The following is a 72,089-nucleotide window of genomic DNA, read 5'->3' on the forward strand; positions in this document are numbered from 1 at the left end:
TTGTGAGTAAAGTGTTGAAAAAGGTTATAAGAGATAGGATTTATAATCATCTCAAGAGGAATAAGGTGAAAGGGATAGTCAACACGGTTTTGTGAAGGGTATGTTCACAAACCTTACTGAGTTCTTTGAGATGGTGACCAGACAGGTGGATGAGGGTATTGGGATTGATATGGTGTATATAGATTTCAATAAGGTGTTTGATAAGGTTCCCCATGGTAGGCTATTGCACAAAATACGGAGACAAGTGATTTAGTGGTTTGAATCAGAAATTGGCCAGCTGAAAGAAGACAGGGTGATGGCTGATGGGAAATGGTCATCCTGGAGTTCAGTTACTAATGGTGTACCGCAAGGATCTGTTTTGGGGCCACAGCTGTTTGTTATGTTTATAAATGATCTAGATGAGGGCCTAGAAGGATGGGTTAGTAAATTTGCAGATGACACTAAGGTCAGTGGAGTTGTGGATAATGCTGAAGGATGTTGCAGGTTACAGATAAGCTGCTGAGTTAGGCTCAGAGGTGAAACTGGAGTTTAATGCGGAAAAGTGTGAGGTGATTCACTTTGGAAAAGAACAACAGGAATAAAGAGTACTGTGCTAATGGTAAGATTCTTAGTACTGTAGATGAGCAGAAAGATCTCGGTGTCCATGTACATAGATCCCTGTAAGTTGCCACCCAGGTTGATAGGATTGTTAAGAAGGTTTATGGTGTGTTAACTTTTATTGGTAGAGGGATTGAGTTTTGGAGCTCTGAGATCATGCTGTAGCTGTACAAAGCTCTGGCACAGCTGCACTTGGAGTACTGCATACAATTCTGGTCACTGCATTATAGGAAGGATGTGGAAGCTTTGGAAAGGGTTCAGAGGAGATTTACTAGGATATTGCCTGGTGTGGAGGGAAGGTCTTATGAGTGACTTGAAGCTGCTTTCATCAGAAAGAAGAAGGTCGAGAGGTGACTTAACTGAGACATATAAAATGATCAGAGGGTTAGATAGGCTGGACAGTGGGAACCTCATTTCTCGGATGGTGATGGCTAGCACGAGGGGATATAACTTTAAATTGAGGGGTTATAGATATAGGACAGATGTCAGCAATAGTTTCTTTACTCAGAGAGTGCTAGGGGCATGGAACACACTGCCTGCAACAGTAGTAAACTTGCCAACTTTAAGGACATTTAAATGGTCATTGGATAAACATATGGTTGAAAATGGAATAGTGTAGGATAGCTGGGTTTTGGTTTGGTTGCACAGGTCAGTGCAACATCGAGGGCCAAAGGGCCTGTACTGTGCTGTAATGTTCTATGTTCTATATATAAATGTAGATACTCCGAATGTGATAGTTTTAGCCAGAGAACCTAAGATTCTATGGTATCTGCATTTATCAATCCTGTACAAAGACCTCTTCTTCATTTCAATTATGCAGTGCAAACAAAACCCCAAAGGAAGTACCTGTCCTGAGCTCTTTGTCTGGAGTGATTTAAATAGCAGCAGAACCAAGAATAAAATACTGAAGAAAGAAGCAATAAAATAGAGAAATACCTGGAAAGAAAGTTAAAGAGCAAGGTAACTAATCAGGCCAAATCCTAGATCTGGGGCTCCACTTACTTAACATGTGCTTGACATAATGTGACCAAAATATGTCCATATCTTCAGTTTCAGATCTTCTGCATTTGTCCAATTTCCATCCACCTTAAGACTGCTCTTATACTCAGAAGTTGGGGGAAAAAAATAGCCACCACCCACTCACTGTATTATCAAGCCTAGGGGAAGTTAATTTTTTTGGACAAGACATATGCTGTAGGTTGAGCCTTGCTTGAAGATTTTAACTTGCAACAAAAAACAGTTTGTTCTAAATATCAAAAAAATATACAGTATATGTTTGTGATAAGCATTTAGATTTTTCCTGTAAATTATCAGTCAGAAAATCCAACACCTCATGCATCAATCATGTGATTTTTTTTGACTATATTCCATCCTCGCAATCTGACCCAAATGGTTCATAAACCAACAAATTAAATTCTTCAATGATTCAAATCCAATCTTTAAAAAAATTAAAGACTTTATTTGTTAAGCTAAAGACAGAATTAATAGAATCTGAACAGTAAGCCTCATTTCCAGCTTAAAAATTAGGTTAATTACAATATAACATTCTTCCTGTAATTTAAAATGTGAATCTGATCCTGCACTGTAATTTTTATTGTTGTAATTCCTTGTCCTTAAGTTTTCTAATTCTGTGCCTCGGTCAGTGACTATCACCTGCTACTTGAATACATGAGAAATTTAAACCTATATGATTTCCCAGATTCCCAATCTGGATCATTACCAGAAGTTTAATGTTAGAAAAATACCCCTAGTGTGTCTGATATTGGTACTGTTCTGCCATACCCAAACCCTAACAAGATGCCACAAATTAACATAAGATGCTGAAAGCTTTTTTTTTGTCATCATTCAGGCAGCACTATGTACATTACAGCAGATTGTACAGCTCCTGGGAATTGGTGGGAGAGTAGCCCACAGAGAGAATTAGGTTTGAGGTTTTGGATCTATAGCCACGGATTTCCCAACCATAAATTTAAATGAATGGAAATCTGAGAGTGTAGGTTTCCTACTCTACTCCTTAACTAGTGCAAATAGAAAATACCTTTCCACATTAGCAATAATTAATTGGATAGTCAGTCCAAGGGGTTACAGTTTTAGACACAGACACTAAATATCTTAAGAGAGTATCCAGGGAGAGGCCGCATTTATATTGTCTCATTCCACTGGGGTGATATTATAAATTCTGTCACCGGCAAAGAGGCTCTCTAGATTTAAGCATAGATTGCATTTACAAGTATAACATGCTTGCATAATATACTATTTCCCAACCACACTCACCATTAGTACAGTTCTGTATGGGCAGCAAAACCTTATCCAATTATCTTCAGACGCTCCAATCTAATGATTTGCATTAAACTTCTGTCAAAAAATATTCTTCTGACTCTAGTCAACTTTACATTCAAAGTCCTCAAACCTCTGGAATACCATTTAGGAAACTTGCAGTGGATCTGATGCAAGGCAGCATTTTTGCTTTCTGAGAATGTTCCCCTGACAATACTTCAGATCTTAGTTTGTTGACATTGATAGAGTAAGTGTGTGGGTTTGGGCCATTTTTGCAACACTGGAGTAGTCACTTTAGTTGGGAGAGGGACAAATCTACTTGATTATTGAAAGTTGACATTTATGAGTGTTTTGACTATTCATAATGAAATTGATGACATTGTAATCAACTATGTTCAGAAAACACAATCATGTTATTTAAACCTCTCTAAGGTCACCCCTCAGCCTCCGATGCTCCCAGGGAAACAACCCCAACCTATTTAGCCTCTCCCAATAGTTCAAGCCCTCCAAACTTGGCAACATTCTTGTAAATCTTTTCTGAACCCTTTCAAGTTTCACAAAATCCTTTCTATAGGAGGGATACCAGAATTGCACACAATTTTCCAAAATTGGCCTAACCACCTATTTTTGTATAATCTGCAAACATGGGTATAGTACATTCACTTTCCTTATCCAAGTCATTAATACATATTGTAAGTGACTGAGGCCCCAGGCACTGATCCCTGTAGCACACCGCTAGTTATTGGTTGCCATTTTTAGATGGCCTGGAAGTCAGAAATATAACAAATGTTACAAAGAACATTATTTGGAGATATGAACGTACCCATTGAATTATAAAGTAATACAGCATAAAAGGAAGTATGCCCATCAAGTCTTAGAATCCCTACGGTGTGGAAACAGGCTCTTTGGCCCAACAAGTTCACACCAACCCTCCAAAGAGTATCCCTCCAAACCCATTCCCCTACATTGACTCCTGATAAATGCACTTAACCTATGTATCCCTGAACACTATGGGCAATTTAGCATGGCCAATTCACCTAACTTGCACACCTTTGGACTATGGGAGGCGACCAGAGCACCCAGAGGAAACCCACAAACAGATGGGGAGAATGTGCAAACTCCTCACAGACAGTGACCCAAGGCTGGAAATGTACCCAGGTCTCTGGTGCTGTGGGGTAGCAGTGTTAACCACTGAGCCACCATGCTGCCTCAGCTTCTCCAGCTCTTTTGAAGTGAAATTCGGCTAGTTTGACTCCGCCACTGTTTATTCATTTTCCTTTTTTCTGCTTCAAAGTTTTATCCAGTCCCATTTCAAAGTTTACGAATTAATCTATATCCATCAATTTATCAGACTATGCATTCAATCCAAAGCACTCATTGTTTAAAGAGGTTCTCCTCATGTCTCCCCTAGTGCTTTTGCCAACACCTTACCATGTAGTTTGTGGTTATCAACTCCTCAGTTACTGGAAACAGTTTGTTTTTATGGAACAAAAACAGAAATTACTGGAAAAGCTCAGCAGGTCTGGCTCGACCCAAAACATTTCGCTTCATGTTGTAGCCAGACCTGCTGAGCTTTTCCAGCAATTCCTATTTTTGATTCTGATTTCCAGCATCTGCAGTTCTTTCAGTTCCTCTTCATGTACATTATTTAAACCCTCATTACATCTATCAAACCATTTAGTTTTTAACATTCTCAGGAGACATCCCACTTTCTTCAACCTTTCCCAATAATTACACTCTTTCATCTCTGGAACTATTCCAGCAAATCTCCTCAATACCCTGTCCAAAACATTCATAAAATGTGAACTATAGTATCCAGCAGCACAGTCTTTCTCTTTATATCCCTTTGAGATTGTACCATTTAGTCTCATCTTGCTCATCTAATGTCCTCTTGAAGCTGGTTATTATCTTCTGCACTGCTCATTACTTCCAAGCTTTGTGTCATTTGTAAATTTTGAATTGTGCCCTGTCCTCCAATGTCCAAGTCATTAGTTTTTTCAACAGCAGTTCCAGAAAGGATATTTAGGGAACTCAAGTGTATACATTTTTTAGTTCAAATATTATTCACCACAATCCTGTTTTCTGCACCTGAACAAATTTTGAATTTGGCCCCTTTGTCAAATGGGCTTTAATTTTGCTCACAAACCTAATATATAATACAACATCAAACATCTTTTGAGAATCCATATACACAATAACAAAACTGTTACAATACCATCACCTCACTCTCTGTCCTCAGCAAAAACCTAAATCTACTGGGTTAAACATGATTTTTATTGAACAATTCTATCCAGACTCTCCATTATTAATGCATGCTTTGACAAGAAATTGTTCATTTTACGATGGATCATTTTTAAAAGTTTCCCATATCATTGATGTGAAACTGTCTAACATATAATTAGACATAAATAAGGGGAAGTGTCAGTCAAGCAGTATTATAGCTGGACTGGATTAGCGGTGCTGGAAGAGCACAGCAGTTCAGGCAGCATCCAACGAGCAGCGAAATCGACGTTTCGGGCAAAAGCCCTTCATCAGGAAAAACCTCATAGCTGGACTGTTAATCCAGAGATCCAGGTAACATTCTGGGAACTGAGTTCAAATCCCGCCCTGGCAGAAAGTGGAACTTGAAGTTAATAAAAATTTGCTATTAAGAGTCTAACGATGACCATGACTCTTTTGTTGATTGTCGGAAAAACCTATGTGGTTCACTAATGTCCTTTAGGGAAGGAAACTGCTATCCTCACCTGGTTTGGCCTACATGGGACTCCAACTCCACAGCAATGTGTTGGCTTTTAACTGCCCTCGAGACAATAAGGCACCCTCATTCCATGAATGAATAGTAAAAGAAATTGCCCAATTTTTTGCCTCTACATTTTGAACAGGGATAAAGAATTGATAATGCTGCAAGTATTTGACAGCACTCCTGTTGTTATGAAATGTCTGTTAAAATCATTTCTTTTGATAGCTGAGATTATAAACTATGACAAATGGCTTGATCTATTTGTATGAATGAACTTAATAATTAATTAGGTCACTCTTGTTAGAATCATGATTTTAAACCAGAATATATCAGAGAGCAGATAACTGAAGGTCTCCTGGAGTGTTAATGATTTTTTTTTAATACTGTGTGATTTATTTTAGAAGAGGGAAAAAAATCATTAAGCAATTAGCTTAGCAGAATTTAGAATTACCAAGTATTTTTAAATAAAAAGTAGTCAAAAATTTTGAAATCAGTTCAAATGAGACCTGACTGAACTTAGATACAAGAATAGTTTCTCTTAGATAAAATGAATTTATTCAGCGCAGTTAAGGGAATGCGTTACTTCAGTGTGAGGGTTTCATTTTGTAAAAAAACATCCAGGCAAGGAGTGTATGGTTGGAAATTTGCATTGGTTATTCAAAGCTGAGAAAATCTAAGATCTCAGTTGTGTGAATCATTGACAAAGATTATATGGCTCAAAGTCCCAGAACTGAAAAGAAACAGATAACTCAACCTACAGTTTTGAGAGGGAAGAAAAATTTCTCAGAGTTTTCATTAAATGAAATGTGATGATGTTGGGAAGTAGATGGGATTTTGTTTTGCTGGGTATTCAAACTCTTTTAAACTGAGTTATTTGTCGATAGCTTAATTAATTTTAAGTTTTCTTTCTTTTAAATAATATATATCTGTTTTATTGTTAAAATTAGATCTGTAGTCTGGTGTGCTTATGCTTCAATGAAAAATGCACTGCTCCTATATATGATCTTTCAGTGTTTCATTCTGGCATCTGATTCACCCAGTAGTAAAATCATCTGGAATCATAACAGTGCATTGAAGGAGAACTGGAGGATCCCCATCTCCAATTCTTGAATTAGTACACTTATTCTACCCTTACCATTGTTACTTTCATCAAACTGGTAAATTATCCACATTAATTACTATCAGGCTGTCTAGTATCTTTTTCATCTACTATTGCTTCATCCAATATTCTGGCAGTCTCATTTACCCTGGCTGTTCTTTGGTAAATACCAAAGCAAATAATTAATTTAATACTTCAGCCATGCCTTCTGCCTTCACCATCTGTTCTTCATTCAAGTCATGAATTGGTCCTCAAAGAACCCTTTTATGATCAATACACCAATTGAAGACCCATGCATCTCATTTTACAGTTGACTCCAAGTTATTCCAGCATTGTTTTTTTGCTTTGGATTTCTTTTTATACTTGTCTACTGTATCGTTTATATCTGTTTTGCTCATAGTTACTCTTTATCTTCTTTTTGGCTTTGGTTGTCCTCCCTTCCCCTTTGTAGGGATACACATGAACGGTATGACAAAACATCTTCACTTGAAAGGACTCCAAGTTACATGAGCCAGATTCCTTCCCAATTTGTCAAAATCATCCATCTTCTAGTCAAGTTTTGTTATTTATGTTGCACCCTGTCGTTCTGTGTAATTAATCTAAAATTTTACAGTAATATGATCACTATTTATGAGGAGTTCACTGTCTATGACATGAAAAAGCTGCATTGAACACAGTGATAAATTGAAGTAATACATTTTGATTAGAGTACTGAGGAGACACAACTTAAACTAAGAGCAAAGACATTATAAGCACACAAATCTTTGAAAATGGCAAAATTAGTTGAAAAAGCTGCTAAAACAAATCCTTCACTATATGAATAGTGGCACAGAGTACAAAAGCAGGAAGCAGTGCGGAACCTCTACAAAATACTGAAAAGGCCTCAACTATAGTCATATATTTACTTATGGGTATCACAGAAATGATAGAGAGATGCAGAAGAGATTTGCCACAATAGCAGAAGAGATTTGCCATAATGGTAGGAGAGATTTAGGAATTCAGTTATCTATAAAGGATGGAAAGGTGAGGAGAAACTTCTGATGAGTTTGATTTATTGTTGTCACATGTACTGAGATACAGTGAAAAGTGTTATTTTGTGTCCTATACAAAGTGTACCAGGGTAACAGAACAGATTGTAGAAAACAGTGTACAGCTGCAAAAAAGGTGCAGAAAGAGAGAGATCAGAATTAATATTTGAGAGGTCCATTCAAAGATCTGGTAACAGTGGGGAAGAAGCTGTTCTTGAATCTTTTCAGTGATTGGCAACATGGTTTTGTGCAGGGAAGGTCATGTCTTAGCAACTTAATAGAATTCTTTGAGGAAGTTACAAAGTTGGTTGATGGGGAAAAGACTGTAGATGAACTTCAGTAAGGCGCTTGATAAGGTTCTCCATGGTAGGCTGATGGAGAAAGTGAACTCGCATGGGGTCCAGGGTGTACTAGCTAGATGGATAGAGAACTGGTGGGCAGCAGGAAATGGAGTAGGAGTGGAAGGGAGTTTCTCAAAATAGGGAACTGTGACCAGTGGGGTTCCACAGGGATCAGTGTTGGGACCACCGTTGTTTGTGATATACACAACTAATTTGGAGGAAAGTACAGGTTGTCTAATTAGCAGATTTGCAGATGACCCTAAGATTGGTAGAGTAGCAAATACTAAAGGGGTCTGTCAACTGAAGGTGGCAATGTAGTTCAATAGAGTGGTCAAGAAGGCATATGGCATGCTTTCCTTCATCAGACAGAGTATTGAGTTCAAGAGTTGGCAGGTCATGTTACAGTTGTATACGTTTGGCCACAATTGGAATACTGTGTACAGTTCTGATCACCACATTACCAAAAAGATGTGGATGCTTTGGAGATGGTGCAGAGGAGGTTCACCAGGATGTTACCTGGTATGGAGGGTGCTAGCTGTCAAGAGAATTGAGTAGATTAGGATTACTTTCATTAGAACGATGGAGGTTGGAGGGGACCTGATTGAGGTCTACAAAATCATGAGAGGTATAGACAGGGTGGATAGCAAGAAGCTTTTTCCCAGAGTGGGGGACTCAATTATTAGGGGTCATGATTTCAAGGTGAGAGGGGAAAAGTTCAGGGGAGATATGCGTGGAAAGTTCTTTAAGCAGAGGGTGGTGGGGGCATGGAATGCCTTGCCAGTGGAAAGGGTAGAGGCAGGCACAATAGCGCCATTTAAGATGTATCTAGACAGATCCATCAATGGGCAGGGAGCAGAGGGATACAGACCCTTAGAAAATAGGCGACAGGTTTAGATAAAGGATCTGATTCAGTGCAGGCTTAGAGGGCCTAAGGGCCTGTTCCTGTGCTGTAATTTTCTTTGTTCTTTGTTCAAATGTGTATACAAACTTTGATATCATCTGCCTGGGGAAAGAGGGTGGGAGAGAGTGTAACCAGGATGGGAATGGTCTTTGATTATGTTAGTTGTTTCCCTGAGCAACTCCAGCTCTATGGGTGAATGAATGGTAGGCTGGTTTGTGTCATGGATGGAAGGCTGGTTTGTGTCATGTACTGGGCTATATTCATGACTCTCTGCAGTTTCTTGTGGTTGTGAGAAGAGCACCTGCCATACTATGTTGTAACGTATCCAAATAAAATGCTTACTATGGTTCATCTATAAAAATTGGTTCGAGTCTTTGTGGACATGCCAAATTTTCGTAGCCTTCTGAGGAAGTAGAAACATTGTTGTGCTTTCTTGACTGTAATGTTGACATGGGTGGACCAAGACAGATTGTTGGTGATTTATGAGATGTTGAAGAGGAGATTTTGTGGAGGTTTCAAAATTATGAATAGTTTATACAGACTGAATTACAAAAACTGTCCACAGTAACAGGTTCAGTCATCAAATGGCACAGATTCAAGATGGTTGGCAGAAGAACCAGAAGCAGCATATAGAAAATGTTTTGCACTTTGAGTCGTGATCTGGAAGAAAAACCCTGAAACTTCAATGAAATGTGACTCAACAATAACATTTCAAGGAGAACTGGGAACTTTGAATGGAAAATAATTGCAAGATTACAGAGAAACAGTAGGGTAGAAGAAATAACTGAATAGATCCTCAAAAGGAATTAGTGTAACATGAATAGGCTAAATGGCCTCCTTCTATGTTGTGTTCATTGGCAATCACTTGTCAACCTAGTAAATTCCATGCCATTGCTCATAGGTTCCGTTAGTCCTTGAACGGATAATGAGCCTGATCCTAGAACCCCAACTTTAATCACATAATTGGCAGATTTTTCTGGGTGGTGGAATTGGTCCTTGGTCTCAAGATTACTGACATTGCTTTCTCCAGTTCCTTTTCCACACTTCCACTTGCCAACAGGCATTCTTAAAGAACTGTGTCTCTTCATACAGAGACTTCCTCCAAGTAGGCTTCTCTGAATAAGAGTTTCCCATACTTTGACATCTATGTTGCATTTCTTGAGAGAAGCCTTCAGGGTATCTTTGAAGCATTTCTTTTTTCCTCATCTCAGTTGAATGCCTTACTTGAGCTGAGTAAAACTTTTAGCAGTCGGAAGTCAGGCATCCTAAGGTCATGGGTGGCCCAACAATGATTCTATGTGTGCAATGTTAATGTTTGTTTGAAATCTTTTACACTGTGTTCCATGTAGATAGTTTGGTTTGTTTAATTTTAGTTTGCTTTCTTTTGTGTCCTAAAGAATGATCTCCGCCTTCCAGTTTTGAGCATAAGGTCTTCATCAGGAATGTGGGGGAAATCCAAGAAAGAACGACTCATCTTCTACCTTGGGACCCTCCAACCACACAGGATCAATGTTGATTTCACCAGTTTTCTCATGTCCTCACCCCCCCTCCACCCCCCCCCCCCCCCGCACCACCTTATCCCAGATCTAACCCTCCAACCCGGCACCATCCTGTTGAACTGTCCTACTTGTCCACCTTTTTTCCCACCTATCCACACCACCCTCTGCTCCGAACTATCACCCACCTTCATCTACCTATCGCATTCCCAGCTATCTTCCCCCAGCCCCAACCCCCTCCCATTTATTTCTCAGCCCCTTTGGCCTCCCCAGATGAAGAGCTTATGTTCAAAATGTCCACTCTCCTGCTCCTCGGATGCTACCTGACCAGCTGTGCTTTTCCAGGACCACAATTTTTAACTTTGATCTCCAGTATCTGCAGTCCTCACTATCTCCCAACCTTCCAGTTGCTTGCCATGTCAACACATTTTCTTGCTCTGGTAATTAACATTTCTGTCTTAAGTATTACAATGAAGCTGAATAACAGCCAGATAAACAACACCTCATTTTCCACTTAAGTACTGAACAGGGTTCAAGACTCATCATTGATTTCAACAACTTTAGATCATCTTTGTCCTCAATTTTGATTATCATATGTTCCATCTGCATCTCCCCCCCCCCCCCCCCCGCCCCCCCACCAGTGTCCTGTTTGCAAAAGTTGGTCTCAGAAGAGCAGAGTTATTTTCTGATATGAATAACTACATACTCTTCATCCTTATCACTCCTCTATTACTAATAGCACCATCATTAGCTTTTGGTCTAGGGCACTTAGATGATCTGTTACACTTATCCCTCCTCCTCCTTTTTCCTCCAACATAAACCTACAATTTTTCCAGCCCTTTCAGTTTGAAGAGTCATGTTGGACTCAAAAGTTAACTGTTTCTCTCTCCATAGACATTGAATTGCATAACAGATAAGAATAGTGCAGGCAATTTGTTTTTTTTAATGGAAAGGTGAATATTTAGAGAAATGTATTTGTACATTGCTCAGTTGTGACTTGACCACAATCATATGACCACTGCTGTAACTTGCAGTCACTTTAAAAGTAGTAGTCCTTAAAATGCATTGCCTGAAAGTAATGCTGCCTTAAAGAGAAGTAATCAAAATCTTGTTTTATACTTCAATGCCTCCCTGATGTGCAAAATAGTGTTCTCTAGTTCTGGAAGCAGTCACCTGCACTGAAGAGCAGATCGTCATGGGCCTGGTATCAAGGAGCACTTAAAGCCCAAACACTCCATCACAGTTGTCTTTCCCTCCTCCTCTGACCTAAAATAAAAGAGGGTGCTTGGGGAGCGGTGCTAATGCAAAATTTGTTGGTAGCAGAGTAAGAAGTAAAGCTTTGGATCAAGAGACTTCAGAGGGCAGTTCGGGCAGTCGTATGTTCCTCCTGCAGGATGTGGGAGCTCAGGGACAATTCCATCATCCCTGATGACTGCATTTGAGGGAAGTGCATCCAACTGCAGCTCCTGGGAGACTGTGTTAGGGAGCTTGAGCTGAAAACAATCAGGATCATCTGAGATGCTGAGCGCTTCATAGATAAGAGTTTTAGGGAGGTGGTCACACCTAAGGTGCAGACAGAGAGTAGCTGGGTGACCACCAGGAAAGGTAAAGGGAGTAGGCAGAGATTGCAGGATTCTCCTGTGGCCATTCCTCTTGAAAACAAGTATACCATTTTGGATACTGTTGGGGGGGGGGGGGATGACTGTTCAGGAAAAAGCAGGAGTAGCCAAATCGGTAGCGCCATGACTGGTTCTGAGGCACAGCAGGAAAGGGTAAAGTTAAGCTGGATCTTAGTTATAGAAGACTCGATAGCTCAGTGGACAGACAGGAGATTCTGTGGCTGCAAAAGGTGAATTTAGGATGGCGTGTTGCCTCCTGGGTGTCAGGATGTCTCGTAGCGGCTGCAGAACATTCTCAAGGGGGAGCAAGGGGGAGCAGCCAGAAGTCATTGTGCACGTTGGCACAAATAACATAGAGATATAGGGATGAGATCCTGCAAAGCAATTATAGAGAGCTAGCAAAAAAGTTAAAAACCAGGACCTTGTCGGTGCCAATCTCTGGATTACTTCCAGTGTCATGTGTTAGTGAGGAGAAGAACAGGAGGACATGGTACATGAATGCATGGGTACAGAATTAGTGCAGGGAGCGGGGATTCAGATTTTTAGATTATTGGAATCTTTTCTGTGGCAGACGTGACCTGTTCAAGAGGGATGGGTTACATCTGAACTAGTGGGAGGCCAATATCTTGGCAGCCAGATTTGCTCGTGTTACAAGGGAGGATTTAAACTAGATTTGCAGGGGGTGGGGTGGGATCCTCAACAGCAGTGCAAGGCTGGAAGGAGATAATCAGAAATTATACAGCAAAGAGACAGGTCAGGCTGGAACATGACAGGGAGCAAGGAATGCCTGTTGGATTAAATTGCATCTATTTCAATGCAAGAGGGCTGACAGGTAAGGCTGATGAACACATGGTGGGGGATATTATAGCCATCACAGAAACATAGCTAAGGGTGGGACAGGACTGACAGCTCAATGTGCCAGGGTATAGGTGCTTTAGGTGCAACAGAGGTGGTGGAAAGAGGGGGAGGGGAGTTGCATTTTAGATTAAGGTGAATACCACAGCAGTAGTCAGAGAAGAATCATGCATTTGAATTGAAGAATCATACATGAAGCTTTGTTGGTGGAGCTAAGAAATAAGAAGGGTTGTACGAGAGGCCCTCAAATAGTCAACGGGAATTAGAGGAACAAATATGTAGGGAGACTGGGGAGACTTGCAGGAGCAATAGGGTTGTCACAGTAGGGGATTTTAACTTTTTTATATTGGACTGAGTCTACCATACCATTAAGGGCCTAGATGGGGTCAAATTTGTGAAGTGCATTCAGGCAAGTTTCCTCAAGCCATATATAGAGAGTCCTACTCAGGAAGGGGCAAAACTTGACCTAAGCTTGGGAATTAGGGCAGGACAGGTGACTGAGATCAGTGGGCGAGCACTTTGGGACCAGTGATCATAGTTCTATTAATTTTAAAATAGCTATGAAGAGAGACAAAACCAGTCCACAGGTTTAAGTTTTAAATTGGGGCAAGGCAAATTTTGATGGAATTAGGAGTTTGCAAGATTTGACTGGAGTAGTTTGTAGGCAAAGGGACCTCTGGCAAGAGGGAGGCCTTTAAAAGTGAGAGAGCTACAGTTCAAGGTTATATGTTCCTGTGAGGATGAATGGCAAGGTTGACAGGAATAGGGAACTCTGGATAGCAAGAGATATTGAGGCTTTGACCAGAAAAATAGAGGAGGTATGGCTTAGGTACAGGCAGCTGGGATCAAGGGAATCCCTGGAACTATATAGGATATATAGGAGTTAACTGAAGAAGGAAATCAAGAGGGCAAAAAAGGGCACAAGATAGTCTTGACTAAGAAGATAAGGGTGAATCCATAGAATAGGGTGAAAAAGAATAACTAGACAGAGAATAGGACCTCTCAAAGACCAAAGTGGGCATGTATATGTAGAAATGCAGGAGATGGGTGAAGTCCTCAATGAATATTTCTCCTGTGTGTTTACTGTGAAGAAAGACATGAATGCTTGCAAATTTGGGAAAGTTAGCGGTCATAAGGTAGGGGAATGAGTCTGGGTGGTTACTCTTCAGAGGGTCGGTGTGGACTTGTTGGGCCAAAGGGCTTGTTTCCACACTGTAGGGATTCTATATCTTGGGGACAGTCCATATCACAGGTGTTGTATTTATTAGTATGTATGAAGGTGGATAAACCTCCTGGTCCTGACCACATTTTTCTAAGAACATTGCAAGAGGCTAGTGTAAATATATGCCTTAGTATGAAGCATTCAGAAGCATTTAAATGATATATTTGTTTCAGTTACTTATAATACAATGCTATGCTTAACCATTAACTAACACAGTGGGTTGTGTAACCCTTGTGGGGACGAACAGACAGTGGAAAAGTACTGAGTACATCTGACTTGTAAAGATATGCTGATGTAAACACACAATAGGAATGACTTTTAACAAAGAGCAGTGTGTACTAGCAGCTTTGGTGGCGGTTGAGAGCGAGGCAGACAGCGGGGGTGTTGCCACCCTGTGAATGCAGATGCAGGACATGTTGTAATCTGTGGTTTTAAGAAAAACAAGAACTATTTTGCGCCACCACCTGCATGGAGTCAGATATCCGGGAACTCGAGAAGGCGGAGAATGGAGTCAAGTCAACAGCCAATCAGAAGACAACCACACCTCAATGCTTGCACAATGTTCTGTGATTACATGACGTTTTGTACTGTATAAAAGACTGGGTCAGGGGCAGGATAGGGGTCGGACTTCGTGAACTGACACACTTTGCTGTTTGTCAGGGATGGGAAGATCTAGACCCAGAGCTCTGTGTACTTTATCCACTAACCACTAAAACAAAATAAGAATTTGAGACCAAATATCTTTTCCTATTGCTTCATTAAAAGAACACGCAGGATTCAGCTCACACATTAGGGAAAGTAAGCTGGTAGATTGAGCTAGAGTCCAACACTAGAGAAGTACTTGCAGGAGCCCTGGCTGATATTTTTGCATAATTGTTAACCACAGGTGAGGTCCTGGAAGATTGGAAGGTAGAGAATGTTGTGCCCTTATTCAAGAAGGGCTGCAAAGAAAAACCTGGGAACTATAGACCAGTAAGCCTAAAATCTGTGCTGAGTAAGTTCCTTGAAAAGATTATGAGATAGAAGATATTGGAAGGACAGGGTTTGATTAGGAATAGTCAGCATGGTTTTGTGCATGGGAGATCATGCCTCACTAATTTGTTACAGTTTTTTGATGAAGTAACCAGGAAGGTTGATGAGGGAAGGGTGGTAGACATAGTCTATATGGATTTCAGAAAAGCCTTTGATACGTTCCACATGGTAGGCTGCTCTGGAAGGTTAGATTGCATGGAATCCAGGGGGATCTGGCAAATGGGCTATGTAATTGGCTTGATAGTAGGAAGCAGAGGGTAGTAGTGGAAGGATGCTTGTCAAACTGGAGGCATGTGACTAGTGGAGTGCCTCAGGGGTTGGCGCTGGGCCCATTACTGTTTGTTATCTCTCTCAATGATTTGGGTGAGAATGTACAAGGCCTGATTAGTACGTTTGCAGGTGACACTAAAATAGGCGGTATTGCGGACAATGAGGAAGGTTATCAGAAATTGCAGCAGAACCTTGATCAGCTGGGGAAGTGGGCCAAGAAATGGCAAATTGAGTTTAATATAGATAAGTGTGAGGTCTTACATTTTGGAAAGTCAGTCAGGGTAGGAGTTTTGTGGTGAATGGTAGGGCCTTAAGGAGTGCAGTGGAACAGAGGGACTTTGGAGTTCAGGTGGACGGTTACCTGAAAGTGGAGTCACAGTAGACAGGGCAGTGATGAAGGCTTTTGGCACACTAGCCTTCATCAGTTAGGGCATTGAGTACAGTAGTTGTGAAGTTATGTTGCAGTTGTACAGGGTGTTGGTGAGGCTGCACTTGGAGTATTGTGTTCAGTTTTGGTCACCTTGCTATAGGAAGGATGTTATTAAACTGGAAAGAGTGCAGAAGAAATTTACAAGGATGTTGCCAGGACTTAACAGTCTGAGCTATAGGGAGAGGTTGGACAAGCTAAGACTTTTTTCTTTAGAGTGTAGGAGACTGAGCGGGGATCTTATAAAAGTGTATAAGAACATGAGAGGCATAGATAGGGTGAATGCACGCAGTCTTTTATTTCCCAGGGTTGGGGAATCGAGGACTAGAGGGCATCTGTTTAATGTTAGAGGGGTAAGAATAAAATGGAACCTGAGGGGCAACTTTTTTACACAGAGGGTGGTACACATATGAAATGAGTTGCCAGCGGACGTGGTTGAGGCTGATAAATTAACAACATTTAAAAGGCATTTGGGTAAATACATGGATAGGAAAAGTTTAGAAGAATATGGGCCAAGTGCAGGGAAATGGGGTTAGCGTGGATGGACATTTTGGTCGGAATGGACCAGTTTGGGCCAAAGGGCCTGTCTCCGTGCTGTAGGATTCCATGACTCTGAATGTCAGTGGTCCATGAGAGGGAAGACGAAGAAAGTGAACTTGAAACTGGGGACTGTGCTCAAAGCACTTCCGCTCTCCATCTGTTATCCTCAGACAGTGTCCATATGCTTCTTCATGTTCTAATAGTCCTGCCCAGTTGCAGCCGTCTTTGACAGGTTTCAAATGCCAGAGGATTTCAGCCAAGAGCAACTCAGCAGCCAGAACAGAAATCTGAACAGCCTGCCTCTACCCACACACACTGGAACCCCAGAGGCTCTGCCACAGGAGAGTACAAAAACAAAGAGTAAATATTTATAGCAACTGTAGAAAGAAATCAGGGTTAATGTTTTGGGTTGAAGGATCACTCTGATTTCTTTCCACAAATGCAGCCAGACCTGCTGAGTTTTTCCAGCAAATTCTGCTTTTGTATCACATTAATACATTGTGAAGCTTCGGTTTAATTGTTGACAAACATACAAGTTGCTTGTTTGTATCCCTTGACCATTTTTAGTTGCTGCTTGGAAAGTGGCCCCATATGCAGAATTTCATAGATTCCCTACAGTGTGGAAGTAAGCAATTCAGCCCATGGAGTCCACACCAACCCTCTGAAGAGCATCCCACCTAGACCCACCGCCCTACCCTGTATTTCCCACATCAAATCCACATCACCTACACATCCCTGGACACTTTGGGCAATTTAGAATAGCAAATCCACCTCACCTGCACATCTTTCAAATGTGGGAAAAACCAGAGCACCCTGAGGAAACCCACGTTGACACAGGGAGAATATCCAAACTCCACACAGAGAGTCGCCCAGGTCCCTGGTGCTAATCACCGAGCCACTTCTTGGGGTGTGCACATCACTGCAAAGCTAACATTTGTTGCCCATTGCTAATTTGCCTTGAGAAAGTAGTCATGAACCACTGTCATCCATGCTGTATAATTGCAGTCACAGTGCTGTGAGGAAAGGAGTTCCATGAGTTTGACCCAGTGCCAGTGAAGGAGCAGTTCTGTGGAGAGAAGACTGCTGTTGCTCTTGCTGGTGTTGTTCCTGCTATTGGTTTCTTTAGGGGCACTTTTCTTGCTGCTGTTCATCTTGGTTCTCATATTGTCCAAGGTAGAACAGCACAAGTAATGCAGTTTTCTTCCATTTTTTGTTTTTGGAATGCAGACTTTGCTGGCAATTCATTGTTTATCTGTAATTGTCCCCAAAAGTGTTCGTGAGCTCCCTTCTTGAGCTGCTGCAATCCTGATGTCATAGATACAGTCAGAATGCTGTTAAGGGCGTTCCCAAATTTTGGCCCAATGCCATTGAAAGAACAGTGGTACAGTTCGAAGTCTGTCTGGTAAGTACACATCCATGCTGATCTGACGTATGCCAGTTGGGAAGTAAACATCAAATGCTTAAAATTCTGAAGTACAGAAAGCTACCTCTAATGTAATGAAAGCACATTCATCACAAGTACCATCAACAGAAGCCTTTCACTTAAGTATAAGCTCTCAGTACTTAGGTGATTTTTCTTTTGATTGTTTTCTCTTGAGCTACCTCAAATATCACTGCGATGTCACACTGCTTACTAAGGAACTTTAGGAAGCATGAGAATTTTATGTACCCAAAAGTTGGAAATCTCTGTTCTGTAATGTTGCGACATGGGGTAAACCCCCTCTTTTAATTTAAACCTCCAACACAGAAAATATTTATCCCGTGCAGTAATCTGTGAAAATTCGAGAAGCTAAGAACTATTTAAAGTAAAAAGAAATAACTATATTTCTTAAAGTCTAACAAAGGACAATTAACTAGCAACTATTTACAACTCCTTCCTCTAACCTATCATTTATTTTCCCTTCTATAATACTAGTCCGATAAAACCCCCAATTAAGATTTACCAAAATTCAAATTTCAAAACCAGGCAGCTGTCAAATCTTTCCTTTGTATCTTCCTCTGTAGGTTTTCTTCTTCTTAGGATTTCTCTTTCACTGGTCTTTGATGGATAAATGTACCTTTTGAGAGAGCTAGTTTTTAGTAGTCTGCAGATATTGGTGGTTTGGCAGTTCTCTCTCAATTGTTCAGGTTTTCCCGGTCTTATACCTCAAAGCAGTGGATTGTATCATTGGCTTTTAATATTATCAATACAAAGGAACCTCGATTATCTGAATAGCGGATTGTCCAAAGAAGATCTCAAGGTTCCTAGGTATTTCAACACTGATGGCGTCTTTTGTTTACAATGATTAAGAATGAACTCAGCTTACTGAAATGCTGCCAAGAACAGTCCTGGACATTAATGGGACTCCAGGCACCGTCTCCAAATGGCTGACTGCCCACCCTCTCTCTCTCTCTCCCTCCCACTTTCCCTGGAGTTCTACACAGGGGTGAACCTGAAACACCCCCTTCCCTAGATAATCCCTCCAACATTGTTCTGTACAGGGCAAAGGTGGAACTTGTCAAAAAGTTGTAATAAAAAGCATGTGTGTGTTATTTTGAGACTTACCCTCCAAAGGCAGCAGCAGTCTTACTGTTGGTGCCCAGTCCAGCTGCCCCAGGGTGGGGGACGACAAGGAGCTCATGAGGGCTGACTGGGGTGGAGGTGCATGGGGGACATAGCAGCTGGGGGCACGGACAGTGAGTGGGGTGCAAGGAGGGGTGTGGCATCAGGGGTGGGGGTGCTGACAGGGGGCCATGTTGGATGGGATTGGGGGGTGGATGGGGCAGGGTCAAATAAGGTGGGGAAGGGGTGGGGTCAGATTGGGGCGGGGCCCTCGCGTGCAATGTGCTGCTGCCTAGTCTCCTGAATGGGGAGTGGACTTAGCAAGTGCTCGTTGTGTCAATCCGATTGATCTGATGGGGGGACAGGGGTGGTGGGTGGTGAGTGGTGTTTGGAAGGAGACTTCAGCAATGCTGCAGGTCCCTTACACACAAGTGTGTGTCTGCTCAGAAACAAATGGTAGATATTGATCTTCTTTGAAAAGTAAGCAACTGGCAGTTCAATCCCATGCTCATCTTTCTGTAGGAGGACAGCTCCAACTCCTATGTCACTAGCATTGATGGTAACTTCAAAAGACTTTGAAAAGTTTGGTGCAGCTAAAACTGGTTTGGTGGTTAATATTGATTTCAAATGGTAAAATACCTCTTGGCATGGTTCTGTCCACTGAAATATTGTGTTCTTCTTCAGCAAATCGGTTAACTGTGCCACTACACTTCCGAAGTTTGGAATAAACTTCCAATAGAATCTGCCAAGTCCTAACAATCGAAACACCTCTCTCTTCAAGGTTGGTCGTGGAACTTCCTCGATGGCCTTTGTCTTTGCATTCCACGAGATCAACCTTCCATGACCGATGTTATTTCCCAAGAACATCACCTCTGCTTCCGCAAAATTCAGTTTTATTTGTGTTTATCACCAGTTTTGCTTCTCGTAGTCATTCAAAGAGCTCTGCCAACTGTACCATGTGATCTTTCCAGGACTAACTAAAGATCATTGCATCGTCCAATAGATTGCACAGTTTGTTAACCCAGCCACAACTATGTTCACAAAGCTTTGGAATGTGGCAGATGCCACATTCCAATGGGCATCTTTAAATTGATAAAACAGAAATTTCTTTTGCCATCTCTGATAAAGGTACCTAATAGTAACCACTCATTAAGGCCAACTTTGATGTAACTGGCTTGTCCTACTTTCCGATACAGTCCTCCAATCTCGGAATTGGATATGAGTCTGATTTTGTAATGGCACTGATCTTCTGATAATCCATGCAGAATTGTTGAGTCCCGTCTGATTTGGTAACTAAGATGGTCTCCTCTGGCTCAGTTCGATGATATCCTTGTCAAGCATGGCCTTCACTTCTATCTGGACCTGCCTGGCTTTGAAAGGATTAAGCCGATAGGGGTGTTGTTTTATCGAAGCACTATTCCCTATGTCTACTTCATGTACAATAGCATTATTCCTCCCCATCGGATTCTCACCTAGTTCTTATATCGCAGTAAGGAATCTTTCAACTGAATTCTATTCTCATGAGACAGATAGCTTATTAACCTATCCCACTCCTCAAGGACTTCTTCCTTTTTTAATCTATTTTGAGGCACATCAAAATCCACACCACCTGGATTTGCTTCCTCACTCTGCGGGGAAGTAACTAACACCCATTTCTCCAGTTCTTTCTCTCAGTATGATACGGTTTCAACATGGTCACATGACATACTCGAAACTTTTTTTTTCTGTCTGTGATCTTTATCAGATAGTTCACCTGACTCAACTTTTTTTCAATTTGATAGGGACCACTAAACCTGGCTTTGAAGAGATCTCCTATCACTGGTAACAGCACGAGCACATCATTCCCTTGGGAAAACATTCAAGTCCCAGAGTGTTTATCTGCCACCTGCTTCATTCTATACTGTTCCCTCTTTACGTGTTGTTTAGCTAACTCACTTACTGTTTTAATCTCTCCCTCACCGCCGATACATAATCTAAGTGTGAGGTCTCCGACTTTAGTCCTGTCAATTTTTCTTGAATTAATTTCAAAGGGCATGTTCTGAATATTAACTCGAAGGGAGTGAACTGAGTAGATTCATTTGGGGCATCTCTAACAGCAAACAATATGAATGGGATATCTTTATCCTAATCATTCGGGTAGTCCTGACAGGTCTCAACATGGTCTTCAAGATCTAATGCCACCTTTCTAAAGCTCCCTGGGATTCAAGATGATGCGCACTGAATTTAAAGTGCCTAGTACCTAAGTTGTCTACAACCTCTTTAAACAGCCTTGCAGTAAAATTTCACCCTTAGTCTGACTAAATCTCTCTGGGTAGCCCATATCGTGTGAAGAAAGCTATTAACTCCTCTACTACCCTTTTTGCCTTGATATTCCATAATGGAGTTGCCTCCAGAAATCTATTAGACACATCCAATATGGTTAATAAGGACTAGTTCCCACTTTACATTCTCTGGAGGGGACCTACACAATCAATTATAACCCGCATGAAAGATTCTTCAAATGCAGGAATTGGCAACAAAGGTGCTGGTTTTATTGCCACCTGTGACTTACCTACCATTTGGGATGTATGACACGTATGGCAAAAGTTAACCACATCCTTGTACATTCCAGGCCAATAAAAATGTCTTGGTACCTTAGCCTGAATCTTTCGTAACCCAAGGTGACCTCCTACAGGTAGTTCATGTGCGAGCCGTCACATCTCCTGTCTATATGCTACTGGCAACACAATCTGGTGCATTTCAGCCCATTTTTCCTCTGCACTAACCTGCCGTCATCTCCATTACCAATTTAGGATTCTATTGTTCAGATAATAAACCTCCAGAATATTTTCTGCCTCCTTTTTGGGGTACATATCCACATATATATCTTTTATCGTCTTATTGCAAGTCTTTTAGCCTTTCAGGACGAAACACCTCTGTCTGATCCTCTGCCTGTTCAGGTTTTTCCTGCACCACTACATCAAACAGGGTGTCCACTAACTGAACCTCAACGCTATCATCTTTCTCTTTACTTTTTGCTTCATGCTGTGACTTATGGTAGTAGGATCTGGTTACTACACAGTCTGAGAAAATACCAGGATATTTATGTTTTAACTTCTCAGTTTCTTGGGCTTCTCCACAAGGGCTGTCACTCCCACCTTGGGTCCTGTAAAATAATTCCCAAGAACAAACTTAATTCCTGGAACCGTCACTCCTATTGTAACTCCGCAGTCTTGAGTTGGCACTTTAACCTGATCTTACAGAGGGGAATGCTAAATTTCTGTCCATCTATCCCACAAATTACCACATTCTCAGGTAACAGTGGCACGGTGGCTCAGTTGTTAGCACAGCTGCCTCATAGCACCAGGGACCTGGGTTCAATTCCTGCCTCGGAAGTTTGCACATTCTCCCTGTGTCTGCATGGGTTTCCTCCCACACTCCAGGTTAGGTGAATTGGCCATGCTAATTGCCTGTAGTGTTAGGAGCATTAGTCAAGGGTAAAGGTAGGGAAGTGGGTCTGGGTGGATTGCTCTTTGGAGGGTTGGTGTGGACTTGTTGGGCTGAAGGGCCTGCTTCCACACTGTAGGTAATCTAATCTAACAGATCAGAAAGACTGCGTATTTGCTCAGCCCCAGAGACTGGTCAGATCCTGTATCTCTCAAAGTTATAACTTCTTGTCCTTCTCCCCCTGTTCTTTCTGAGTAAGTTTTACCCACAGTGGGGAATTCTTTGGAGAGATCAGGTACTAACTCCATACTCAGCCCCTGCCTTTGTTGTGTGCAGTCCTGCAGCTCCTCAGCTCTTCTTGGTGTCTCCTTTACTTTCTTCACTAATGCCACTAGCTGAACTTCTTTTACCACATCTTTTTCCACAGCACCTTTCTTTAATGACCAGCTCTGTGACTTCACGTGCCCCACTTTACCACAGTGGAGACACCTGAGGCCTTTCACCTGCTTTCCACCCGCTTGGGCTTCTTTTTTATCCTGTGGTAAATTCTTACCAGTGCTCTCTACTCTTGGTTTTGTCGTGTAGGATCACCCCTTCCCCCAACTTTTATCCCTCACAGGATGAAATTCTGGCCGGAAGCTTGTCTTATGCACTAACATGTATTCATCTGCTAATTCTGTCGTCCTTCTCACTTCCTGAACTTTCTGTTCCTCCATGTGAATTCTTATCATCTCTGGAAGTGAGTTTTTAAATTCCTCCAGCAGTATAATCTCTCTTAGAGCTTCATAGGTCTTATCTATCTTTAAGGCTTGCACCCATCTATCAAAATGACTATGTTTAATTCTTTTGAACTCAATGTAAGTCTGACCTGATTCCTTCTTTGTGTTTCTGAACTCGCTGTCTATATACTTCTGGTACCAATTCATAAGCATTTAAAATAGCTGTTTAACCTCTTCATAATCTCTTGACCCTTCATCTGACAGTGCAGCCAATACCTCACTAGCTCTGCCTCCCGGTTTAGTCTGAACTAGCATTACCCATAAATCCTTGGACCACTCCATATGCCTAGCCATTTTTTTCAAATGAAATAAAGAAGGTTTTAACACCTTGCTCATCAAAATGTGGCAGAATTTTAACATATTTGTGAATATCACTACCTTCTCTTTTAATCTCCAGCATATTAGCTTGACTTGGCTGACTTCATCGCAACTTCTCAAGATCAAATTCTCTCTCTCTTTGCTCAGCTAAGAACCTTCGCTCTCTCTCTCTCGCCCTCCTTTTCTCTTTCCTCTCTCTTTGTTTATCTTCAAACTCCATTTTCCTCGATTGCAATTTAAGTTTTACTGCCTCTACTGCACTTGTCTGAGTGTCTGACACATATAAGTGTTTGAATAATTCCCTTACAATTTCAGCTTCACTTTTGTCCTTGGTTAAAGCCAAAACAAGTCTCTTTGCTAATTCTAAAAGTATAGCCTTTTTCTTTCCTTCTCAACTTTCTTTGAGAATCATCTTCAAATCCCAGAACCTCTTTAGCAATTTTAAGAGCCATTTCTCTCACTTTTAATCAACCACAAGTCTCTGAAATAAAACAAATTGTCTCACCTAAATTTTATTTGAGGATCCAGGACACTAACCTGCAAGTGTTTAATCTGCTGGGATTTTTCATACCTCAAATCTATTCAAATCTGTCTAAACCAGTTGAAATCACAAATCCAAGCCCTACTGTTCAAATCGCAGTCAAAAGCCTCCAGACCGTTCAAATCCCAACAACTAGGCCCCAAATCTGTTACGACACGAGGTAAACCCCCTCTATTAATTTAAACCAGCAACACAGAAAAGATTGGGATTGCATGGTGACTCAGTGGTTAGCACTGCTGCCTCACAGCACCATGGTCCCAGGTTAGATTCCAGCCTCAGGCGACTGTTTGTAATGAGTTTGCACATTCTCCCAGTGCCTGTGTGGCTTTCCTCTGGGTGCTCTGGTTTCCTCCCACAGTCCAAAGATGTGTAGGCCAGGTGAATTGGCCATTCTAAATTGCCCATAGTGTTAGGTACATTAGTCAGAGGGAAATAGGTCTGAGTGGGTTACTCTTCGGCGGGTCGGTGTGGACTTGTTGGGCGATAGGGTCTGTTTCCACACTGTAAGGAATCTAATCTGATCATTTATCCCATCTGTGAAAATTTGTGAGGCGAGAACTAAAAAGTAAAAACTTTATTTCTTAAACTCTAACAAAGAATAATTAACTAACTATTTACAACTCCTTCTGCTAACCTATTGTTTATTTTCCCTTCTATAATACTAGTCAGATAAAATGCCCAATTAGGATTTGCCAAAATTCAAATTTCAAAACCAGGCAGCTGTCAAATCTTCCCTTTGTATCTTCCTCTATAGATTTTCTTCATCTTAGGATTTCTCTTTCACCATTGATAGATAAAGGTACCTTTAGGAGAGCTAATTTTCCAGGCAGTCTACAGATGTTGGGGGCTTGGCAGTTCTCTCTCAATTGTTCAAGTTTTTCCAGTCTTATACCCCAAAGCAACACATTGTGTCATTGATTTTTTATGTTGTCAAGATACTAAATTCAAACTTGAATGGAGTTTGGTATTTCTTGGGGGTATAATTTAAACTGATTGGCCGCATTTGAATTTGTTTAATGTATCCGCCCAACCACATATTACATTGTAATTTCTCCAGTATTCTGTGTGCCTAAGTCCTTCACTCTCTTTAAGGTACAGTATATTTCTATACCTTCATAACAGTAAGCTGCACATTATTTATTAGCAAAATGAAATTGGCAGCCCTCCTATTCTGTGGGGGTTCCTTGCTTGCAGGCTGACTCACTGCAGCTAAATGTGGAAGTCAGCAGCTTGGGTCTGGCTTCCTGACATGCTGACAATTAGAAACTTTTGCCTGTCTGGAAATTAAAACTCCCTCGATGTATCTGCCCCCTTTACTAGCCTGTCTATATACAGCAATTTTATATGTCTGACATTTTTTCTGAGACCGCAATTGACGGTAAAATGTCAGATGTGATATTTTCCTATTTTGGAATGAAAATCCCAGTTACCAATTTTTCCAGGATCTATGATAGGGACAACAAAGGTTAATGGTGCTGGAAAAGTCGACGTTTCGAACACAAGCACTTCAGCAGGATTCTTCATTTCTGACGAAGAGCTTATGCTTGAAATGTTGACTCTCCTGCTCCTCGGATGCTGCCTGACCAGCTGTGCTTTTCTAGCACCACACTTTTTGACTCTGATCTCTAGCATCTGCAGTCCTCACTTTCTCCACAACAAAGATGTGTACATTTCTTAATACTACTCCAAATTCCTCGTTTCAATGACAGTACAGCAGAGGCCTGTGCAATGCTGCTAGCAAAGCATGCATACGACTAATACGAATACAAGCATAAAAGGCTGAAAAGGCTACTGAAGTGCTTGTACAATGTTTTAGAAGGTGCTTTGCAGGACTTCAGGCCACTGTACAATTTAGTGAAACTAATAAGAGGCTACCATTCAATTTGCTCTGCATTTTCATTTAGAAGACATTAGAAATAATAATCTGTACAGTTATCAGAAATTTAGGATGTCATGTCGTTTGCTCTCATCCAGCAAACTGAGGTTCTAGAGGTTCTACAAACCACAGTTCTGTCCGAGTTAATGCACCCAGGTTCTCTGATCAACATCCTGCCTAAGTGTTAACAATTTTTTGCAAACATCTTTGAAGTAGTCGATCCATTCTCACAAAAGAAAGCAGGGGGTCTTGGTAATTCTTTGGCAAAGGGTATTGTGCCATCTGCCAGCCCCAGTAAACAATCTCTCAATGTGGAATTCGATAACAGTTTCCACTTTTACACACTAAAGGATCAAAGCAAAACCAATTCAGCACAGTGAATGTCAGAAGGATATCAAACTAAAAATACAAAATTTAAAATGCAAACAAATACTTTTAACAGACAGGATAGATTAAGTGAATCCTTAGAAGGGTATAAAGGCAGTGGGAGTATACTTAAGAGAGAAATCAGGAGGGCAGGAAGGGGACATGAGATAGCTTTGGCAAGTAGAGTTAAGGAGAATCCAAAGGGTAACTAGGGAGAAAATAGATCAAAAAGGCGGCCTTTGTGTGGAGCCGCAGGAGATAGGGCAGATACTAAACAAGTATTTTGCATCAGTATTTACTGTGGAAAAGGATATGGAAGATATAGAATGTAGGGAAATAGATGGTGACAGTTTGAAAAATGTTCAAATTACAGAGGAGGAAGTGTTGGATGTCTTGAAACGCATAAAAGTGGATAAATCCCCAGGACCTGATCAAGTGTACCCTAGAACTCTGTGGGAAGCTAGGGAAGCGATTGCTGGGCCTCTTACTGAGATATTTGTATCATCGATAGTCTCAGGTGAGGTGCCAGAAGATTTGAGGTTGGCTAATATGGTGTCACATTTAAGAAGGGTGGTAAGGACAAGCCAGGGAACTATAGACCAGTGAGCCTGACATCGGTGGTGGGGATGTTGTTGAAGGGAATCCTGAGGGACATGTATTTGGAATATACATTTGGTATATGTATTTGGTATATACATGTATTTGGAAAGGCAAGGACTGATTAGGGATAGTCAACATGGCCTTGTGCTTGGGAAATCATATCTCTCAAACTTAATTGAGTTTTTTGAAGAAATAACAAAGAGGATTGATGAGGACAGAGCCATAGTTGTGATCTATATGGACTTCAGTAAGGCGTTCAACAAGGTTCCCCATGGGAAACTGGTGAGCAAGGTTAGAAGTCATGGAATACAGGAGAACGAGCCGTTTGGATACAGAACTGGCTTAAAGAAAGAAGAGGATAGTGGAGTTTTTCAGATTGGAGGCCTGTGACCAGTAAAGTGCCACAAGGATCGGTGCTGGGTCCTCTACTTTTCATCATTTATATAAATGATTTGGATGTGAGCATAAGAGGTATAGTTAGGATGTTTGCTGATGACACCAAAAGTGGAGGTGTAGTGGACACTGAAGAAAATTACTTCAGATTACAATGCGATATTGATCAGATGGGCCAATAGGCTCAATCATCCACAGGTACACATCGAAGCAAGGGGAGCATGTTCAGACAGTACAACCTTCTTTGAATTAAAAAAAAGCAAGGGGAACAATTGTTCTCCAGTATATTTGCCATGACATCATCCTCGATTCACCAGTGTCGACTTACTAACAAATCAGCATCCTTTTCTCATGCAATATGAATTGTTGCTTTTGTTTTAAATTAGGCATTCTGTTCTGTTGAATGCAAAATGAAAAGCTTCAACAACTAGTCTTGTTTTTTACGAGTAAAACTCATTTTCTGGACTACCAAGCATCTAATTGTTTCTTCCTATATTTGGTTGAATGCTGATCCCGAAACTAATCATAAAACTCCAAATTTCAAAAGAATTGCACCCCAGATTTGTGGATTCTCTGTTTCTTTCTTCCTCTATTCTCCTTCTCCAGTTCATGGTTATACCCAAAGCAAACATGCCATTCATATGAAAGACTCCTTATCTCAGAGAAAGAGCCAATTCAAATCCGACACTGATATTTTAACTTCATTCAATTGCAGCTTTCACCACAAAGTGAGTCTGTTGTTCCAGCCAGTCTCAAGGCTGTTCCCTAATAATGAGCTTATCTGTGTTATGTTTTACCTTTCATGCAATGATCCCAGATGGATGCATTTGGTTTAAGGAAGAAAATACAGTGTGCTGGCAGAAATGACAAAAGTAGGATGACCGCTAATGGCTCAGAGTCATAAAGCATGGAAACAAACTGCTTGGTCCAACCAGTCCATTCGGACATAATCTCAAATTAACCTAATCTGTAACAAAAAAAGCAGCAGATTGTGTGCACACCCAGACCATCACGGAAGCCAGCCTCCCATCCGTGGACTCAATTTACACTTCTCGTTGCCATGGAAAGGCCCCTCTCACCTTGTAATGTTCTCTTACAACTTTTTCCATTATATAGAATATACAGGAGCTTGAAAACATGCACCAATAGATTAAGGAACAGCTTCTTCCCTGCTGTTATTAGACTGATGAATGGACTCTCTAACTTCAACTAACGTTGAGCTTGTTAATGTTGATCTTGCTTTGCATACCTCCTGTGCAGTGTAACCCATACGACTCACTCTGTCTAAGCACCCAATGATTTGTATGTTCTTGTTTGCTATGATCTGCCTGTACTGCTTGAAAAACAAAGCTTTGCACTCGCATTTGCCTGGATTGAACTCCATCTGCCATTTCTCCACCCAACTCTCCAATCTATCTATATTCTGCTGCATTCTCTGACAGTCCCCTTCACTATCTGCTACTCCACCAATCTTACTGTTATCTGCAAATTTGCAAATCAGACCACCTGTACCTTTCTCACAAACAACAATGGTCCCAACATGAGATCCCTGTGGAACACCACTGGTCACAGTTCTCCTTTTTGAGAAATTCCCTCCCTACTACTCTCTGTCTCCTGTTGCTGAGCCAGTTCTATATCCATCTGGTTAGTACACCCTGGACCCCATACAAATTCACTTTCTCAATCAGCCTACTGTATCAAATGCCTTACTGAAGTCCATGTACATGACATCTACAGTCCTTTCCTCATCACTCAACTTTGTCACTTTTTCAAAGAATTCTACTAAATTGGTAAGACATGACCTTCCCTGCACAAAACCACGCTGCTGATCACTGATAAGTCCATTTTCTTCCATACATAAATAGATCCGATCCCTCAGTATCTTCTCCAGTAGCTTCCCTACCATTGACATCAGGCTCACTTTTCTATAATTACCTGGATCATCCTTGCTACTCTTCTTAAACAAAGGGACAACATTAGCAACCCTCACTTCCCTCAGCAACCTGGGATAGATCCCACTTGTTCACTTAATGCCTTTTAGAATACCCACCAATTCCTCACGCTTTGTGCCGGCTTGACCTGGATTAATCAAACATCTATCTCTAACTTCAACATCCGCCATGTCCTTCTCCTCGGTGAATACTGATGCAAAGTACTCATTAAGAATTTCATCCATTTTCTCTGACTCCACAAATAAGTTTCCTCCTCTGTCCTTGAGTGGGCCAACCCTTTCTCTAGTTACCCTCTTGCTCTTTATATATGAATAAAAGGCTTGGGATTTTCCTTAACCCTGTTAAGGAAAAATAAACCCATACAGCTATAGCCTGGTGTTGTGGGATTTTTTATCTATATCAATGATTTGGATGAGAATGTACAAGGCATGATTAGTAAGTTTGCAGATTACACTAAAATAGACAGTGTTGTGGGCAGTGAAGAAGGTTATCAGAAATTGCGTACATGGCAGAGAGAGGCAAGAGAGAGTTTGAGAGTGTATGTATGAGAGATTGAGGGAGAGGGAGAGGGAGAGGGAGTGCATGTGAGTGTGTGGAGATGCCTGTTTTGGACTGGGGTAGACAAAGTTAGAAATCACACAACACCAGGTTATAGTCCAACAGGTTTATTTGGAAGTACATGAAAACACTCACGCTCTCACCCACACATTCACAATCATTCCCTCACATGCACGCACATATCAGTCTATGGGGTGAATTTGCAATTGCAGAATTTTAATTGCAGGCACATTCTATTTTGTTCAAAAACCACACAATCTGCAGGCAGTCAATGTAAGCAGTCAACTCATTTAACATTGTATAAATTCCTACTTTGGAAATAGAACCAGCCTAACGCAAGATTAGGATACAGAAAAACTCTAACCTCAATCCTTTAAAGGATTGTCTGAGCTGAGATGTCACTTTTTTGATAAAACATTAAGTTATCTTGAGAATGTGACTTGAAAGAAGTTCTGGAATTGACATATCAATGAACCGAAACCTGCAACTCCATTCTAAAAGGTGAAAGACTTAACAGCAATCTAGGTTTGTTTAATATATCGTATTTGTTGCACACATACACTGGTTTTTGCTATAAATTCTGTGTCTTATGATCCTGCTCCACAGCTACCTGATGAAGGAGCAGTGTTGCAAAAGCTACTATTTCCAAATAAACCTGTTGGACGATAACCTGCTGTTGTGTGATTTGTGTAACTAAAACTAGAAGATACGCATTTAACATGAGAAAGGGAATGTTCATAGGAGATGTGAAGGGAATTTTTTTTATTACAGAGTGGTAGGAGTATGGAACATGCCACCAAGGGTGGTGGTGGAGGCAGATACAATAGGGGTGTTTAAGAGACTTCTAGAAAAGCACATGAATATGCAAGGCATGGAGGCTTATGGACCAAGGGCAGGCAGAAGGGATCAGTTTAATTTGGCGTCATGTTCAGCACAACATCATGGGCTGAAGGGCCCATTCCTGTGTTGTATAGTTTTATGTATAATGTTTTAAAGTCCAAGTGAACAACATCTACTGCTCTGCCCTCATCAATCTTTTCAGGAATTTCTTCAAAAAAACTCAATCAAATGTAAGAGACTGGAATTTCTGCACACAAAACCATGCCAACTATCCCTAATCAATTTTTTGCCTCTCTAAATGTCCATAAGTCCTATCTTTTAAAATTATCTCCAACAATTTACTCACAACCAAAGTCAGACTCGCAGGTCTATGTTTCCCTGCTTTCTCATTACAACCTTTCTCAAACAAAGGTACATAAGCCATTCTCCAGTCATGACACACCTCACCGATAGTTACGTCTGTAAAAGGTCTCGCAATTTCCTCCCTTACTTCCTACAATGTTCTGGGATAAATTAAATCGGGTCCTGGAGATTTATCCACTTTTATATTCTCTCAGACTTCCTGAACTTCCACTTCTGTAATGTGAACTTTTTTTTTTAAAACCTCAAAATTCATTTTCCTTCTATTGAAAAATTAGCATTCACCTTTCTGCATAATAGTTCCAAGCTAGATCTTTCATAATCACCTTTAATGCAAAGCTTCACCATGAACCTCCATTTTTAGAGAGGAGAGTGGAATGTGTGTAGAAGCATCTGTGGAGATTCTAATGTTTTAAAACTAGCATTTCTGAGCAAACTGATTTAGACAACGTGAATTGTCTTTACAGCAGTATTCTCAAAATTTTATATTAATTTGTGATCTGACTGTGATGCAAAATAAAAGATTTCCTTGTTTCAATTCAATAATTACCAAAAACAACATGTGGCTATAAACACACATTTGTCATCAATTTTTTCAACATAGTAATTTTTTTTACAAACTATTTACAGGATTTCAATGAGCTCATTTTAATTCATAACTGCCAGCTTCAAGCCAACAAATCTCAGTTTTCTTCATTTTAATTACTAGTACTTAAAATAGATATCGCTGAAAGATGTAGACACTAAAATTATGTAACACAATTAAAACGGCCACATAAAATTATCAATAAAAGTGTATCTTGCTGTTAAAAGTTCCTGCTAATCTGCTCACCAAAATAATTTAGTGATTTAGTTTAGTTATTTCTGTGGAAAATAAATAAACGACAAATCCAGACTCAGGTGTTCACTCCAACTTTAGGTGTGCAGAATATGAATTCCCAGCTCAATGAATCCACCACCATGTGGTGCAGATAAAATGCAATGATTTAGTAAGCTGGTTAAACTCAGTGGATGAAAGATAAACAATCTATTATCATTAGCCATGTACCTGCCACCCATTTATCAGAATGCACCCGCACTGTGGGCTTGTGAATAGGTCTCTGTCACCTGCACACCTTCATTATTAAGACAGAATAAACCTATTGGCCTGTCAGTCATTGCTGAGCACATCATGCTTCAAGTCATTGCTGAAATATACATGGCACCAAGCATGTGTGCAGCTATTTTATCCAAAAACAAATAGTAGCCCTTGTTGGTGAAATGTTGAAAATTATTTGTGTTTGTAAGCTCATTGAAGTGAATGACAGCAATGTAATCTAAATTTTTTTGTGTAACAAAATCAGCCAGGTGGACTTCTAGAATAGGAGTTCCCTGATTAGGACTATAAATCTGGCTCAATCAGGGAGCCGCGGCTGACAGATATAAACAAGAGTGTCAGAGCTTCATGTTCACTCTGACAGCTGGCTCTGAGGAAACTGGATCAGTGTCAAGGACTTTCCATGTGTAAACAAAGGGTGATTTAGTGGTGGGATACCAGCCTCAGCTTGTAATCCTTTTCATCTTATATTTTTATTAACATAATGGCACACAGAGGAGCTGCCGAAGGAAGGCTTATGGCTAAAATCCCCAGGATTCTAAGAGCAGGACCTGTAGCTCTTAGTATAGAAGAGAATAGTCATAAACTCTGCTGGACATTGGCATCCATCTGGCGATGAAGTCCTCCTGCTCCTTGTCAGGTATGACCACTTGACCATGACTCTCAGCTGCTCTACCCATACATGAGCTTCTCATCCTCATTCATTTCAAAATTCATAGAATGCACAAGGGCTTCCTCCTCCTCTTCTTCCTGCTCAATGGCTGTAGGTCTTCCTGTGGTCTCATCATCAATTTAGATCTTTGCCACACAATTTAGTGCATCAATAACTATTGATACAATCTGTGCTCAGGCTTTTATATATTCCACCAAAGTAACCAAGAGACCTGAATCTCACCTGTAATTTACCAGTGGCCTTTCCAAGGCTTACTTGTTGTAACTGCATTATGTCTGGAATTGTGGGTTCCTTAAAGTGGTCATCAGTCAAGCTTTTATTGAGTAGTCCACATCCCCTGGACCAGAATCATGTGTGTTGGTGTTTGAAAATAAGTGAAAGGAGTTGTGAACTTTTTGTATGAAGAGGTTGTGTCAGCTTCTTCAGAATCTTGCACATTCTTGAAGACACATTTTATTGTGGTCACAAACCACCTTGTCACTGACTAAATGAAGTTAGTTCATTTGATGAAGGTGGCCACATGATTTTGGGACTTCATTTCAACCTGGCTGAATCAATGACCGCCCAAATCTTAAGAAAGCCCAGAATTTGGGGGAAAGCAGTGGCTTTCTGTAACTGAGATGCTACTTAAGGTTCTCTCTTAAGAACTTAAGGTTCTCGCCCATATGAATAAACAAAGGATTTGTTATTGCTTTGATGCAGTAACTTTATGTGCTGTAACTGTGAAATACCGGCCTGGAGACATAGAAATTTAGTGCAGTAGTGACCGTAACAGTCACAGGCAGATCAATGAAATGTGGCTCCGGTTGATGCTAACAACCCTTCTGGCTCAATGTAAGTCGTTGTTACCAAAGGGTAAAATCTACTTGCTCTCCCTCTCCCCCTCCTCCTCCTTCATGGCACAAAAATGGCAGCCTCTTCCTCCTGAACTTCAGCATCACCCCGCCCCACACCCCAACCTCCAGTTGTTTTCAATTGACAGTTCCAAAGTTCGAAGTAAAAAGGTGCCATACCCCTTCTCAAAACTCCTTTGCAATATAACTCTTAAGAATAAATGACATGAAATGACTGCATGCAGCCCTTTTAGAAATTGAGATTTAATAAGTAAATGCTAGGTGTCTCGCATGGTGAGCTAAAATGAAAAAGATCTGGATTGATTTGTTCCAGTCAAGCTTTGCTGCTGCCAGTAGCAACACTGACTGTTAATGCCATCTGCAACTTTCAAATTAACCAAAACCCTTTTGAATACTGCTGCTTTTCTCTGGAAGCATCATCACTCCAATAGTTCCTCAACATTGTGGAAACTTGCTTTGAAGTCTGTTTGGCACTATCAATTCTATCAAAAGCCTAGATATGCATCTTCTGAGAATGTGAAAAATTCACCTGATAAAGGAGCAGCGCTCCGAAAGCTAGTGCTTCCAAATAAACACGTTGGACTATAACCTGGTGTTGTGTGACTTTTAATTTTGTCCACTCCACTTCAACACCGGCAGCTTCAAGTCTTTGCTGAGAATGCGCACATTTACCGTAATGGGAAAATGGTTTATTTGATTAATGTGAGAAGGTACAAAACAAAAAACGGTTTATGGATATATGTGCAAACCAACCCAATGACATACATTATTTATTTTTATTAGTACAAGATGACACAAAGATGGATGAATATGGTAGCATGGGCCTGGGGAGTGGTGAGGCTGACTAAATGTTGAAGGAGGACAAATCAGCAAGAGGCGAGGCCACATTGGATTGGGTACTGGGGAATGAACACGGCCAGGTGTTACATTTGGAGGTAGATGAGAACTTGGGTGATAGTGACCACAATTCGATTCTGTTTACTTTAGCGATGGAAAGGGGAAGGTATCTTATGCAGGGCAAGAATTATTTCTTGGGGAAAGGCAATTATGATGTGATTAGGCAAAATTTAGGATGCATAGGATGGGGAAGGAAAGTGCAGGGGATGGGGACAATTGAAATTAGATTAGATTACTTTACTTACTTACTTACAGTGTGGAAACAGGCCCTTCGGCCCAACAAGTCCACACCGACCCTCCGAAGAGCAACCCACCCAGACCCATTCCCATTCATTTACCCCTTCACCTAATTCTACGGGCAAATTAGCATGGCCAATTCACCTAACCTGCACATTTTTGGACTGTGGGAGGAAACCGAAGAACCCGGAGGAAACCCACGCAGACACAGAGAGAATGTGCAAACTCCACACAGACAGTTGCCCGAGGCGGGAAATGAACCCGGGTCTCTGGTGCTGAGGCAGCAGTGCTAACCACTGTGGAGCTCATTCAAGGAAAAGCTACTGCATGTCCTTGATAAGTATGTACCTGTCAGGCAGGGAGGATGTGGTAGAGTGAGGGAGCCGTGGTTTACTAAAGAAGTTGTCAAGAGGAAGAAGGAGGCTTATACTAGGATGAAACATGAAAGGCTCAGTTAGGGCACTTTAGAGTTACAGGTTAACCAGGGAAGAGCTAAAGAGAGAGCTAAGAAGAGCCAGGAGGGGACATGAGAAGTCATTGGCAGATAGGATCAAGGATAAACCAAAGGCTTTCTATAGGTATATCAAGAAGAAAAGAATGATGAGAGAAAGATTAGGGCCAATCAAGGATAGTAGTGAGAAGTTGTGTGTGGAGTCCAAGGAGATAGGGAAAGTGCTAAATGAATATTCTTCATCAGTATTCACATTGGAAAAAGACAATGTTATTGAAGAGAATACAGGCTACTTGACTAGGTGGAATTGAGGTTCACAAGGTGGAAATATTAGCAATTTTAGAAAGTGTGAAAATAGGTAAGTCCCCTGGGCCGGATGATATTTATCCCAGGATTCTCTGGGAAGGCAGGGAGGAGATTCCAGGGTGTTTTGCTTTGATCTTTATGTCATTATTGTTTACAGGAATAGTGCCAGAAGACTGGAGGATCGCAAATGTTGCCCCTTTGTTCAAGAAGGGGAGTAGAGACAACCCTGGTCATTATAACCAGTGAGCATTACTTTGGTTGTGGGTAAAGTGTTGGAAAAGGATTTATAATCACCTACAGAGGAATAAGTTGATTATGATTATTCAAACAGTTTTATGAAGGGTAAGTTGCGCCTCACAAACCTTACTGAGTTCTTTAAGAGGGTGACCAAACATGTGGATGAGGGTAAAGCAGTTGATGTGATGTATGTGGATTTCAGTAAAGCATTTGATAAGGTTCCCCATGGTAGGCTATTGCACAAAATATGGAAGCATGGGTTTGAGGGTGATCTAGTGGTTAGGATCAGAAATTGGCCAGCTGAAACAAGACAGAAGGTGGTGGATGTTCATCACGGTGTTCAGTTACTAGTGGTGTACCATACAGATCTGTCTTGGGCCAGTGCTGATTGTCATGTTTATAAATGACCTAGATGAGGCATAGAAGGATGGGTTAGTAAATTTGCGGATGACACTAAGGTCGGTGGAATGGTGGATAGTGCTAAAGGATGTTGCAGGTTACAGAGGGACATAGATAAGCTGCAGAGCTGGGCTGAGAGGTGGCACATGGAGTTTAATGCAGAAACGTGTGAGTGATTCACATTGGAAGGAGCAACAGGAATAAAGAGTACTATGCTAATGGTAGGATTCTTGGCAGTGTAGATAAGCAGAGAGATTTGGGTGTCCATGTACATAAATCCCTGAAAGTTGCCACCCAAGTTGATAGGGTTGTTAAGAAGGCGTATGGTATGTTAGCTTTTATTGGTAGACGGATTGATTTTTGGAGCCACAAAGTCATGCTACAGCTGTCCAAAACTCTGGTCCGGCCACATTTGGAGTACTGCTTATAGTAGTGGTCACTACATTACAGGAAGAATGTGGAAACTTTGGAAAGGGTGCAGAGGAAATTTATGAAGATGTTGCCTGGTATGGAGGGAAAGTCTTATGAGGAAAGGCTGAGGGACTTAAGGCTGTTTGTTCGAGAGAAGGTTGAGAGGTGACTTAATTGAGACATATAAGATGTTCAGAGGGTTAGATTGGGTGGACAGTGAGAGCCTTTTTTCTCGGATGGTGAGGAAACATAGCTTTAAATTGAGGGGTGATAGATATACGACAGATGTCAGAGTTTCTTTACTCAGAGAGTAGTAGGGGCATGGAACGCACTGCCTGCAACAGAAGTAGACTTGCCAACTTTCAGGGCATTTAAATGGTCATTGGATAAACATATGGATGAAAATGGAATAGGGTTGGTTCCATAGGTCGGTGCAACACGGAGGGCCGAACAGCCTGTACTGCGCTGTAATGTTCTACATCCTATGTCCTATGAGGAGGCATGTGGTTGCAAAAGCAGGAGGAGGCAGACATGTCCCCACCCAGCCCAAGGTCTCCCACCAGGCAAGGAGCAGATCCTCAACTTAATCCACCAGTTCAGACACTCAGGCTGAGCCAAGGCAGAGGTAGCAACAGCAGAAAGTTTGGTCCCAACGCAGAACCCTGTGGCACCGGCAGCTGTATTGGTGAACTCAGACCAGCATAAGCTTATGGTGGCGGCAGCATTGGTGAAGGAGAGATGTTGCAAGAGAGTAGTGACTCTTTGTTCCAGCGGCAGCAGTGCGGTTACAAGTGTCTTTGGTTTAACTGTGGGGACTTAAGGATCAGGGTGTAGGAGCCAGACTCAGGCCCATGGCTGAGCAAGAAGCAGGAGCTCTTCCAATGACCAAACTTTATTGAAATAAGACGATAAAATGAAATTTATTGTTTAATTTTTCTGGCTTTGCATTTTGGTTTATTTTCTCTGTTTTAAGATGGTGTCAGAGAGTGGTGGCACAAAACAACATGTTTTACTGTATTTGTAATATATGTCACAATATATCATAATAATTAAATAAAGTCATAAGAGTTTCAGGGAAATGACAAACTGATAGGGAAGACAATGTTGATAATAACTCAGTATCTTTGGAGACAGAAACAGAGTTATTATTTCATACTGGTGCATTTGTCATGGCTAATCCACTCAACCTACACATCCCCGACACTATGGGCAATTTAGCATGTCCAATCTCCCTTACCTTCACATCTTTAGACTGTGGGAGGAAGCCAGAGCATCCAGATGAAACCCTTGCAGATACAGGGAGAACACGCAAATTCCACGCAATCACCCAAAGCTGGGATTGAACCTGAGTCATAAAGTCACAGAGATGTACAGCATCAGTCCAACTCGTCCATGCCGACCAAATATCCTCACCCAATCGGGTCCCACCTGCCAGCACCCGGCCCATATCCCTCCAAACCCTTCCTATTCACATACCCATCCAGATGCCTTTTAAATGTTGCAATTATACTAGTTTCCACCACTTCCTCTGGCAGCCTGTTCCACACACACACCACTCTCTGTGTAAAAAAGTTGCCCCTTAGGTCTCTTTCCCCTTTCACCCTAACCCTATGCCCTCTAGTTCTGGACTCCCCACCCTAGGGAAGATACTTTGTCTATTTACCCCATCCATGCCCCTCATGATTTTATAAACCTCTATAAGGTCACCCCTCAGCCTCTGATGTTCCAGAGAAAACACCCCTAGCCTATTTAACCTCTCTCTATAGTTCAAATCCTCCAATCCTGGCAACATCCCTGTAAATCTTTTCTGAACCCTTTCATGTTTCACAACAACTTTTGGATAGGAAGGATACCAGAATTGCATGCAATATTCCAAAAGTGCCCTAACTAATGTTCTGTACAGCCACAACATGACCTCCCAGCTCCGTACTCAATACTCTGACCAATAAATTAAAGCATATCAAATGCCTTCTTCACTATCCTATCTACCTGTGACTCCACTTTCAAGGAGCTATGAACCTGCACTTCAAGGTCTCTTTGTTCAGTAACACTCTCAAGGACCTTACCATTAAGTGTATAAGTCCTGCTAAGGTTTGCATTCGCAAAATACAGCATCTCGCATTTATCTAAATTAAACTCCAGCTGCCACTTCTCAGCCCATTGGCTCATCTGATCAAGATCCCATTGTAATCCAAGGTAACCACCTTCGCTGTCCCCTACATCTCCAATTTTGGTGTCATCTGCAAACTTACTAATAATACCTCTTAAGCTGACATCCAAATCATTTATATAAATGATGAAAAGTACTCAGCACCGATGAAATGGACTCAGCACCGATCCTTGCGGTACTCCACTAGTCACAGGCCTCCAATCTGAAAAACAACCCTCCATCACCAACCTCTGTCTTCTACCTTTGACCCAGTTTTGTATACAAATGGCTAGTTCTTCCTGTATTCCATGAGATCTAACCTTGTCCCATGGGGAAGCCTGTGGAACACCTTACTGAAGTCCATATAGATCATGTCTACCGCTCTGCTCTCATTAATCCTCTTTGTTACTTCTTCAAAAAACTCAGTCAAGTTTATGAGACAAGATTTCCCACACACAAAGCCATGATGACTATCCCTAATCAGTCCTGGCTTTTCCAAATAGTCCTTGGTGCTGTGAGGCAGCAATGCTAACCACTGTGCCACCATACCTCCACAACACTTTTTCATTATTTTGTCACTTTGATTTCTTCAGCTTTGACTGTCCAATTGTTTTCCCCTCCCATATAATCATTCTTAGACTCTCCTTTATCACCCTGTTTAATATCTGATTGGGGAATTAATCAGTTGAGTGGGGAGTGATGATGTCACTGGATTAGTAACCCAGAAAAATATGCTGAGGTTCTGGGAGTTGGATTCAAATTGCATTATAGCAGATGATGCGATTGGAATTCAATAAAAACAAAGAATAAAATGCTGTTCTATGATAATCACAAAATCATTGTCAATAGTTGTGAAACCTCATCTAGTTGACTAATGTCTGTTTGGGAAGGAAATCTGCCATCTTTGCATCATCAACATCATAGAAAGCTGCAGCACAGAAAAAGGGCCTTCAGCTCATCACATTTGCGCCAGTCAAAAACAACTATCTAAATATTCTAATTCCATTTCAGCATTTGGCTCAGAGTCTTGGCATCACAAGTACACATCTAATTCTTCTTTGAATATTATGATGGTTTCTATCTCTACCACCCTGCATGTGACTCCAGACTCTCAGAAACTTATTTGGCTCCCAACTGCCATCTGGGAAAGTAAGGAAAAGCAATTAATGCTGGTCTAGCCAGCCCACATGCCATGAACAGAAAGTATCCAATTGTGGTTGCATCACAATGTTAGATGGTAATGCATTTTCTAGCATACTAGGAACTGTGAAGCAAACTGCAGTGCAGTGACTTTAGTGGCAGTGCCCAGCAAACTCCATTTGTAAGCAAGTAGTCAGGAATGTCAATAACCAAAATGGTGGTTATAATTTTTTTTGCAGCAATTTATAGTCATTTGCACTGTAAATCATGAAAAACAAGCAAAATAGTTGATTGCATTGGGCTGCTTGCAGTTCTCTAAAAATATCTACTTGAAGTTATTCCTATGGTTTTGTTGAGTATAGGGTCAATTGTAGAAGTACAGGACACTGGTGGATCTGAGTATAGAAGCTACACGATTTCTAATGAACTCTACTGTTCTTTGTTCTATTGTTGGCCTCTAGACTGTTTCATAAGATCAAACTTTTCATCTTAATGGCACTCAGATGTCTTTTGTGAGCAAGATGCAATACAGATTACTGTATCATTTTGAGGATAATGGCTCAAGTCCCATAGGTGATACGGTTCTCATTAGGCAATGTGTGCTCTTTGCAAATTCAGTAATATGGAATCTGTTCTTCTAATTTGTGAGGCCACTTGGTTTTAAGCATTGGCTTACCTTATGCAATGTATAGTGTATCACAGAATTCAAGTCCTACCATATTATAAAATTCATGGTCACAAATGATATCAACATGATCACCTTCAATGTGTAAGCCATCTTACTCTCACTAACATTGCCTACAACAGTATTATCACTTCACATGTCAAGGTGTGTGAAACTTGTGAGATACTGAATCTCAAAGCTGCACTATTGAAGGTAATTTGACCATGTGTAGTTTTTGATGACCTGATCCTCAATGGCTTACAATGTAGTCAATACTTGAGATTAATAGAGTGAGTTAATTTTGTACCATAGCAATACATGTGCCAGTGTTGACAAGATTAGGTGCAGGCTCACGGTTCTTGCTTTGCAGTAGAGTATCTGCATTCTGACAATGGTTGCAACACTTCATCAACTGGTAATTTGTTTTCTTTGATATACTATGAGAGGACAACTCATCGCATTTCTTGATGTATACAATGTAACATTTGCATACGTTAGCTGAAACGTATAAAGACTGCCAGAGATACTACTTCCACCTTTAACATGTCAAACACTTTGTGTGTGATTGTCCCATTGTGCACCTTTGTGTAGTTCTGCTTGGCATTCTCTGCTTAATCAAGAACTAGCTTTATGATAAGAGTTAGCTTGTGTTCTAAATAATCAGCTCCTTATCCTTGACTAGATTCCTCAGCCTGGGGAAACAGCCATCTGCCATGTCCAACCCCTTCAGAATCTTGCATGCTTCAATAAAATCACCTTTTGTTCATGTACACTCAAGAGAATACACTTTATTTAGGCTCTCCAAAAGACAAATCACTGATCCTAGGAAACCACCAACTGAACATTTGCTGAACAATTTCCAGTTGGTGAGAGTATTCACAGACATATTCAACTTCTCCTTACTATGATCTGAAGTCCGCACCATCAACCCAGTGCCAAAGAAAAATCATTCAACTTGCCTCAATGACTACCACCCAGTGGCTCTGACATATGTTATTATGAAGTACTCGACATTCCACCCTGACCTTAAATTTACCTGGACCATCTCTGACACCTCGCTCCCCTTCCTGGACCTCTCCATCTCCATTAGTGACGACCGACTTGACACTGACATTTTTTACAAACCCACCGACTCCCACAGCTACCTGGATTACACCACTTCCCACCCTATCTCTTGCAAAAATGCCATCCCGTATTCCCAATTTCTCCGCCTCCACCGTATCTGCTCCCAGGAGGATCAGTTCCACCATAGAACACACCAGATGGCCTCCTTCTTCAGAGACCGCAATTTCCCTTCCCACGTGGTTAAAGATGCCCTCCAACACATCTCGTCCACATCCTGCACCTCCGCCCTCAGACCCCACCCCTCCAACCATAACAAGGACAGAACGGCCCGGGTCCTCACCTTCCACCCTACAAACCTTTGCATAAACCAAATCATCCGCTGACATTTCCGCCACCTCCAAAAAGACCCCACCACCAGGGATATATTTCCATCCCCACCCCTTTCCGCCTTCCGCAAAGACCGTTCCCTCTGTGACTACCTGGTCAGGTCCACACCCCCCTACGACCCACCCTCCCATTCTGGCACTTTCCCCTGCCACCGCAGGAACTGTAAAACCTGTGCCCACACCTCCTCCCTCACCTCTATCCAAGGCCCTAAAGGAGCCTTCCACATTCATCAAAGTTTCACCTGCACATCCACTAATATCATTTATTGTATCCGTTGCTCCCAATGTGGTCTCCTCTACATTGGGGAGACTGGGTGCCTCCTAGCAGAGCGCTTTAGGAAACATCTCCAAGACACCCGCACCAATCAACCAAACCGCCCCGTGGCCCAACATTTCAACTCCCCCTCCCACTCTGCCGAGGACATGGAGGTCCTGGGCCTCCTTCACCGCCGCTCCCTCACCACCAGACGCCTGGAGGAAGAATGCCTCATCTTCCGCCTCGGAACACTTCAACCCCAGGGCATCAATGTGGACTTCAACAGCTTCCTCATTTCCCCTTCCCCCAGCTCATTCTAGTTTCAAACTTCCAGCTCAGCACTGTCTCCTTGACTTGTCCGGACTTGTCAGACCTGCCTATCTCCTTTTCCACCTATCCACTCCACCCTCTCCTCCTTGACCTATCACCTTCATCTCCTCCCCCACTCACCCATTGTACTCTATGCTACTCTCTCCCCACCCCCACCCTCCTCTAGCTTATCTCTCCACACTTCAGGCTCACTGCCTTTATTCCTGATGAAGGGCATTTGCCCGAAACGTCGATTTCGCTGCTCGTAGGATGCTGCCTGAACTGCTGTGCTCTTCCAGCACCACTAATCCAGAATCTGGTTTCCAGCATCTGCAGTCATTGTTTTTACCTCACATAAACTCTAGCCTCCCAGACTGCGTTGATCCCTTGCAGTTTGCCTACCAGCGCAACTGGTCCATGGTCGACACCATCTCCCTGGCCCTACATTCATCCCTGGAACATCTGGACAACAAGGATACATCAGGTTCATACTTATTGCCTACTGTTCCACCTTCAAAACCTTAACTCCAAACAAACCCATCTCCAAACTCTGGGACCTAGATATCTGCTCCTTCCTCTGTAACTGGATTCTTGATTTCCTGATGATCAGTCAGTAAGGATAGGTGACAACACCTCTGAAATAACTCCACAGAGGCCAATATCCCATCACCAAGTCACCCTTCATTTACACATGCAGAGAACATAACACGGGTCCGGTTTCCTCAGAGTCACCTCTCAGAGTGAGTAGACCCTCTGACAGTTCTGTTTATACCTGTCAGCCAGGATGCCCTGGATTGTTAGGATAGTACAACCTCCTCCACAATAAACCTTGACACCAGTGCCCCATAAGGCTGTGTACTCAGCCCTATTATACTCATTACACACACATGACTGTGTGACCAAATTCTACACCAACCCCATTTACAAGTTTGCTGATGACATCACTGCTGTAGGTTAGATCTCAAATAACAATAAGACAGAGTACAGGAAGAAGATTGAGTGCTTAATATCATGGTGTACAGACAACAATCTCTCAACCAACATCAGCAAAATGAAGGAGCTGGTCATTGATTTCGGGAAGTGGAGTGGAGGGCACACCCCTGTCAATGATGCTGAGGTGGAGGTGGTTGAGAGCATCAAGTTCCTGGGAGTGACAATCACCAACAATCTGTCCTGGTTCACTCACATTGACACTGCCGTCAAGGAAGAAAACCAATGCCTTTACTTCCTGAGGAGGCTGAGGAAATTTGGAATTTCCACAAAGGTTCTTACAAATTTTAATAGATGTACCATAGAGAGAAATCCTATCTGGTTGCATCCCAGTGTGATTTAGCAACTGCTCTTCCTAAGACCACAAGAAACAGAGTTGTGAAGACAGCCAAGTCCATAACGCAAACCAGCTTCTCAGTAAGTAAGTTTAATACTGGACTGCTAAATGCAGAACTGCAAACATATAAATGTCCAAGTAACACAAAATTTATGTGTGACTTGCACGAGAAGCAATAGGATGTGGGTTGATCACACACGTCAGCATGTTAGCCAGGTTCACATGAGACTATCACCATTTAAAATGAATGTGCACCTTTTAAGAGTGAGGTACATCCTAACTGCAGCAGGTCCTGGAAATGACTGGCAAAGTGCTTAGGACCTACATGAAGGTTGACAGATGGCACAATAGCGAAAAAAAAACATGCTTCAATGTCCTCATTTGCTGTTGGCTCATGGACTCCCAAACTGCAGTTCTTGTGAGCTTGAAGGGGTTGTTCTATGATTTTTGGTCGCACTCAGCCCACACCCCTTACCTTCAGCAATTTGTTGAGAAGAGGGCCAGTCAGACTGAGGACTTTCCTGGGGGTCTGCTCCTGTATCTGGTAAAGCATCAACACGTCTAGACTGTGGACCAGGGAGGAGGATGTTAGACATAACAGCCTGCCTTTCTTCTGTGGTTACATCAGTGTCCAGGTGTCCCTGTGGTTCAATAAAATAATATGAAGAGGCGTTGGGGTGCGGACGGCATTATCTCAAACCAAAAATAACCTTTTAATTTAATTTGATACTTTTTTTGTTACAGTGTTCCTTAATGATCTGTCACTCATTAATTTTGTTAGTTCTTTAATTTGGATCCTATGTTGTCAAAAGAATACAGAGACAAAGCACAAGGAGAGAATAGGCACCAGATATAACAGGATGTGTGTGTGTGTGAGAGAGAGAGAGAGAGAGAAAACACCAGATAAAACAGCATCAGAATAGAGAGAGTAGAATTCAGATAAAAAGATAAAATAGAAAAAAAGCACGAGATTCAGAATGTAAATACCAGAAAGAGAGTAGGAACTCAGTAAAACAGCTTAAGGTGAAACAGTAGCAGCCCTATTAAATATAATGAGGAAGAGAGAAAGCAGACATCAGATAAAAAAGCACAAGGGGTGACACGATGGCTCAGTGGTTAGCACTGCTGCCTCACAGCACCAGGGACCCAGATTCAATTCCAGCCTCAGGCGACTGTGTGTGGAGTTTGCACATTCTTCCCGTGTCTGCATGGGTTTCCTTCGGGTGCTCCGGTTTCCTCCCACAGTCAGGCCAGGTGAATTGGGCATGCTAAATTGCCCATAGTATTAGGTGCATTCGTTAAAGGGAAATGGGTCTGGGTGGGTTACTCTTTGGAAGGTCGGTGTGGACTGGTTGGCTGAAGGGCCTGTTTCCACACTGTAGGGAATCTAATTTAATCATAAGAGAGAGAGCAGACCAGACAAAGTAGTTCAAGACAGTGCAGACAATAGACAAACCTGCATTTGGAGCGTGAAAGCAGGAACCAATAAAAACAACATGAGAGAAAGAGGACCAAAGAAAACAGCAAATGAGAGAGAGACTGGACAGCATATAAAACTACACGAGCGAAAGGGGAAACCAGAAAACACAAGATGGGAGAATGTGAATGCTGACACCAGATAATACAATGTCTGGGGAGACAACAAATTAGATTAAATTGCAAGAGAGAAAGCCAGACACCAGGAAAAAAATCTGCTTCGGAGAGAGCAAATAGACTTCAGATAAACTATCACGAGGAGAGGGAGACAGAGAGTGCAAATGCCAAAGAAAGAAAATTGTGTAAGAAAGCTGAAACCAGATAAAACTGCACACAGTGAAAGAGTGGACAAAGATAAAATATCTTAGAGTGAAAATGCATACATTGGATAATATAGAGAACGGATCAAATAAAACAGCAAGAAGAAGAAAAGGGGGGAGAGAAAGAGAGAGAGAAGCAAACATCAGATAAAACAGCATCACAGAGGGACAGCAGGAACCAAATAAAACTGCACAGAACAGAGAACACCAGATAAAACATTGTGAATAAGAGAGAATGAGATAACATAAAGAAAACAGACATCAGATAAAATTGCAAGAGGACAGAGAGCAGGAAGCAGACTGAAGTGTGTGTGTGTGTGTGTGTGTGTGTGTGTGAGAGAGAGAGAGCAGAAACCAGATAAAACAAACAAAGTGATGAAGAGCTCACACTAGATAAAACAGCACAGGGACTGCAAATTTAGACACCAGATAATACAATGCATAAAACCAGATAAAAAAGTGGTGCAGAGAAGAAGAGTGAAAGAGTGGAAACCAGACAAAATAGCATCAGAGAGAGAGACAGCAGCAACCAGATAAAACAGCATAAGGGGGCAATTTATATGGTGGCAACTCCTCCATTAGTTGGAGCTATACCGAGCATAAAGATAGATGATTGTGGTTGTCGAAGGTCAAACTTCCCAGCTCTAGGACATCACTGCAGGAGTTCCTCAGAGCAGTGTCCACAATATCCAGGCTTAGGTTGAAACATTCACACCACACAAATGTCAGGTAATTACCATCTTCAATAAGAGAAACCTAACCAACCTAATTAATGCCTTGACATTCAATGGCATTCCCACCAGTGAATCAACATCTGTTGACCAGAGGCAGGGGAAACTTATGTTTGGGAGAATTTCCTGCAGCAGTACATGTTCAATTCAGAAGAAAGGGGATATTGTTGGACCTTATTCTTGGGAATGAGGTAGGCCTCAGAAATCTAGTGACACTGAAAGAATATTTGGGGGACATTTATCATCATAACATGAGGTTTAGGATGATGGTGGAAAATAACATTGATCAATCCAGAGTGAGACTAATCAACTGATAGGAAGATGAATTTGATGGGACAAGAATAGACTGGAACTAAGGTTTGTCAGGAAAAAAAATGGGCTACTTCCAAAGCGGAGCTGGTTTGGTCATGGTCATATATTTCATTAAATGGAAAATGCAGGTCAAATAAGTCTAATACTCCCTTGCTGATAAATGAGATTAAAAAAATTAGTTAAAAAAGTAAAAGAGTTTATGACAGGCGTCAAGTAATAAATATAATTGAGAACTATGCTAAATACAGGGGTTCAGATGAGATTTGAAAAAGCAAATCAAAGAAGCAAAGAGGGATTGTAAGCAAAGAGACTGGCAGCAAACATTAAGTGAAAATCCAACTTTTTTGGTAAGCACATCAGGAGTAAAATACAGGAAACAAAATGAGTACGACTTTGGGACCAAAAAAGAGATTTAATCATGGAGGCAAAAGGCATGGCTTAAAGAACACTTTGCATTTTTCTTTACCTACAAAGGAGAAATGTTGCCCAGGCCATCATGACAGAGGAAGCTAAATTCAGAAGAGCTAGCACAGATATGTCAAGGGGAAGTATATCGAATGAACTTGTTGGAGTTCTTTGAAAAAATAATAGAGAGGATTAATGAAGGTAATGCTGTTGAAGTAGTAAACATAAACTTCCCAAAGGTGTTTGATGTAATGTTGTAAATTGTGAAGAATGTTTGGGGATAAAAAGCATAGTGGTAATATGGATACAAAATTGGCTGAGTGATAGGAACAAGAGGTTAATGGTATTTTTTGTACTGAAGGAAAGTTTGTCATAAGGTTTCCCACTGGTTGATGTTGGGATCCTTGCTTTTCATGATATATAAAAATGATCTAGATTTTGATATGAAGGCTTGATTTCAAGGGTTACGGATGACACAAAACTACAAGAATTATAAATTGTGTAGAGGACAGTGCCGAATTTCAAAAAGACATGTTTGTGGAGTGGGTGGACAGATGGCAAATTAAGTTCAATCTAGACAAGTGTGAGGTAATATACTTTAGTCCAAAGAGCATGGATAAAATGAAACTTTGTCTTCTAAAATGTGTGCAGGACCATTAATCATTACACGTAGCACAACAAGTGGGGAGAGCTGCTAATAAAGCATTCAATTTTCTAGGCTTCATTAATAGGGGTATAGCATACAAGGTTATGTTATGTTTCTGGTCCACTGTTGACAGTTTGCCTATGTCCAAGCAGGTAGAGATCAGCCTAAACTACTGCTGCCAAAATGGGATGGCGAAGTGCAAAACTGAACATTGGTCAAGGTTATTCTGATAGTCTATCTGCAGTTTCCACATTTAAAAGCCAGTAGATTGCGTGTGACTACAAAGAATGTGAAGTGACTATGGTGGAGAGGTTATTCCTATAATGTTGATTTCTAATGTAATTTCTATACAGTGAGAATGTTGGAATGGAGGAAGGTACATCTGGATTATGCAAAGCAACTGGTGTCTATTAGAAGAGTTAACTCTGTAATTCCTTACCCAGGCACATTACCTGAGTTTAACATTAAAGCTAGTTAATTTTTACTTTGTGGTGTGGTGGAGCAGGGAGATAGTTGTGTCATACTGCCAGTAGCTGCCCTTGTGACATGTTTTCACTTATATCTGCACTGTTGGTTGCTGCTGAAAGGCAGGAAGGTGCTGAAAAGTGTAAATTCCAATTTTCCCCAGGAAGCATACCCAGATTGGTGAAAAAAAAATCCAGAAATGTAAAACTCGCATTGTACCTCTCAAAGCAGTACTTGAAAGTTTTACATCAGAGAAATTATCTGTACTTGTTTTTTGCCCACTGCTCTGATCTACTGACCTGTGAGCAAGAGCAATTGTTGATTATGAGTAAGGTGAGATCTATAATAAATTAGAAGAAAGGATTCAAGAAATTAGTTTACCAAAGGTGAATGAAGTACTGGAATCTGACAGGATATGGCCAGGAATCCCGAGAGAAATAAAATGGAACCCAGAAATTATGAAGGTGATTTTAATTTGGCCCAAATAACTGGGCAGGAGCCGTAATTATGTCATCTCATCACTCATGCAATGGCTACTTTACATGACAATTATATAACAGAAACTTTGGCTTTTATAGCAATGCAGTGACTAAACAAGAAGCTGGCCTGCCCCATTGCAGCAGAAAACCACATCATGCTAGTGTGTATTTCTTCAGCAGTGTTAGTCTCAATATAAATGTAATTGGCAACATTTCTTCTTCTGGACAGAGGAGAGCACTCAACCCAGCTGCACAGGCTGACATTTTCTGCTTCCTGGTCTACACAGAATAACTGAACATATACACAAGATTCAAGTGTTCAGATCTTTTTAATAATTACCACCTAATTATACCTTGAGTATGTCCAGCAGTCTTGCAAGTGCAATATCCTGTAATGTTAATTCCACAGTTCTAACCTCAGCATATTATTCAATAACTATTTGAAATAGTTTAGTAATTAAAAGGTAATTTGTAGACTGGTTTTGATAGCATTTGCGATCTGTCTCTGCAAATGAGTGGGTCTCTGGGAATAAGGCTTGCAAGTGCACAGAAGACAATCCTTAAACATCAGGTGATAACCAGGTATGCCATAACAACAAAATGGAGAGCATGTTGCTCAGCTATCAAGAATATAATCTGCATACGAAAAGCAAAATATAAAGTTGGTTGCTGCTGCTACCCCAGAACCTCAACACTAAGACTGAAGAAGGTACCAATGTACCAATTTATAGAGGTTACTCCAAGGACTGAACATTCTCACTCGTGAGTAAATGCCCTTTTGATGTTACCAGATGTATCCTCTACTGGTGTATAGTGAAGCTGCTTAGCTCCCCTCGTCTCCATAAAGTAACTGAAGGCACATCTTATGGCATATACTAATAGATGCTAACAGCCATTATCAATGTCTAAAAGAAAGCCCTCACATACACTACTAGTATAAAAATCATTGTTAGCAAGTAAATGTAATGAACATATTTAATGATAAATTCGTGAGCTGGATGCCAAAGAAAAACTATAACACACTAGTCGATAAGTAACTATTATAGGTAATTATGTTGCAGTTTTTATTTTGAATGATTAGAAATGCCTAGCTCACCATTGTATGGTACACCATACCTTACAAATACCTTTCATGTCCTGGATCTGAATCATCTTGCAACACAATGATCATGAATTGTAATGAATTATATTTTCTTCTGAGCAGAACTGTGCCTCAAAAACTATCAAGCACAAACTGCTATAAGGACATTGAGGGACTAGAGTTGAAAAGCATTATAGTTAAACCACTCATATTCAAAGTAGTAATCCTGAAACAGTAAGCCAAGATACTTTAGTTGTTCAATAGATGTACAAATGTAGTTAGAATTGTACAGAGAGACCTAGGGCAGTCTTAGTCATATTACACCAACAGTACTCATGAAAAATCCTACTGAGCAAAAACAGAACTCTGCATATGTTGTAATTATATCTGGTTAGAAATAAGTATAACTTATTAGATAGAAGACACGTAAGTTGGAAAAATATTTAAAGATAAAGATTCATGTAGATCAAAGATTCCATTGCCAATAAGAAAAATCAGTAAGGTCCACTTTGAAATTAGAATATAACTAAAAGGGGATATGGAAACACTACACGTACGCCGTTAATTAAATGAATTGCCATAAAATGAAAAGTATAAATAATAGTTTAAACACTGAAAAAAAGGCTTGGAAGGAGACATAGAACCATAATACTTGAGTGTGAAAATAAGATGTTAACAACTGCAGATATACAGGAACCATAAAACCTGAAGTGTCCAATTGAAAAGGGGGAACAAGGATTCTATTCATGTTAATATCATTAGACACCAGAATCAAACAACCCTCATAAAGGCAGATTAAAGAAGCACATTATTTTCTAATAAACTTTAAAAGGGTATTTTTAAGATTGAAAGAATAAGGGAGAGAGAAACAAATTTCTATTTAAGAGTTATAAAAGATCACAAACAAATTGAGTATATAAGAGTTCACAACTTCTTAAAGGAATCTTAACTAAATAATTAGGAAAAAATGTAAATGATACAGCATCACATGACAGTGAGAAGAACTGATTTAGATACCAATATTTGCAAAGCGGGAGGGATCCAAATAATATGAAAGTAAAACCCTTTCACTAAAAATTCAGTGTTAAAATCCTCAGAAAATAGTTCTTAATAGATATTTTTCACACAGGGAAAGATAATTTACTCGCTCGTGGCTTTAAGGTAAAACTTTAACTGTAGATGGATATTTATCCTTAGATGTTATAAGATATTTTATTTTCAGATATTCTTGAATAGTTATAAATCTCATCAAATTGAATTCTATAAGAATTGGCATTAAATCTTTTGATAGTCCTCCTGGACAATAGAGCTACTCTCTCATTAGAGAGAGATGACTGGTAGTGGTTTAACCTGAGGGTCTCCAAGCCTCAGATGAGGAAAGTGGTTGAGAAGGAGAGTAGTTTATGGTAACCTCAGCTGGTGCAGGAATTGAACTCATGCTATTGGTATCACTCCACATCACAGACCAGCCATTCAAACTAACCGATCCCTTATACACTTTAAGTGGAAAATATATATATATTCAAGGGAGAAATTGCATACCTTAAAATATGTGGAATGCTACAGCACAGCCAAGACTCTCGAAAAATATGCAGGTTATTTAGAGGAAAGAAACATTCTCAGGCAGCTTCTTCCCCTGTGGTTATGTAAATCCTCCAGACTCAAGACAAAGTGTTTGTGGCACCGATTAACTTGAACTGCAATGGACAAAAGCTATCGAGAAATACATTGATCGAAATTAGCTCTAAAAGTTAAAAGCTATAATTTACTACAGTTCCAGTTGCTCCTTCACTTTTAATGAGCTCGATTTTGTGATCAACAGTGTCATTTTACACAGACTTAATTTTTTTGTAACAACTTGATTTTGCATTGGAACTTTCAAATGATTAGTGAAGTAAAATAATTTGGTAATGCTCTTCAGTGGGCCAAATGTGGCAAATAACTGAAGAATACTACAGAAATATATAGGCCTAATATTCACCAGAGTAGGGTTTTTGAGTTGAGGGAGAGGAGGTAAAGTTTCCAAAGAGTTTTGGAGTTTTGATTCCATGGCACACCCACTCCTTTTTAAATTGATTGTCCTCCTTGAAGCTAGTTTAAATGATAGGTTAAGCTGACTATTGAACAGCAAAATTATTGGCCTCAAGGCCTCAGTCCAGGAGCAGAGATGTTAACATAAAAAAAACATGCAGATACTGGATTCCTTTAAAATTAAAACCAGAAAAATGACAACAACTTGTAGTTAAATAATTTCATTAAGGTAGAAAATTCTCCAAGAGCTGTATAATGCAAGATTGAAGATATATATTAATAATTTATGCAATATAAAAATTCAGAATTATTATTTACCAACCATCTACAGTGCAATCATTTATAGTATCAAACATTGCTATCAGATCTCCACTGGGTTTCACTTCTCTCAGGGGAATAACCTCTGCTTCTTCAGTCTATTCAAGTTAAGGTAATCACTCATCTCTGGCATCATACTTCTTGCAAATCTTCATTAAACTCTTCCAAGTCCTTCCCAAAGTACAAAGCACAGTATACAGCAGGTGGGAGAAAGAGAGGATTGCAGATGCTGGAGATCAAAGTCAAAGAGTGTAGTACTGGAAAAGCACAGGCAGTCAGGCAGCGTCCAAGGAGCAAGAGAATTGACACTTCGGGCATAAGACCTTCATCAGGAACTTCATCAGAGGCTTGTGGGTCAAGGGGGCTGAGAGATAAATGGGGCAGGTGTGGGTTTGGGAGGAAGGTAGCTGGGAGTGCAATAGGTAGATGAAGGTGATAGGTTGGAGATGAGGGTGGAGCAGCACCTATATCACAGCAAGTGCCAAACTAAGGTTTCATATAGTGTCATGCCTAATACAGGCATTTGATTTAATTTATGATGGTCACATGTACCAAGTGAAGTGAAAAGCTTTGTTTTGTGAGTTGTACAGGCCGATCATAGCAAACAAGGACACACAGATCACAGGGTTCTTAGACGGAATGAGGCATGCAAGATATGGTTGTGCAGGAGGTACACAAAGTAAGGTCAACATTAGATTTGAAATTAGTCAGGTCCATTCAGCAATCTAATAGCAGCTGGAAAGAAGCTGTCCTTGAACCTGTTGGTACATGTAATCAAGTTCTGTTTGATGGAAGAGGTTGGAAGAGAGTATAACTGGAGTGGGAGGGGTCTTTGATGATGTTGGCAACCTTTCCACTGCAAGAAGAACTGGAAATGGAGTCCATGGATAGGAGGTAGGTTTCTGTGATGGTTGAAGCTGTGCACACAACTTTCTGTAGTTTCTTATGGTCTTGGGCAAAGCAGTTGCAATACTAAGCTGTTATGCACCCTGATAGAATACTTTCTATGGTGTATCTGTAAAAGTTGATGAGGGTCCTTATGGACATGCTGAATTTCCTAAGCCATCTGAGAAAGAAGAGGTATTGTTGTGCCTTTTTGACTGTCACATCTATATAGGAGGTCCAGGACAGATTGTTGGTTATTGTCACTTAAAGGAACTTGACAGTCTTGACCCTCTCGCCCTCAGCTCCACAGATGTAGATAAGGGTGTGTCCTCCACCCTTCTTCCTGAAGTCAATTATTGTCTTTTGCTGACAAGAAATGTTGTCATCTTCATAATTAGCAGAATGCTTAAAACCTTATTCGCTGACTGGGAATCAAACCCAAATTATGGACTTAATTATTATAGCCATAAGACATAAACAGAGATCATAAATTTTTCAGATATTGCAGTTATTGACAGTAAGAGTGTGAGAATAAATAAGCCTCTTTAGTTTTTAAACTCACAATAACATGTGGCTGAACATTTGAATTGGGATGCACATTCCAAGAGTAAGAATAGGCATGCCTCTTTCCATAATAGATTGATCACAAGTAGTAAGATATGACGATAATCCTCAACACCGGCACCTTGCAAGGCTGCATTCTCAGCCCCTTACTGTACTCTTTATATACTCATGAATGTGTGGTTAAATTTCACCCTAACTCCATTTACAAGTTCGCTGATGACACCACCATTGTACGCCTGATATCAAACAATGACGAGACAGAATATAAGAAAGAGAGAGTACCTGGTGGCATGATGTAAAGATATCAATCTCTCCCTCAATGTCAGTAAAATGAAAGAGCTGGTCATTGATTTCAGGAAGCAAAATGAGGACACACCCCTGTCTACATCATTGGCGCTGAGGTGGAGATGGTCAAGAGCATCAAGTTCCTAGGAGTGATGGTATCCATTCTAGTCCACCCACGTTAATGCGATGGTAAAGAAAGCACAACAATGCTCTAATTCTTCAGGAGACTAAGAAAATTCGGCATGTCCGAATGCATCATGGTTTGGTATGGCAACTGCTCTGGCCAGGACCAAAAGAAACTAGACAGAATTATGAGCATAGCTGAGACCCATCACACAAGCTAACCTTCCATTCATTGACTCTATCTATACTTCTCACTGTCTCAGGAAAGCAGCCAACATATTCAAAGACCTCTTCTACCAGTATAATTTCTTCCAACCTCTTCTGTTGGAGGCTTCTTCCACACTGTTATTAGACTTTTGAATGGACCTCTCAAATTTTAAATTTAATGGTGATCTCTGAGAATCTCTACAAATTTCAAAATTGTGTCCTGTTTCCCTCACATTCCCCTATTGTACACTATTAATGTATATCAAAACCAGTATTACTCCTAGCTCTAAATCCAGGAAATACTGCAATATATCCCTTTCCAAGCTATAAAACAAAAAGTCATTACAGCTTTGCAGCCCGTATGTCACCTAATGTTCTATGCCTGCTAGCACCCCTTTTATTACATGATTTCAGTTTTGCTGATAAGCCTAATATATGGTAATTTTTCAAATGATACTTGAAAGCCCATGTGCATAACAGCAACCACACTGCCCCCATTCACTCAATACTAGTTAATCAAGTTAATTAAACATGATTTCCTCTTAAATTGGTCCAGGTTCTCCTTTACTAAACTATGCTTGCTGAATGGGATCTATTCTGACTCCATTATCAGGCAGATAATAAATTGAGAACTTATTCTAACTTTTGCAATTATATTTGGCTATGCTAGAATTTCCTAAACTTTTTATTGTATAACATACTTTAAAAGTTCTCACTGACTGCAATGTAAAGTGAACATTTCCATTTAAAATGTTATGCCATAACCAGATCCCATAGGAGTTGGAAGTCCACCTTTTGGTTTATGGTGTAAGGCAGCATGGTGGCTCAGTGGTTAGCACTACTGCCTCACAGCACCAGGGACCCAGGTTCAATTCCAGCCTTGGGTGACTGTCTGTGTGGAGTTTGCACATTTTCCCTGTGTCTGCATGGGTTTGCTCCCACGATCCAAAGATGTTCAGGTTAGATGAATTGGCCATGCTAAATTGCCCACAGTGTTCAGGGATGTGTGGGTTAGGTGTATTAGTCGGGGATAAATGTAGAGTAATAGGGTAGGGGAATGGGTTTGGGTGGGCTACTCTTTGGAGGGTCAGTACGGACTTGGGCAATGGATTGTTTCCACACTGTAGGGATTCCATGATATCCAGTCATAACATTATACTCATTTAAGCATAGCAATACATATTAGTGGGTGTGACATACAAACGTATTGTGGAGTGTGATATCCAGTATATACAGTAACAAAATTTATCACATCTTGCCAGCCTAGTTTCCAATTGCAAACTTTAAACTGTCACACTTCTACTTTACTTAACATTGTGTTTTACTTGATCAGTTACTTAATTGATCTTATGATTGGTCAAATTTCAGATATTGATCTTCACGTTACACCTGAATGTGTAAAATGCAAGCGATTCATTTGTCACACCTGAGCTGCTTCAGGGCAATTCTTTCATGTAATTTGTGTATGTTAACATAGAGAAGGTTGTTCATTAATGTTTAAAAAATGAAATTTAATACTGCTATTGACTGAAGTGATTATCAAATGCAATATAAGGTCCAATGAAATGTTTCTAAGTCACAGTCATAATAATTGTTGTGGTATAACATATTGCAAGGAACCTGGTGGATACAGAACAACGTGCACTTACATAGCATATTTAAAGCAGTGAAGTATCCCAAGGCATTTCACAAGAGCATTAGCAAGCTGCATAAAGCTGCATAAGGAGAAATTAGAACACTTGGCCAAATACTTGATCAAGTAATTCAGCCTTAAGAAGCTTTTTAAAGGAGAGTATTCAGAATTCAAGATTTAGAATATTTGGGTCTAAGGAAAGGAGATAAAGTCAAGATAAAGAAACAGGAGTGGAAAGGGCAACTCACACAATGAATTGAATCTTACAGTCTTAGAAAATTTTCAAAGGTTAAATTCAAAAGTGGATTCAAACCCACATGTAATGCTTTTCTGCCCGCCTGTGCAAGCTTATTGGAGGCAGCAAAATAACAGCCAGTCTTCCACAGTATTATCCGATTAAGAATGGTAGATGGAATAGGCACTTCCACCAGTTGCCCTGATAAGGGAATCTGCAGCAACATCATTCTGTGTTCCACAGTATAAATGCAGCAAATGCAAGGTACACAACTATACCTCAAGAGGAATGTACAGTTATATGGACAAGATATATGAAACTGTGATGAAATCCATTTCTTGGATGTCCAATTGTACTAAGGAAGACAGCAATCACTATGAAATATAACATTACAAACTCACTTGATTCCAGGGTTATTAGGTGAAAACATTCCCCTGTGTTAGGGAAGATGTTATTTTAGGTGTGTCAATAGGTCACTCAGGAAAGTTCAGGGGATACTGGAAAGCAACACAGTGACACAGTTTAGTTGGACAGAGGTGGAGGTGGATTCAATGGGAGTAGTGCTGATTTTTAGCTGTCCTGCAGAGAAGATATGGCTCTGTATTGTTACAAACTCAGGAAGAAGTTTCAGAAATTATTAAGCAGGAAGTCCTGGGGAGCAATGACAGTGGGGTTGAAAAGCCACAAAAAGTATTTGCTTTCATAGATCTGAGTAATATTAGAACTTGGGGAAAGCCCAAAGATATATCTTGGAAAAGTGTCAGCAAAATAGTTGGAGTTGTGCTTGTCAATAAGAACTGGAGTGTAGTTTCTGAGTCAAGAGGAGCGTGATCACAGGACACGAAGGTAAACAACTGGAACAGGAGCAGTTGGTGAGACAATCTATTACAGAGCAGCTCTTAAGAGGAAGTTTCAAGGTCAGATTAGTGAAAGTGAAGAATTGTGATCCCTTATGAAGCTTAATAAGATTTGATGACTTATTACGTCGATAATGTCCAGGGTTGGGGGGGAGCAACAATTGCTCAGATATCCACTGGATTGGTGTTGATAGCATTTGCTCTTGGGTGCACAATTTGGGATTTTCAAACCGCCACACATATGTTAGGAAATGCATTGGGTTATTCACCAGGTAATTAGGTTTTGTTATACTGATGATTCTGAATTTAATAGGCAGCTTTTTGGAATTTGTTGGGGTGACTGAGCACTTCTTCAATGAAACTGGAAGGCCAGGAAGGTTTGGATCAGTGATACAGAATGCTGCAGCCCTAGCCAGGTGAAGGGCTCTTGCTCACAGCACTCCTTTTCAGAGAGTACCCCACAAGCAATTATCATCTTCTTAGAAATCACATAAACTGCATTGGACTATATTCACATTATTCTGCACCTCCTTGCTGTTACTCTTCACCATGGCTTGGAAACAACTTCAGCAGCTCTTCCTAACATTTCAAAAGAGACAGCAGCAGCAACACAAACAGCAGCAGCAAGGGCAGGAGCAATATCTTTCTAGCTGTGTGCTTCTCAGCCACAAACTATTTCTAAGTAAGAGGGACAAATATGGAGATCGAGCTCCAAAGACCATGAGCTTTCTCAACATCTTTGAACATTAGTCCCTCAAGAAGCTGGAGAGTTTTTCATGTCAATCAGTCCATTGCTGGTACATGCAACCGCCTGAATTTTGACCTCCTTTTCAGTGGATTGGCTGGACATGCAGTGCATGTGACTGTCAAGGTGCCTGTCACAGGTTTCTGTCTCTTCCTGATTTGTGTCTCTCTTCCTGGAAGGAGAAAAGGCAGTGAGGTGTGTGTTTAAGACAGCTTGAATGGAGAGGAAGGAAGGGTGACGTTTCTGGCCAGTGACTGTTAGACATGTGTGCAGAGAGCAAAATAGTCAGTGTGAATGTTAGCTGTTCAGGAAGGAAATGTGAGGAGATGACTCCAGTGAGGACAGAGTGGAGCTACAAAATAAGCTGTTCTGAGCAGTGATGTGCAGCAGAATGCTAAGAAAGTCAGGAGTATGAGAACTGCCATCTGAAATTGAAATATCATTCAAATTTTCACCTCTTGAGATCCTTAACCATTTTGGTGTGCCATCTGCAGATTCCAAGGACCACAATCCTACTGCTGATTTCCTCAGCTACTTCTATGTACATTTGATTGATTAGATTAGATTAGATTAGATTAGATTCCTTACAGTGTGGAAACAGGCCCTTCGGCCCAACAAGTCCACACCGCCCCGCCGAAGCGTAACCCACCCATACCCCTACATCTACATCTACCCCTTACCTAACACTACAGGCAATTTAGCATGGCCAATTCACCTAACCTGCACATCTTTGGACTGTGGGAGGAAACCGGAGCACCCGGAGGAAACCCACGCAGACACGGGGAGAATGTGCAAACTCCACACAGTCAGTCGCCTGAGGCGGGAATTGAACCCAGGTCTCTGGCGCTGTGAAGCAGCAGTGCTAACCACTGTGCCACCGTGCCGCCCACTGGAGATGTAATCTATTTTGTGCCATCCTTGGTAAAATATACCTTACCACAGCCTTTCAGATCCCACAGCAGAAGAAAAGGAAGAATGAGAAAGCTGGGGAGCAGCATTCCCTGATTGCCTCTCAACTCCTATGGTTTATGCAGATGAGTTGTTGTAAACCATGCTCAATGCCCCCACAGAAAGCCTTCAGTTGACAGATCCAGCATGCAATCCCACCTGTATTCTCTGACTGGTTAGGGAACCTACAAATGAGTGGCACGGTGGCTCAGTGGTTAGTACTGCTGCCTCACAGCGCAAGGGACCAGGGTTCGATTCCCGCCTCGGACGACTGTCTGAGTAGCATTTGCACATTCTCCCCATATCTGCGTGGGTTTCCTCCCACAATCCAAAGATGTGCAGGCCAGGTGAATTGGCCATGCTAAATTGCCCATAGTGTTAGGTGCATTAGTCAGGGACAAATATAGGTTAGGGGAATGGGTCTGGGTGGGTTACTCTTCAGAGGGTCGGTATGGACTTGTTAGGCTGAAGGGCCTCTTTCCATACTGTAGGGAATCTAATCTAAAAACTGTGCTAAAGCCGTGTTTCTGTTAAAGAACCTTGGTAAAAGTTTTCTGGTGAGTCCCTGATCTGATCATCACTCTGTTATGGTGATAAGGATACTGTTTATAAAATTGCATTCATGTCATGTTGCTGGCTTTTCACATGTGAGAGTGTTAAAGGTATGGGCTGGTTTATCGTGAAAGGAACATCTATCATTAGATTAATAGTGCGATGGTCTCCATTATCATTCACAGCTTCACCAGACCATCTCTTCTTTCTTTACATCTTCCATTGAATTGTGTCCCCAATAATTGAATTATTCTTGACTTTCATCTAATCATTTTAGACCTACCATATTATCCTTCCCTTGTCCCCATGTTCCTGTTCCTGTACTAGCTTAAAAACAGTTCAATTCTGTTAACTTGTATTTCTAAAAGGTCATCAACTTGAAACAGTAATCAACTTAAAATATTAATTCTGTTTCTGTCTTCAAGGGTAATCACTGACTTGTTGAGTGGTTTACAAGGTTTCCTGTTTATGGTTCACTAGAAATGAGACAAGTTGAACTTCCCATTGATACTGAAAAGTAATCAAATGGCATTGAAAAACAAAATGAAAAAGACCAAAATACATTGAATAAATGTATGGAAGCAACACCACCTGCAAGTTCCCCTCTAAGCCACAGACCATCCTGACTTGGAACTATAACACTGTTCCTTCACCATCATTGAATCAAAACGCTGGAACTCACTTCTAAACAGTACTTTGTACCTACACCACAAGAACTGCAGGAGGTCAAGAAGGAGGTCCACCTTCCAACTGCCTTGGAATATGAAAAGAAATATCATGAGTCAATGGAGAATGATGCACACAATAATAAATAATAATTCACAGGATGTGTTTACAAATTCACAAATTGAGCTTCTTGTGAAAGTAGCTCCTGAATCATTTATAGTTCATGGAGTTACTTGTATGATATATTATTTGACTATATTGAAAGCTGGGGTGACTATATTGAATGACAGACAAACAATATATAGCTAAGTCAGTTTGAAAAAATCTTAACATAAACAGCAAAAACATAGATACATTCTTTTTCTCAACAATATCCTTTTATGATACTCAATTTTAAAGAAATGTTATTCCATCATTAACGTTTTAATTTCTTACTTAATCAACTCTTTCCAGTTTTTTGAAACAATTTTAATGCTTCTTTCCAGTTTTGATGGTTAAAATATCTTTTCAGTTCTGACAGGTTGAAAACTTCTATGCAATTTCTTATCGCTTTAAAACTTCACAAACATACCTACAGTTCAAATGGGATAGAAATGTTCCCCTGAACAAACAATCTTATTCTTCTGAACAGAGCTCATAATAAACTATCAGTGTTCCTTATTAATTTCTTCTGAATATTATAAACTCAACAGTGTAAACACTCTGTCAATTAACATTACAAATATCTAGTTATGTATTTACTAATTATATACTTTCTTCGAAATTGTGTTTCAGTCACTTTGCTACATGACTTTCTGACTGCTTAAAAAAAGTTACTATAATTTCATAGAACTGAAACCAAAATCAACCTGTCTGTATTTCAAAATTCCACATTCTCAAATGACAATAATATTGTACAATATTGTCACAGGATCAAAGGTAGGTAAATACATTTGAGTTACAGATCAATCAAGATCTAATTGAAGAGTAGATCAAGGTTAGAGTTGAACATTCATTTTCTTATGTTACTTTCCACGTTTGATGCAATTCTTTCTCCTTAATGTTCATAAATATATAAATAAATATGTTTTGGTTCCCAAAGGGTTAGCAAGTACTTTTAAGGTTGAGCTAGACAAATTCTTAATTCACAAGTGGCTCATATGTTATGGGAGTACACAGGAAAGTACATTTGAGAGCATCATCAGATCAGGCCACAGTTCTATCAAATATTGAAGCAGGCTGGAGAAGCTGAATGACCTATTCCTAGTTTGTAGATTTGCATGCTTTTGGGAATTTATCTGAGTCCTTTGTTTGTTTTACCATCTGGTAATTTACTTTAAGGTATCTAATAACTGTACCTGCCTCAATGGGGGTGAAAAGAAAGAAAAATGGAGTGCACACACATTGGAATCAATAATTAATGGCCAATCATTATGTGTGCACTCTGAAAGAGTGCAAAGTTAAGCTAAAATTCAAGGAATGTTCCAACCCTGTTAAATATCACTCAAATGACAATGAATTCCAGTTGTTTTCTCACTCATGTAGAAAATCATTCCAGTTCATTCTTGCCTACAGCATTGATGCTTATCAGTCTCCAAGGAGCATTGTGAATACACTTTGGCAGGATTGTAATCATGTGCACCTTCTTTCACAACCCATGTATTTAGAAAGCTACAATCTCTATAACAATGAATTATCATCGGCCATCCACTGGCCTGTTCCTCCATTTCTATTTTGGGAGAAGTGTCTTTGGAAAAGGTACTCTGGTTTTCCTGAACTAGGATCTGTATTCAAGATTACAGATGTCAGAAGAAGTCCTTGAGTTCTTATAATCTAGTCCTTAAAGACTAAATAATTCTTTGCACTTATATATTTTCACTTGCTGCTGTTTGTTCCATTCAAATTTTATGAACCTGTAAATTTAATTTTTTGACACTGTTGCTTCATTGTTAAATGATTTCAAAGAACACCAAGGTATATTATAGAGTCAGAGTCATATAGCAGGGAAACAAACCCTTTAATCCAACCAGTTCATGCTGATCATAATCCCAAACTAAACGAGTCCCATCTGTCTGCACCCTCCAACATTTTCCTATTCATGTATCTGTCCAAATGTCATTTAAACATTTGTAATTGTATCTGCATCCACCACTTTCTCAGGAAGTTCATTCCACAAGAAAACCACTCTCTGTAAAAAAATTTACCTCTTATGCCTTTTTTGAATCGCTGTCTTTTCACTTTAAAAATGTGCCTGCTAGTCTTGAAATCCCCCATCCAGGAATAAGACAACCAATATTAACACTATCTGTAACACTCATTATTTCATAACCTTCTGTCAGATCACTTCTCAATCTCCTACGCTCTAGTGAAAAATGTCCCAGCATATCCAACTTTTCTTTATAAATCAAACCTTCCATACACAACAACATTCAGGTAAATCTCTTCTGAACTCAGTCCAGCTTGATAATATCCATCCAACAACTGGGTGACATATTCAGAAACTTGAGATCCATGCAAATTAAAGAACCTTACATTTACCTTTACACATGAGCCCAAAGATTGTGTCGCATGCCTTTTGTTGTTCTCTAAGTTGGGCATTCCGGCTCCAAATACTGGGATATTGGAATGTACATTAATTCATGAAGTACCACAGCAATGGCTAATCTTAGAATTATTCACGTAAATTGAAAATTCTATTGAAATGTTGGCTTTCAAAACCACCTGCATATTTGTATAGAAAAGAATTTTAATTTGATTATTGTCACATGTACCAAGATATAGTGGAAAATATTGCTTTGTTTGCTCAACAGACAAATCATACCTTTACCAAAGTACAACAGAAGAAAGTGAGGACTGCAGATGCTAGAGATCAGAGTTGAGAGTGTGGTGCTGGAAAAGCACAGCAGGTCAGGCAGTATCAAAGGAGCAGGGCAACACAGCAGGGTAATAGAACAGAATGCAAAATATAATGTTACAGTTACAGAGAAGGTGCAGAAAAAGATCAACTCTAATATGTGAGAGGCTTATTCATAAGTCTGATAACTATAGGGAAGAATCCATTCTTGAATCTGTTGGTACGTGTTTTCAAACTTTTATATCTTATGTCTGATGGAAAAGGGTAGAAGAGAGTATAACTAGGGTGGAAGGAGTCCTTGATTGTGTTGACTGCTTTCCTAAGGCAGTAGGTGGAGTCAATGGAAAAAAGGCTGGTTTTTGAGATGGATTGGGCTGCATTCACAATATTCTGTAATTTCTTGCAGACTCAGGGAGAGTGGTTGCCATACCAAGCTGCGATGCAACCAAGTAGGATGTTTTCTATGATACATCGACAAAAATTGGCACGTCATTGTGGACATGCATAATTTCCTTAGACTTCTGAGGAAGTAGAGACATTGGTGTGCTTTCTTGACTATAGCATAAATGTGGATGGACCAGTATAGATTATCGGTGATATTTACTCCTAAGAACCTGAAACTCTTGACCACCTCCACTTCAGTACCATTGAGGACACAGGGGTGTGTCCTCCTCCACTCCACTTCCTGGAACTGATCATCCACTTCTTAATTTTGCTGACATTGAGGGAGAGGTTATTGGTATGGGCAGCACGGTGGCTCAGTGGTTACCACTGCAGCCTCACAGCACCAGGGATCCAGGTTTGAATCCAACCTCGGGTGACTGTATGGAGTTTGTACATTCTCCCTGTTCTGCATGGGTTTCCTCCCACAGACCAAAGATGTGCAGGTCATGGATTGGCCATGCTAAATTGCCTATAGTGTTAGGTGCGTCAGTCAGGGTGAAATGGGTCTGGGTGGGTTACTCTTCGGAGGGTTGGTGTGGATTTGTTGGGCCGAAGGGCCTGTTTACACACTGTAGGGAATCAATCTATACACTATTCAATTAAGCAATCTATCTCTTTTCTGTACTCGGTCATTGTTTAAAATTGGGCCCACTACAGTGGTGTCATCAGCAAATCTGTTAATAGAGTTAGAGCTGAATTTGGCCGTACCGTTGAATGCATAAGGAATACAGTAAGGAGTTGAGTATTCAGCCTTGCAGGACACTGGTGTTGGGTACTATTGTGGAGGAGTTGTCCTTGCCAATCCTAACTGATTGAGTCTGCAGGTCAGGAAGTTGAGGATTCAGTTGTTCAGGAGGGGGAGGGTGGGGTAGCAGAGTCCTAGGCCTTGGAGTTTGGAGATGACTTTTGTTGGAATCATGGTGTTGAAGATGAAGCTAAAGTCAATAAACAGAAATAGGCGACATGGTGGCTCAGTGGTTAGCATTGCTGCCTCACAGAGCCAGAGGCCTAGGTTTGATTTCACCCTTGGGTGATCGTCTGTGTGGAAAATGCACATTCTCCCCAGATCTATGTGGGTTTCCTCCAGGTGCTTTGGTTTCATCCCACTTTTCAAAGACATGCAGATTAGGTGATTGGCTATACTAAATTGCACATAGTGTAAGATGTGTAGATTAGGTGAATTAGCCATGATAAAAAAGTATGTTGGGTTACAGGGATAGGGTAGGAATTTTAGTCTGTATGGGATGCTCTTTGGAGGGTCAGTGTGAACATGATGGGCCAAATGGCCTGCTTCCACACTGTAGGCATTCAATGATTCTATACTCCTTGTTATCTAGATGTTCCAAGGATGAACGTAAGACCAGGGAGATGGCATCTGCTGAGGAGAACTACCTCCACTCTTTGGTAAGTAACACCTGGCTACTTTCTAAATAATGCTGAGATACATATAAAATTATGAGAATGTTCTAAGTTCAGGAAAAAAACAAAAATAAGCAACAAAGACTGAATTATCAAATTTTCCAAGCTATAAGTAGCAGGACTTTAAAAACAACTAGGAGATGGAAGAAATTGAGTACATTGTAGCTGAGGGCATGCATAACAAAGGGATATGTGCCAGAAATTAATCATAGCAGCTACTGGAAGCCTGACAGGCTTGAAGAATTCGTGCCAAACCACCATCCAGAAAATCTCAAAAGGCTAACACATGCTTTACCTATTTTAGCAGGTCACTTTGTAAAACTGATTCCCTAGTTCATTGCCTTGGGAAAGCAACAATACATCAAGTCTTTGAGAGAGGGAAATTGGGAGCTCAGTACCAACTCCAACTTCTGTCAAGGCTGTGATTCTACAATTTTCGATCATGACCACAGAAAGTCTCTTCTGCTAATTCATGAGCGTTTTTTTTTCTGATGTCCCAAAGTGGAAGCAAAAGTATTGAAAGGAACATTGCAGACTGAGATTTATGCTTGAAACATCGATTTTTCCTACTCCTCAGACGCTGCCTGACCTGCAGTGCTTTTCCAGTATCACACTCTTGACTCTGATCTCCAGCATCTGCAGTCCTCACTTTCTCCTGTACAGATTAGAAGTCAGTGGAAGCTTCCAGGAAAAGACAAATCAACATTAAGGGTCTGGCTAGCCAAAGAAGATTTATCTTGACATCAGAATTGCAAGTGAGCTGACTTTCCAGTTACTTCTGCCTCTGCCAATAATCTATTTTCTCTATTTATTTGCCAGCGTGTATGTGGAAGGGGGGAGTTTGTAAGGGATTAGACTTTTAGTTTGTTGCATGATATGTGAATGGTTTATTTCCATTTACCTGTAGCTATAGTCTAATAACATTATAATAAACAATAATGCCTGTTCAGTCCAGAAACATGGTCTGTACTTCCTATCAACTTTGGTCTGAGAGCCTGTTAAATTTGGGTCCTGTATGTATCGTTAAAAAAACTTCAACATTTGGCACAACACTGGGAATAACGGGCTCAATTTAAGGGACATTATCCCAGGGGGTCAGAACACAGGTTATGCTGCTGTCCTCTAGAAAAGATTCACTGGAGTCAAATCACAACAAGGTTAATCACACTTACTGTATTTATCAGAAAGTTAATTTCACCAGCCATTCAAATGTGCTTGAGAGATGTAATTGGTTCCATTTGTGCCTCCACATTCTTGCCTTTTGTTACTACATCTCCTGCACATCCCTCTTTCTCATTCAATGTCAGGTTTCTGTAAGTATCATTTTCAATGTTATTCTTTCCTCCTCTTTTCATCAGTTATAATACCTCCCTTTACTGTGTCATAATACACAACAAAATAAAAACAGTCCAAGGCTCCCTTTATCTTGCAGCACTGTTGTTCACAGCAAATCTCACTTTACTCCTGCCAAAGTGAGGTGACTCAGGATGCTAAGAATCACCTTTAAAAAGTGATCTTTCCAAAGTATCTCCTGAGTTATCAGTCACCAACCACAAATAGAAATATTATTCTTGGCAATAGTACCATTCTTCTCGGCAAAGAGTGTACCACCTGCCTGGGCATGCAATATGCTGACTAATCTACCTCAACCTTGTACAATCATTGGAAAACGTTAAACAGTCAGAACTCAGGCAGCAGATCAGGACTGCCAATTTGATTTGATTTGTTGTAGTCACATTTACCTACATTCAGTAGAAATCTTAGTTTTGCGAGCAGTAGGGGCAAACAACAACCCACAGATCATTGGATGCTTAGACAGGGTGAAACAGACAAGGTTACAACTGCACAGGACGTGCATAATGCAAAATCATCGTTAGCAATGTTAGTTGAAGTTAGAAAGTCCATTCAGCAATCTAATAATGGCAGGGAAGAAGCTGTTCTTGAACCTGTTGGTGCGCGTGTTATAGGTTTCTGTATTTTCTGCTTGATGGAAGAGAGCATTATCAGGGTGGGAGGGCTCTTTGATGATGTGGCAGCCTTTCTGTGGCAATGAGATGTGTAAATAGAATCCATGGGTGGGAGGTTGGCTTCTGTGATGGTCTGGGTGGTGCACATAACTTTCTGTAGTTTCATTCTGGGCAGAGCAGTTGCTGTATCAGGCCGTAATGCACCCTTATAGAATGGTTTATACGGTGCATCTGTAAAATTCGGTAAGGGTCCTTATTGACATGCTGAATTTCCTAAGCTGCCTGCAGAAGAAGAGGCATTGTAATGCCTTGACCATTGCATCTACATGGTAAGTCTAGGACAGATTGTCAGTTATCGTCACTCTTAGGAACTTGACGTTCTCGACACTCTCCACCTCAGCTCCATTGATGTAGATTGAGGTCAATGATTAGTTCTTTTGTTTTGCTGACATTGAGAGTTTGATATCATTGCACCACAACACCAAGACATCTCCTTCCTTTACTCTGACTCATCAATGTTTGATATCCATCCTTCCACGGTAGTGTCGTCAGCGAACTTGAAGATTGTGTTCATTTGGAATTTGGCTATACAGTCATGAGTGTACAGAGATTGCAAGACACGTCCCTCCAAGATTGTACTTATAGTATTGTTTATTTATTATTGCTAGTGTTTGACATGGGTAGAGGAAGAATTACACAACTCCAGGTTGTTCAGAACCACTTGTAATTCAGGTGGTCGGGGATTGAGAGTTAACAGTTAAGTGTTGCAAGTTTCACAGCTTTAAAGTCTGCAAAGGATTTTATGTCTTCTTTTGAATGAAAGAATTGGTATGGGACACTGTAGGTTTCTTCTCTGATCATGAGCTCATTCTTAACAGCATTCATTAGTTGCTTTCCCCATTGCTGTGATAACTCTGCTAATGACATTGGTATATCAAGAATACAATGTGCTAAAAAACAAATGGCAAATATGGGAAGTGATGATGAGAGAAAATTGTGAAGCAAAATACAGCAAAGAAGAATCTTTACCAGAAATGTGTCCAGTCTAAATTGACATAATTTAATAAACTTTAAGAATCGGAATAACCCTAAATTGATTGGTTTAATTGTTTATTTATGAAGCTTCCTCTGGTGACTAGACATAATCCACATAAAGTGATGAAAATATTGCAAATCAAGTCGACTGGTCATGAGATAGTATCATCTGCTGCACTTTAATTGAGATTCAAAAAGATCAATCTGTGAGAAACAGTTTCGGCCCCAAGTCTGCACCTGAAGTGTTTAATAAAGGTTGTGGGCTGTTTTTGTTGTTGGCATCAGCTGCCAAGACTGCTGAACATCATGGTGGCATGTGCCAGCCCACAAATGATGTCACAATTTTCCTCTACATCAGCATGTGTATTCAAGAATTCATGTTTAGGGCCTTTTATGTCATACTTGCATACATTTCTTTGAGCATCTCATTGATCAGATTTCTCTGCCTAACTCTTTACATGGAAAATTCTGAGATATGCGAACATCTTCAATCCCTCAAACACACCTGCACCAGCAAAGTTACATCTGTTTGATGAGTGACGACTTTTGGAAGCTTCATCTTTTGAGTTGTAGATTTGACCTTCCATGAAATGTCCAGAAGACACCACAATCAGCAAAGATGAAAGTGTCATTTCTCAACAGCAGTAAATAGTCAATGTTTCCTGCCAGAAAATCAGCTGAGAACACAGGTCTCAGAAACTAAGAGTCGGTCAGAAATCACATGACACCAAGTTAAAGCCCAACAGGTTTATGTGAAATTACAAGCTTTCGAAGCACTGCTCCTTCATCAGGTGAAGTGCTCGACACATCCACATCAAAAGTAGGAGTCAGCCAATACTAGTAGCTGCTTTTCCAATATATGTTGGGTTCTGCATTAAGAAACAAATTGTTTAGAAACATGAATTCAAGGTAACAAAATGTGTTAACCACTTTTGTTTTTTCATGTGGTGAGAAGTGGAACTCTGTTCCATGACCATAGTTTACCAGATGCTTATAGTCAAGGAGAAACGTTGTAAAGAAAATCCCTGGGTCTTTGTGGTTAATTGCTTCACTTGAGGTTAAGTACACACAAATGGAGGACATGAATTAGTTTTTGTTTTGATAGTTTATAAGGAGACAATTACTGGCAACAATAGAGGGAAGTCAGGAGGTATATATAGGACCATTTTATTCTGTGAACAAATCTGTCCCGAGCCAAGATTGGACCTAACTGGCATCAGGATTATAATGTTTGAGTTTCCATGTGAGTGACTGATGCAGCTGAGAGGAGTTTGTTAAAGGCATGTCAAATGTTTTTGTATGGATAGACTGAACAGCCTGTTGCCTGACCTAACATGCAGGTAAACTACTTCCGGATCTGCAAGTAAGTCAAAAGTCAGGAACATGGAGAAGAAAATATCAAACAACCTGGGGGTTTGAACATAACCTTATTTTACTCCATTCCCCAAACTGTACAATATTCTGTATGTTGACATGACTGGACACTATTGTGAGCTGCACTCCCATGAAAAGGCTATTTTATAGTCTTCAGTTGACATTCTTTCCATTTCTGTGCTGTATGACTCTATCACTATGACTCCATTATTGACTTAAAAGAAGAACACTCATCACTTGAGTTCAAAAACCCATTGATTACAAAGTAAGCAGAAGAGTAAGCAGCTAGGATGGACTATCAGCCAAACTGCTTAAGCAAATACAGTCCCATCTACTACAACACCTGTATGTTCTCCTACTCTGGTGGAAGGTAATGAATTAGTGATTTTATTATCACGTGTGTTACAATGAGAAAAACAGTAAAATACAGTGAAAAGCTTTTCCACTAGTATCATTTTGAACAGTTTTAGAGAATAAGAAAAAGATATAGTTTAAACAGAGCCCATCAGCACTGAGCCAGCTCATCATTATCAACACCTGCACCCCCAACCATCCTCCACCGCCTTGCCACCATCTGTACCAGGCTCAACCATCGCCTTCAGGTGCCATGGACCAGGTTTTCTCTGCCACAGCTTCACCATCGCCTGCATTGGACCCACCAACGTCAGAGTTGCATCTGTTGCCACTGGGACCATTGGTCAATGCCACTGTGATTCCGTTCCACCACCGCTTTGACACCACCAGCACCGGACCTAACCAATGATGAAGTTGCCAATACTCGGTTGCCATTGTTCGCTGCTGGGTCTACCTTGTGGGTGCCGCCACTGCCAATGTAGCACTAATTCTGCTATCAGGTTCCAAGTTCATCCCAGAAAATTAAGTAGGGGCTCACTCAAATCTGCACTGGGCTCATTTGCCGCTGCCATAAAGTCCACACTGGGACCACCCATCACCATTGATGCTGTCTAAGCTCAGAACAAAAGGTGAGTAAAGGAAAGAAGAAGCTGGACCAAGCTCATAAAGAAAATACAGGGAGGAAGCTCAACCTGTATAAAATGAAACAGAGATCTTGAAGAGACTCTACCTGTTCAGGTGGATATAAAACATCCCATTATTTGGTTGGAAGCAGTATAAATCGTTTTAGGGAGCTTTGCATACAGAAAATGCAGGAGGAGAGGTCAACATATTATACAAGGGAGGCATTAAATACAAAAAAGGGTGAGTAATGACAATTTGGAGGTGATACTACTTAGAAATTACAAATACTGTCTGCAATTTTGAGTGTTTCATTAAAGAATGCATATTAAACCCATACTAGGGTGATACAGGATAAGAAATAATAATTAAGATATAAACACATCATAAACAAACAACACATATTCACTAGAGCAGAGGTTAATAGGGAATCAAATAGAAGTTTTGAAACAATATGAAAATGTATTTAAAGATTATTTTACCAGAGGATTGATATAACAAAGTATCCATTTATGATCCAAATTAAAATCGCAAAAGAGGAAGTGAGAAGATTATTTTCATGCACAGAGTTATTGGAATATGGAACACAAATAACTACAAGGCTGAGTCAGACATGTTGGAACTAGCAGTGGCACAATAGGTTTAATTGCCTCCTTCTGGATTGACATTTCTATAACATCAGCAATTGAAGTATAGTATTAATAGAGCTAATATCACTTTCCCCTGCCTCTGAAATCATATCTAGCAGATTGAAGTGTCAGACGGCCCATTGTGCTGTTTGTAGAATAGACATTAATATGGCAAGTTGTTAGTTACATTTTAATGACAATTTCCATTTCAGTCACAACTTGCTTCTGCTGAAAACCAGTCTTGGACTCAGTAATGGAATCAGCATAGTCATAATAGAGGAGCTGCCCTTTTTATAGTCACACAACTAGAATGCTTAGCCAACTTGGCCATTGAATGAACAGGAAAGGAACTAAAGATCAGCTATGATTTCTGTTGGTGAGTCAATGTTGTTAAAAATTCCAGATCCAGTGTGGGAAACTGAAAAGTACCACAATTGTTTTATATTAAATATTTCCTATATAACATATAAAAAGAATATGCAGCGAAAAGAAGCTTGACTATATTTCAATTTATTCCAACATGCTGACTATGTGTAAGAACCCAGATTTTAAACTTTAGTTAACCTGGCTCCAGCTATTATTCAATTAATGGAGGAAGGAATTGGGGATTGGGTGCACCTAGAGCATGATCTATTGTCGAGAATGGTAGCTGAAGGGATTGTTTAAAGTTTTCCAGTAAACAGAGTTTACCTGGGGAATGATTTGCTTACAGCGTAAGTAGTCGTGGAGATGCCAAATGAATTTAAGGAAACTGAGCAGTTACAGGAAAATGAACCAGGAGTTTTTCCATCATGTGTAGTGTTGTGAACAATGACTGAACAAGTTTCATCATCAGATGTCAATTGGCACCGGAGACAGAGATGTGGCTGTCTGAAATTTCCTTCGGGGATTTTGATAATCTGAAGGGAATTATCAATAAGTCCTTTCTGACTGAAGCTCAGCAAGCTGATCTAGAGTTCTGCAACACAATAGAATCAAACTTGAGCTGAAGCAGAGGGAGTTTTAAATATTACTACATCAAAGATGGGAAACTGATAAGGAAGTGAAGACCTTCTCAGTATTGTCTCAATGAAGAACATCCAGTACTTCACCAGATCATCCAAAAACATCAAAAGATATTAAGGAAAGCCATGAAATTCCTATGACAAGGCATGTAGGAATCCAAATATATGCAAGTTGGCATTTTTTTTGTCCAGGCCTTCTTAAGGACATGGTGCAGTTTTGTAAAACATGGCATATATGCCAGATAGCTACAATCTGCAATCAAATTGGAACCTTTGATTCCAATACCAGATTTTGGGGAACCATTTAGTAAGGAATTGGTTGCTGAAAATGTGTTGCTGGAAAAGCGCAGCAGGTCAGGCAGCATCCAAGGAGCAGGAAAATCGACGTTTCGGGCATGAGCCCTTCTTCAGGTTCCTGATGAAGGGCTCATGCCCGAAATGTTGATTCTCCTGCTTCTTGGATACTGCCTGACCTGCTGCGTTTTTCCAGCAACACATTTTCAGCTCTGATCCCCAGCACCTGCAGTCCTCACTTTCTCCTAAGGAAATGGTTGGCTGTGTGTTATCATATAATAAAGTTTGTGAGAAGATTT

This window comes from Chiloscyllium punctatum, chromosome 3 (assembly GCF_047496795.1).
Source record: "Chiloscyllium punctatum isolate Juve2018m chromosome 3, sChiPun1.3, whole genome shotgun sequence".
Classification (NCBI taxonomy): domain Eukaryota; kingdom Metazoa; phylum Chordata; class Chondrichthyes; order Orectolobiformes; family Hemiscylliidae; genus Chiloscyllium; species Chiloscyllium punctatum.